This window comes from Oryctolagus cuniculus, chromosome 5, assembly GCF_051225735.1.
Source record: "Oryctolagus cuniculus isolate XC-2025 breed Fujian yellow rabbit chromosome 5, ASM5122573v1, whole genome shotgun sequence".
NCBI lineage: Eukaryota > Metazoa > Chordata > Mammalia > Lagomorpha > Leporidae > Oryctolagus > Oryctolagus cuniculus.
The window spans coordinates 73,235,159-73,307,247 of record NC_142871.1 but is presented as its reverse complement, the minus strand read 5'-3'; the positions used below and the strand labels follow the sequence as shown (position 1 = coordinate 73,307,247).

The 72,089-nt window shown below is 37.6% G+C and overlaps 1 long non-coding RNA gene across 3 annotated transcripts; it reads right to left on the bottom strand.

The window, feature by feature from the left end:
• Positions 1-18,978: 18,978 nt before the first annotated feature.
• Positions 18,979-25,604, bottom strand: LOC138843606 (uncharacterized). Of its 3 annotated transcripts, none has more exons than XR_016233838.1 (3): positions 24,300-25,604; positions 21,589-21,654; positions 18,979-20,541 (listed from the first exon to the last, which is right to left on the bottom strand). It is a non-coding gene; the product is annotated as an uncharacterized LOC138843606 (long non-coding RNA). The 3 variants fall into 3 exon arrangements; XR_016233839.1 differs by having other exon boundaries at positions 21,614-21,654; XR_016233840.1 differs by lacking the exons at positions 21,589-21,654; positions 24,300-25,604 and adding an exon at positions 20,820-21,582.
• Positions 25,605-72,089: the final 46,485 nt, after the last annotated feature.

The window sequence follows — 72,089 nt, the reverse complement described above, 5'->3', positions numbered from 1 at the left end:
TCCCTCTTTCTCTGTTTTTCAAATAGACAAGTAAGTGAGTACATAAATCTTTAGAAGATTTAAACAAACCATTTAACTTGGAGAGATTTGGTCAAAGGGTACAAAATTTCATTTAGGGTAAGTAAGAGCTATAGATCTATTGTACAGCATGATGACTACAATTAGTGATGATATCTTGTTATGCTTGAAAATTGCTATGAAAGTGGATCTCAAATATTCTTGAAACACACACAATGAGAACTGTTTGAGGTGATAGATTTGTTAATTAACTTGACTAGCAATCAATTACAATGTTTACATGTATCAAAACATTGGGTTTACACTGCAAATATATACTAATTATTAATTATACCTCAATAATGAAAAAGCAATTTTATATGGACACAAGTGTTAAACTTCTTTATAGGAAGAGCTGGAAGAATCTTCACTGATTATTAGCAAGTCACGTTATTTCCTCTGAACAGAAACTTCTTTAATTCTAGAGCAGTAATATTGCTGCCTTATGCTTCTACTTACATCTAAAGAGACAATCATAGTCTTGTTACTACATGTGAAACACCGGTAGAAGAGAACAAGGACACAGGCCTTATGCTTACAATGCACCTTCTCAAAGAGAAGACACAGTATGTAACCTTGAATGAACTTATGACTTCAGTTCTGTTCCATTATCAATGGTCTTGAAACTCTTGGCCTTCTCTTTGCCAGAAAGGGACCACAATATAGTATTAATTGCCCTAAAGCAATAGCAGGCATTCAAAGAATCAGTGTTTCAAAAGTATCCTGTGGAGGGAAAAAAGGCTTGGAAACATGTAATAGTTTTATTAACTCACCTTTTAAAAAATGAATCATTAAAATTGAGCCCAGAGCAACCCACCTGTTGTGGATTCTTGCTTCCAGCTTGCTTTATGCTCACCACATTGAACCTGAAACCTTGATGAGAATAATTGTGAATCTACAGTTTAAAGGTTCATTAATCATACTCCCTGCTGCACTTGCTTTCTGATGCGCAATGATGCTGAATAAGAGTTCCATATTTATGTGAAATATTAGCAGAACTTTTTAAATTAAAGATGTGGTTTATTAATCTTAATAAATCATAGTTTGTTGGGACATTTCAGATTCCTTCTCAAGTAAAATGGGGCTTGACTGTGCAGTAACAGTGTTTATGTCATGCTTGAATTGTTTAAGGTGAAGCTTTGAGTAGTTTTATTGCTTTTGTTTATATAGGTAAACCCAATCTGCGCATTTGAAATGATTGATGAACTGCAGCCCCACTTGGAGTGTTTGTCATCACTCATGTGCTGAAGTGACATTTCTTTATGTATTTTGGCATAAACATATGCAACTACTGGCAAAGCATTTGACCCTAGAGTCTGACTATTTGTCATTCTAATCTTTTTTTTTTTCTTGCCCAAAGTCAGGCAAGTTACTGTATATTCTATCTTCACACACATCGCTAATTATTCAACAGACAGTAAAATAGTCTAGTGGCTAGGATTATATAAATTGCTGAATATGCAGTCTTCATTTCTCCAGCCAAGCAGCTTGATACTGTGCAATAAAATAAATAAAGTTGAGGTGCATGTAAATGTCAAGGAAGACAGCCATATTGAACTACAATAGCCTTTTAGGAGAATCTGCAATTTCTATCAACAACAGCAACAAAAAAAGATGAAAGAAACTGCCATGAGCATAGGATTTAGCCCATCAAACATAAACAAAGATGAAGTAAAATTCATTAAACAAACTACCTTACAATATAATTTTCCTGTAATGAGTCTATGTTGAAAAGCAAGTAACCAATAACTCACATCATGTAGACAGAGATAAATGAAAGTCTTTCTAACCTCCAGGCTCAGAGTTCAAATTCCATGTTACATTGTTTGAAAAATTCTTATTATTTATTGGTGAAAATGTCAGAAAAGTAATTAAAGTGTGAAGTAATTTTCTGAGTAAAGTAATCGCACCTCATTTGGAGAACATGGCTATGGTTGTGTTCTGATGAGGTCTGAATGAGCAACAATTTAGGGGAGAGGGGAAGGAGTAAACCAATTTGGAAACACTTTAATAAAGACACCAGTATAAGTAATGTCATGATTACCTGCTTCATGGACAGTAGTAGAGACAAATTGTTAAAGTTTCCTTGAAAAATAGAAGCTGATAATTCTGAACAGATTACATCATATGGTTCATAAGATAGACATTAACAAAAAATAAGATAACCTGCTAATTTTGATTATACAAAATATTTTACTTGTCATCAATCAATTTTAAACTCAACTCTTGGGTAGTTGACAAGGAGGAAAAACCAGGTTGAGCAGAAAGATTTTCAGTTTGTGTGGTAGGCACCTGTTCAGTGATGTGATATTCTAAGGAAAGTTCCTATTCTCTCTCTTCAGTCATAAAGATGACACATCAGTGCATTAATGCCTATAGGACTGGTCAAAGTAAGGAGAATCAGCCTCTAGTAAAATAAGAAAGGATTAAAGAATAGCATAAGAGAATAGTAGCCATGGAGCTGGTAATAAAAATTAACAAGAGGGAGGGGCACTTTGTGCAGCAGTTAAGTTCTCACTTGACATGCCTTCATCCCATATATAGGAGTGTCTGAGATCCCATAACTAAGAAGCAGTAAGAAATCCAGATCCGATGTACAGATGTCTTTCCTGTATATCTCCTTGACATCATAGTGTTTCACAATGATGGTAGCTGGGAACTGCAATACACTGGAGCCTGGGGGTACTAAGCTATAGTCTTTTTGTCAGGCACTCCATAGCTATGTCCCTTTGATTCTTTCTGTAATTTCATTCACGCATAATCATCACATTGAATTGCCTATTTCAATGACATTTCAAAGAATTTCAGCTTCCTTTTAGGGATGATAGATCCAATGCCAGTGTACAATGACATCCGAAGAAACTCAGCACAGGAGCTATGGTTCCATTTTTCCTTTAAAGTCTTACTGATAATATACCAATATCTTCCTGGCTTGTCTTCTTTTCTGTTAAACCTCAGGTTTATAGCTTGTACTAATTTGCCTGGTTGCACTGAAATAATTAGGATAATAATTAGAGTCCGAAATACTATGAATCAGAAGATTCACATCAATATAATTAATGCATTCAGAGTGAAAAGGAAGAGTAGAGAGCAAAGAACACTGTTACAATGTTTTTTGGCTCTTGGCTCTTCTCTCCTGCGCTCTGCTCTCTCCTGCTCGCTCTCTCTTCTCTCGTCTCTCTCTTCTCTCGTCTCTCTCTTCTCTCCTCGCTAGCTCCTCTCCTCTCTGTCTTTCTCTTATACTCTCCTTCTCTCCCTTTTTCCCTCTTCGCCCCTTCCCTCCAGTCTGCTGGATTTTCCCCAATAAACCCTGTCCCTTATCCAGGGGATTCCAATTCAATCCCATCAAGGTGGCATGTACCAATGCCATCTCACTATTCCAAGTGATCAATTTCAGTTCACGATTGATCATAATGAAAGGACTAAGAGTCAAAGGGAGCACATAAACAAGTCTAGTACCTGCTAACACTAACCGATAGAATAAATAAAGGGGAGAGTGATCCAACATGGGAAGGGAGATACTCAGCAGACTCATAGAATGGCAGATGTCCTAAATAGCACTCTGGCCTCAGAATCAGCCCTAAAGGCATTCCGATCTGGCTGAAAAGCCCATGAGAGTATTTCAGGCATGGAAAGCCAAGACATTCTGGCAAAAGATCTCTGTGAGTGAGATCCCAGTGGAAAGAACAGGTCTTCAAAGAGGGAGGTACCTTTCTCTGAAGGGAGGAGAGAACCTCCACTTTGACTATGACCTTGTCTAAACAAGATAACAATCGGAGAACTCAGAGGGCTTCCATAGCCTTGGAAACTCATGACTGGAGCATAGGGAGATTACTGATGCCATAGACAGGAGTGTCAATTGGTAAAGTCAACAACAGGAGTCACTGTGCACTTACTCCTCATGTAGGATCTCTGTCCTTAATGTGCTGTGCATTGAGATTTAATGCTATAACGAGTACTCAAACAATATATTTCACTTTGTGTTTCTATGGGGGTACAAACTGCTGAAATCTTTACTTAATGTATACTAAACTGATCCTCTGTAAAAAAAAAAAAAGAAATTATAAAAAAAAGAAATCAAATAATGCTTTTTGTGTGAACACAGACTGAAAATGGACATGCCACGTGTTTGTATCAGAGAAGCATTAGAACATTCTTTTTGATTTTGACTCATACAACAGAGAAACTAGAGCAGAAAAAATATGCTATCAAATACAAAATGAACTCTAAATTTTCACGAAAACAATAACGACTGACTTCATTCCTCTATAGTGATAACCTGGGTATCCCAAATACGATGTCTGCTGTCAAAAAGACAGTAGCAAGAAAACTTTGATAAAGTGATCAAATTCCTTCAAGCTCTTTCTTTTGTTCTTAGCTCCTTTTTTTCTTTTCTTTCATTTTTATTGGCTCTAAACTATGATCATATTATCTGTGTTGCTTCAGTCACCTTCCTTATGCTTGTAATAGATATCTCCGTGCATAAGACAATCTAGCACTCAAGTAATCATTGAAAAGGAGTAGTGATTTTTGAGTGAATGTAGTAAAATGAGCATATACAACTTTGAATGCAACCTAAATTATTTGCTGAGTACACATAGTTAAAAATTCCAACATGGTTATTTGTCAATGCATTGGTCTTCATTCATTCGACAAAAATATTTTGAGTGCCTACTTTGTGCTAGACATATTTTTAGGAGTTTTGGATTGAATAAAGACTAAAGCATAGTCTCTGTTCCATTAAGCTGATATTCCAATGAGGAAAACTCATAATAAAAAAAGGAGGAGATATTTAAGTATTTTTTGAATAGCACTTGATCATTGCTAAAAATTTTTTTTTAAAAAGGGCAAAGGGCAAAGGAAATAGAAGTTCAGTTGCCATGTTCAATAGTGTGGTCTTTTAGAAAGCCCTTCTGACAAGAAGTTTGACATCCAGGTAAAAAAGATAAAGGAGGATTAAAATAATCATTAATGATTTGATAAGAGCTGTTTCTTATTTGAGTAACTGTTTTTTTCTCTGTCATCTCCTATCATCTCCCCTCTGCACCTTTATTTTCCTGATAATATTGTTATACAAAATGGTAACTTTTATTTTCTTGTGTTTTTATTACTAACAAAAACTCATTGGAACCATAATAGCCTCTCTTTAAAGATTAGAATGTCCTTATACTCTGCCATTTATGTTAGTAATTCTCTTTGCACAAACTCTCAGAGCAATTTTTTTGCAAACCTATAGTTACTTTTACATATTTTTTCTTGAATTAAGAGAAGCTTCATTTTTCTATATAGAGATGATTTATCAACCAGCTTTTCCTCTAAATTACTAAGACAATTCAAGGGAGATGAAAGAATTTCTTCTTTAAGGTAAACAGAGAGAAAAATCAGAAAGGAATTGACAGCCCAGTGAGACAAAAAGGCCTATTCATTAAAGAAAACCCTTTTAAGAAAGCCTTGCAACATTGCTTCTGTGAAAATCCACTAGTCTGTCACAGCTGTGTGGCTATACACACAGCTAAACCTATCTGCAGTGGCACAATGCTAGGGCAGATACACAAAGTCATCCTTGAAGGCCACAGTTCTTTTCGTCTCCAAGCGGCAGCAGGAAGATGAAGGGAGATCCCTGCCAGGAGTGGGGATACATGGGTGCCTTATCCTGGCAGTGCACTGTCTCACTGAATGAGCTTGGGCACATTACTTGATGCACTGACTCAATTTCTTCAAATGTAAATGGAGATAATATGCTGACCTCATGGGGCTTTTATGAGGATTACCTAAGGTAATGTGCATAAAGCACACACCATGGGGCCTGGTGTGTGGTCAGCACTCAGTAATTAGGAGGCTTAATTATTAGCACAGCCCATTTTCCCTTTCCTCCTTTATTCATTCTTTGATGCACATGGAAGTGTAGACAGGAGGAAAATTTGAAAGAGATGAAATACTGAAGATAGCTAGTAGACACCATTCAAGAATGAACTGTCATTCTCAAAACTCTGGAATTCTAAGTTCAAGTTACCACGTAGATCTGCACCTGATTAGTGGTAGCAGTTTTATCATTGTGTCTCAAGCAAAATGGAATAAAAACTTCATGTGGTTGTAGACGAACTATTCCAACTGAATATGCATTATATAGAACACAAAAGAGGGTTAAGATACAACCGTTATAGTTGGTACACTACAGGAAAGGCTGCCTGAACATAATAATTTACAGCTCTTGCATTTTCTGAGCAGCAAGATGGGGAGAACTGGGAGCAACTGGTCTACCAACCTTGACCTTGCCTTCTGCTTTTAGAAGAGAGTACAACTAATATTTCCTGATTATTATTTTGGTTTTATGAATGTGAATAAACTAAAGAGTTAAATGTAAAATGATTCTTTTTATTTGTAAAACTTTATTGGTAAGTATCTCCCATCACTTAAACATGAAATCCATTAACATATTTCCAGAGCCTAACACATAGCCATAAACCAACTAGGATATTCAGTTAAAAAATTGTAATTGTTTGGTGAATAAATAAATAGAGGAATAAATGGAATGAATGAATAAAACAATAACCAATATGGAAATTTCCTTTTTATTTATTTGAAAGACAGATGATAGGTAGAAGACAGATAGGTAGGTAGGTAGATAGATAGGGACGTTTTCAATACCTGGAGCTGGGTGGAGCCAAAACTATGAGCTGGGAACATGATCTGAGTCTCCCATGTGGGTGGCAAGGATCTTATAACTTGAAACATTACATACTGCCTCACAGAGCCTGTATAAGCAGGAAGCTGGAATTGGGAAAAGTGCTAGAATTACAGCCTGGTCATTCCAATATGGGATTCAGGCATCCCAACTAGTGTCAAAACCATGAAATTAAATGCCTGAGTGGGAAGTGTTTATTTCAACTCCCCTTTCATGCCTGCAACTGAGTCTGGAGCTCAATGAATGCTTAATACATAAGTAATTATCTAGGATCTTGAACTACAGATGTCCCCTTGACTTAAGAGTGGTCCTAATTTTTTTCTGGAAAAAAATGGCCTTTCATCAAGGATGTAGCTTCAGGAAAGAAATAAACACATCCGTGAAACCTACAGAGATGTCACAGTCAGACCGCTCTCACACTCAGCACATGTGGTTTGTGACACCATTTAGTGTTGTCTAAACTTTCCTTAACCCCCAAAGCTCAAAAGATTCTCCTTGGAGGAGACTCCTGGAAGATGAGCATATGTTTGAACACTTCCTATGAATGGAAATTCGTCTAATGAACCAGTCTACTAACAGGTTGGAAAACTGTAATTATTAGAATTTTCTCCCAGCTATGGAGTCAAAACCTGCCTACTTCTAACTAGTTCCCACTGTTTAAAAAAAAATCCATAGGACCAACAAAATCACTTTTCTCTCTTAAATATGAAAAATAAATTTTGAAATTCACTTCTAATTCTTTTACTATACTCTTTTATACAGAGAAAATAAGTTCGGTGCCTCACAGTCTGTGGTTTATTCTGTTCTCTGTTGCTATACTAGAACACTTGAAATTGAGTGATTTATCAGGAAAATAGGTTTATTTAGCTCATGAGCATGGAAACAAAGAAGTTAAATACTGGGCAGCTACAGCTGATAAGGGCCTCGTGCTATGTCATAGCTTGGTGGATAGCATTACATGGCAGGAGTGCACATGGGAAATATCACATGGACAGAAAGGAAGCAGGAGAAATCTACCATAGGCACACTTACTTTATAACAATCCACTGTCAATGATTACTAACCTCTTCCCAAGAGGAAGGCATCCAGCCATTTTCACCTTACCATCCATGTTAAGGGCCCACCACTTCTCAACTTTTTTACATTGTTGACCAAGCCTCAACATTCACTTTGGTGAGGACAAATTATATTCAAACCATTGCGTTCTATGTTCATACAATGTAATATTTGCAGCCATTGCAATGATGTAGGAAAGAACAAAAGAAGAAAATATGAAAACCAACTTACTTTCACATGAATTATTTGAAGTGAAACCTCACCCTCACCCTATAAAGAGGTCATTATTACACCATTTTAAAGATTAAGAATTGAGGCACAGAGAAGTGAAATATTATAAAATGTAAAGATTAAATTTGAACAAGATGGCATGTACCAATGCCACCTCACTAGTCCAAGTGATCAATTTCTGTTCACAATTGATCATAATGATAAGACTAAGAGTCAAAGGGATCGCATAAACAAGACTAGTGTCTGCAAATACTAACCGATAGAAAAAAAAGGGAGAGAATGATCCAACATGGGAAGTGGGATATGCAGCAGACTCATAGAATGGCAGATGTCCTAAACAGCACTCTGGCCTCAGAATCAGCCCTTAAGGCATTCAGATCCAGCTGAAAAGCCCATGAGAGCATTTCAGACATGGAAAGCCAAGACACTGTGGCCAAAAAAAAAAAAAAAAAATGACCTAAATGAAAGATCTCTGCGAGTGAGATCCCTATGAAAAGAACAGGTCATCAAAGAAGGAGGTACCTTTCTCTGAAGGGAGGAGAGAACTTCCACTTTGACTATGAGCTTGTCTAAATATGATCAGGGTCGGTGAACTCAAAAGGCTTCCATAGCTTTGGCAACTCATGACAAGAGCCTAGGGTGATTACTGATGCCATAACAAGAGTGTCAATTTGTTAAGTCAACAACAGGAGTCACTGTGCACTTACTCCTCATGTAAGATATCTGTCCTTATGTGCTGTACATTGTGATTTAATGCTATAACTAGTACTCAAACAGTATGTTTCACTTTGTGTTTCTATGGGGGTGCAAACTGTTCAAATCTTTACTCAATATATACTAAACTGATCTGTATATAAAGAGAATTGAAAATGAATCTTGATGTGAATGGAAGGGGAGAGGGAGCGGGAAAGGGGAAGGTTGTGGGTGGGAGGGAAGTTATGGGGGGAAAAAGCCATTGTAATCCATAAACTGTTCTTTGGAAATTTATATTCATTAAATAAAAGTTAAAAAAATTTGAAACAGAAATAAACAACTTGACAAATGTGTATTTTGTCTTATCTAGATACATTATAATCTCTGAAATTTTGGATCAAAATATTTTATGACTTGAGATTTAACAGCAACATGCACAGGACAACACAAGAATTTTCTGGGCAGTGCTCTTAATAGATTCTAATAGTTCTATAAAAATCTAGGAAGTACAGAACATTCAGAGAAGTCCACTCACAAGGGAAATGAATAAATTTGAAGACATCAGATAGTTGCCAAAGTCCTTAGCAAACTAAGCCTGGAATATGGGATTTCAACAACAATGAGGAAGGTATTCACAAACATTTTATGATCTATTTGTCTATTATGCCTAAACTTGCATATTTCTAAAATAATTTAAGTGTTTCAGTTTGAAAAACATAAATACAAAGGAAACATTAAAATAAAGATAAATGAATCAGCCAAGTAATGAGCCAGAGAACATAATTATATTAGCAACAATGTGGCAGTTGGACTTTGCAATTATGCACCACATTTAACACTGAGCTTCCTGTAGTCAGGACAGAATTAGAACACAAGAAGCAACCAATACAGTGTCCAAGTATGATGGTTAATTTTAGGTATCAACTTAATTGGATTAAGGAATACGTAGAAACCTGGAAAAACATTGTTTTGAGTGTGTCTCTGAATTCATTTCCAAAAGAGATTAGCATGTATGTCTGAGTAGACTAAGTAATGAAGTACACCCTGAAGGTGGGCACGCACCTTCAGTTGGCACATGCTGATTTGCACATCAGAATTCCAGGCTTGCTGGCCTTTGGATTCCAGTGAGGCCCTTGCTAGTACTTGGGCTTTTGGCTTCAGATCTTTGTTCTGAAGCCTTCTGACTTGGACTGAGCCACGCTATTGGAATTCTGGGATCCCCAGACTGCAGACACTCTGTTGAGGTACAACACAAGTACCATAATATCATAAGCCAATCCCCTTACTAAATTCTCTTTCTTACCTCCACATACAAATATCTCATTAATTCTGTATCTGTATAACTGTGACTAATTCACTGAGTGTAAAATACTGCTGTATGCCTATACTTGTCTACTGATCCAGGCAAGAAGCAGAGTGTTAGTTTGTTAAATAGAGGTCATTCTAGATTGAGCTAGAAGCTGCAGACTGAATCACCTGGGATTCTTTTACAAGGGCTAATATTCTCACAATATCCACCTGTGAGGAATACTTTTGCATGTGACCTAATGTGAATTTATTCTTCAGTGAATTAACCAACAGGTATTTATTGAACTGCAGCTGAGTGGCAGACACATGCCTTTTTACAACACATAGTCAATGTAACGATTGCTTGATTATCTCCCAAGGGTAAAAATGAGGATTTTTCATAGTATTTCCATTACAGATTTCTTTTAAAACATTCACTACATATGCAAAAACCCAAAAACTTAAGAGTAATACAGCAGAGAGGAAGACAGTGCTTCCTGCTCTCCTGGATCCTATATTCTAGAGATTTCTTTGTGCCCATGCTATGGTAATCAATAGGAACAATTCAAAATTCAGGCTGCTCAACTTTCTTCTTTTTATCTGAGAGAGAGAGGGAAAAGAGGGAGAGAGAGAGAGAAAGACGCACATACAGAGAGAGAGAGAGAGCACTCTCTTCTGCTGGTTCAGTCCCCAATTATCTGCAATGACCCTTGATCCCCCAAGGGTCAAAGGGCAAAGCAGGAGTAAGGAATTCAGTATAGGTCTAACAAGTGAGTGGCAGTAACTCAATGACTTGAGTCATCAATGCTGTCTCCCAAGATCAGCATTAGCAGAAATGCTGGAATCAGGAGCAGAGCCAGAACTCTAACCCAGCTATTCCAATTTGGGATACGGGCATCTTAATCATCAGGCAAAATGCCCACCTCACCTTACTCAGATTTTGAGTCTGTCTCTTATCTATGCATGTGCTTCAGTCCCCAGTTACTACTAGGTGTAATAGGAAAGATAGTTCATAGAATTATTGTATTAAGTATGATAATGAAGCGTTACTTGGCACAAAGTGCTCAATAAGCATTGGCTGCCATTGTGTTACAAAGAAACAGAAACCTGGAAAGGCAGAATGATTGTCTAAACTAGTACATCTAGCAAGAGGGAGAACTTGGATTCATATTCAATCACTATGACACAAAGCCCTGAGATCCTTACTAGTATGCAGTGAAGGAAAATTCACTGAGCCAGATCTCAAACTCTGTGGAATTATAGGCAAGTTAAACTTGGTAAAAAGGAGTCATTGAAGATTTCGAAGATAACTTTCATAAAATGCAAGTGTTATAGGGTAGCTGATTTTACAATATACAGAATTATTGAAAGGACAATTAAAATGAATCTGGAACTTTAAACTTGGTTAGAATTTTATCTAAACTTTTAATAAAAATGGGAAAAATTTGCTGCCATCTCTCGAAAAAGGGTCTAGTGATTGAAAGATTAATGTCAGTGTACCAAGGCCAACTATTGAATCCGAGAATCAGCCACTTCGGAGTGTGGAATCATCATTGGGAGATGGGAGAACAAAGGCTAACTTGATGATTCAGGATGACTCAGTAAATGGGGGAGGGAAGCACTTGACCCCTTGGTGATTTTCAACCACACAAGCATCCATTTCTTAGCTTCTGTTGAGTATCTCTTCTCTCATCTGTCATAGTGCCTACCTCAGAGGATTGTTCTGAGTTTTAGAAATAGTTAATACATGACAACTGGATAGAACAGTGCCTAGCACATTATATGTTTGGGTAAATCTCAGCTCTTAATAATACTAGAATTAGCTTTCTGATTTTGAGGAAGGTATTTAAGCTGTTTGAACTTCAGTTTCCACATGTATCAAAATGAGGACAATACTTAACTCAGTTTTAGATAATTTTCCCCCACAATTTGAAGTTCTAGAATCAGTATGAACTTACACCTGATGTGTATTTTTTAAATATAGCACTATTATTAAAATTATAATATTTCACATATTATAATTGCTGATATCTTAGCATCAAGAAAATAGGGACCCATCTTGCATGACTGATGAGTTGATAAAGATGCAACATTCACAGAGACTTCAAAAAGTTCATGGAAAAAAATGGAATTCAATTATGTTTACTTTGGTGCAAAAATTCTTTGGTATACTGGTTAAGATGCTGATTGGGAAACCTGCATCCCATACTGGAGTGCCTGGGCTCAAGTCCTAGCTCTGATCCGAATTCCAGCTCTCTGTTAATGCAGCATCTGGGAGGCAGCAAATGATGACTCAATTAATTGGGCACCTGCCACACATGTTGGAGACTCAGATTGAATTCTTGGCTCCTGGCTTTAGCCAGACCCAATCAATGCTGGCTGTTATGTGCAATTGGGGAGTGAACCAGCAGATGAGAGATATTCTCTTTCTCTCTCTGTCTCTGTCTCTGTTTCTTTTTATCAATCTGTCTCTTTCAATTAAATAATACATTTTTTAGAATACTTTGAAACCCATGCATGGTGTTTTCTTAGCATACATTTTCCATTAACATTTCAAAGCCCATCATATGCATGGATTTCAATTGTTCCTTGCAGCAAAGTAAACTTACCTTTCAGTTCTATTTTTCATAAACTTTTGAAGTTCCTGCATATACTCCAAGACCCAGTACACAGCAAATGTAAACTTCTCTCTCTTTGTTTCTTCTCTCATTTTGGTTCTCAAGCTTCATGTTTCCACTCCACTGATGTGTGGGCATTCACATCTTTCTTTTTCTTTCTATGACTCAAGGAGTCTTGTATCTATCCATTCAAAATTAGTTGACAATATACTTCTTTTTGTCCTCTTCTTTCTCCTCCTTTTAGTCCTTCTCCAGAAACCATAGTGTATTTTCAGATATTAATTCTGGGAGTCTTATTCTTGGTCATTTGGCAAAATAATTCAGCAGTACACAGATTTGGAGCCTAAGTTTTAAATTGGATTGGCGTTTAACACTTTCATATATAAGTTGGTAATAATGTCATCAACCTTAAAGGCTGTTTGAAAATATAGTAATATGCCAAACTCTTAATGCAATACCTGGAATATAGTAAGCACTCAGCCAACAATAGCTAGCATTGTTTTATACTCCAATCTACTTTCAGATAAGACCAACAAAATTATGAGCAACTGCTTGCACAAAATGTATATTTCAAATAAAATTTGCTGATTATTTAATTTCATCTTCTTTAAATTATCTCAGAATGGTATGAATTACAAAGCATAAATCTTCTCTGTCCCCTAAATATTAAAAACTTACTTTAATGAAATATAAATAAAATACATCCCCCCAAATGAAACACATATTAAACATTATCTCGTTTATGAAACATAAAACCAAGTTTCACAGTCCCAAAGATCTTCAATGACATCATTGCAAAAAGCATATGAAGGACACAAAATAACTCATGCAAAGAGTATTTCTAAAGTTCTGACTGATGGAGCAACACAGTCTATCATGCAAAGCAAGTTCAGTCCTATAGATCGAGGCACAAAGACTAGAGCTCGCTCGTCCTTACAGTGATTCAGGGAAAAAAAATCATATATACATTCAGTTAGCACATCAAATGTAAGATTTATTTTGATTGTTAACTTTGAAATACAGGAATAAAGAGATCACAGAACTGACTAAAGCCATGAGTCACTGCTCCTGGAGTGGGGAAGAAGGACAAGGTCAATGTCCCATCCCTTCCCCACCCACTTAGAGTTTCACAGAACAGCCCCTTTGATCCATCTGTCAGGAAGCAGTTATTAAGATGATGGTTAGGTCAAATAGGAAAACTAGTAGAACTTCTCCACAAACAGTTTGCAAATGAATAGCTAGCAGTAATATAGTCACCAGTAGTACATGCTTATTTCACATAAGCCCTGTGCTAAGTAAACACTTTTCGTACAATTGGTCAGGAAGCTTAACTTACTCATCTTGATGTTCCTAGCACACAGCACATTGAATACACAATAATTTTACACACAGCATTTTTATCTACATAAAATGACATTAAAGACATATATCCTCAGTGCTTTTGAAATGATAACTTAATGTTTATAACTACTATTTACAATTTTACAATTTTAGAATCTTTTTTTTTTTGGCCCAGGTGATTATAGTGCATGTTTGAGAACACTGATTTGCTTGAACAAAGAAATAAGCAAAATACTTCACTTTGAAATGTTACTCAAATTTAAATTCTTCTTTATTTAAGTTACTTTCATATTTTGATATAAAACATGTTTCTATCTGAACATGGCTGTATTCTTTAAATGTCACCTTTATGTAAGCCATTAGATTACCCCCTTCTTCTGACCTTTAATTGAGTTTTCTGGGGGTCATTTTTTACCTCTCATATAAATGCAAGAACAGCATTGTATTTTCTTTCCTCTTTATCTCTTGTAGTTCCCTAGATCCCACAGTTTTTCAAAAATAACTGTAAATGATGCAGTTAGCATGCTTGCCAGTTTCTTTCATCCCACAGATAGAAGGTATATCATCTGGACCTGCTGATTTGTAGATATGCCGACTTTCCAAGGACTCACTTAGCCTGCTTTTGTAGATAGCTATTTTTACAAGATCTTCATTACTTCCTGATTGCCCAATATTTTTCTTCTTTTATTCTTTCCAAGGACCAATTTATAAGATAAGTTCAAGGCCTCAGACATGTTAAAGTTATCATTAATTTCAAGAGAGTCCACATTTGTGAGTCCATTGGTCACAGCATTGATTGTGTCCCTACTGTGTTCAAAGTACCATACTTAGCACAGCTAAGAACAGCTTGAGTTTTTTCTCCCTGAGAGCCTCTTCCCCTTATTACAATTTCTTTGTAACTTTTGTCTCATGTTATCTTTTGTCTGTTGTTCCTTATCCATACAACATGTAGGTTTGGATGTATTATCTTCTGAATCTACAATATAGATTACATGCTCTCCTGAAAAATTCTAAAGAGTATTTTTCAGAGAACACACTCAGTGTTTACAGATGGAGATTCTGCTTTATTTATAGTATTTTTGAAGTTACTCTACTTTCCTTGGTGTCACATACTCACTTGTCTAATATTTTCTATAATCCAGTTTATTGATATTAATTTACTAGAAAATGTGCATGATTTGATTGGAATAGAATAATAGAATACAAACAGTGAAGTTGAGGGCCATGTTTGGCCTTATTTTTGCTACAGATGCACTAGATAATAATATCACTGACTCCTTTTTTGTTTTGAAATCTGTGTAATGATGATCAATAGCCTAAAATTGTGTAAGATTTCTTCTTCAAATCATGTCAGTGGGAAATCACAGCTAACTACAGAGGGCTGTAGTCAGACATGTGCTACGTGTAAGTTTCTCACACAGCACAGTGGAAGCTATGGGCACTGTCCATCTTGAGTCAAGTATTGATGGTCCTATTACAAGGCAAATGGCTGATTTTTGGTTAATACTTAAGTCTCCCTGCCACCTTTCTGACTGCTTCAGGATATCTGGAAGAATGAGCAAAGATAAGACAGTTGTTCACTTTCTTTTTGTTGAAACCTTGTGTCATGTGCTTTCTTTTATCAAACCCACTGATTCAGTTCTGCCTGCATGACAAAATATTCTTGACTACAAATATTGGAGAAGGGGCAGATATTTGGTCAACCAGTTAAGACACAGATTAGGAAGCCTAAATCCCACAGAGAAGTGCTTGGATTAAATTCCCAATTTTTTTTTAAAGATTCATTTATTTTATTTGAAAGAGTTACAGAGAGACAAGGAGAGACAGAGAGAGAGGAAGATTTTCCATCCATTGGTTCACTCCCCAAATGACTGAAATGTACAGGGCTGGGCCAGGCTGAAGCCAGGAACCTGGGGCTTCATCTGGGTCTCCCATGAGGATGAAGGAACCCAAGGACTTGGGTGACTTCTGCTGCTTTCCCAGGTGCATTCGCAGGGAGCTGGATTGGAAGTGGCACAGCCAGGGCATGAACATGTGCCCCTAAGGGATGCTGTTGTCGCAGGCAGAGGATTAGCCTGTGACACCTCAATGCCAGTCACTATATTCCCAATTCCTAATTCTAACCTCTTGTGAAAGCAGGTCCCAGGTGATAGCTCAAGTAATTGAGTGCCTGCCAGGAAACTCGAATTGAGTTCCCAGCTCCAGACTGCAGCTCTGGAACAGCCCCTAAGGTGGCAAGCATTTGGGGAATGAACCAGCAAATGGGAGCTCTCTCTGTCTGCTGATCTCTCTATATCTTGCTTTTTCTCAAATAAATATCTTTAAGAAAAGGTCATCAAATAATATTGGAGAAAAACAGAAAAGATAAACTGAGATAAACTATTTTTAGGACTTAAATAGAACTGTTAAACAAGATCCAACTGAATGAAGGACTTTGCTTATTTGGGTGGACAGGTTTAACCTCCAGGGTTGGGTATGGAAGTGCAGGTGGACTCTTCCTTGGCCTGGCGTACTCTCTACGTTGGAGAGCTCAGCACCATCTAATATAATGCAAATAGCACCGGCTTCACACTCACACAGTGGTGTGAGTTCAAGTCCCAAAGCTTCTATTCCTTATTGTTTCTTGAAACTAGACAAGTCACAAGGTTCGTCTGAGCTACATTTTCTATAGATGTGAAACAAAGATGTTCCTACCTCATTGTTGCTGTGTGAGATTTCATTAAGTATCATATATAGACAGCCTAACCTAGAATTGGGTCATCTGATTTAATGTAACCAATAATCATGTTTTTTTTTTAATTTAAAAAAAAAGATTACTTCAGAAGAACAGAGCACATATGAGATGAACTATGTACACGTTACTACATGATATATACATAGTAATTTTTAGAAAACTTTTATTTGTTTTTGCTTATTTGAGAGTTAGGGAGAGAGAGAGGGAGAAAGAGAGGGAGAGAGAGGGACAGAGAGAGAGAGAGAGAGAACTCCATCCACTGGTTCACTCTTCAGATGCCCACAACAGCCAGGGCCGGGCCAGACTAAAGCCAGAGGCTGGGGTCTCAATCCTGGTCTCCCACAAGGTTAGTAGGGATCCAACTATCTGAGCTGTCACTCACTGACTTCCAAAGTTCACATAAGCAAGAAGCTGGACTCTAGCTCCAGAGCCAGGAATCAAACCCAAACACTCTTACATGGGATGTGGGAATCTATGCCAAATAGCCACTCTCACCAGAGTAACTTTTAAATCAAGATTTTAATAAGTTGCTTTTATACATTTCTTGTTAAGTTACAAAATATTTTTTGCTGTCTCCCCAGTTTCTTGCCTTCCTTTGTTTTTCTCTTACAAGTTTAGAAACATGAGGATAACACTGAAGGCATGATAAAGATCAAGTTAATATAATGAGGAAAGCAAGAAAAGGGAAAGACTACTGTTTCTCAGTACTTGTCACACTTATTTTGCAATGAGAGGGTCAAGTGCTCAGCTTGCACATTGTCATGTAAATTTGTTAATCCAATCCATTAAGGAAGGCTTTAGATAAGTGTAACCAGAATTTGTATTGTGGAGTTAGACTCCTTTTGCTTTCAAAACTTTATTTTTTGTGTTTCTGGTTCCTCAATGTGGCTACCAGCCCACATTTAACAAGCCTGACCTGAAGCACCCAAGTCCACTTGGGTATTTATTTATTTATCGTAATCTTTACCATGTTTCATTTACTCATTCATTCATTCATTCATTTAGAGCGAGCATGCTTCTACCATTGGTTCACTCCTAAACACCCATACTAGCTGGGCCAATGTCAAATCCAGGAGCTCCCATAATGTAAACCATCATCACCAACCCCAGGGTCTACATTAGAGAAAACCTGAAATTAGGACCCAGAACCAAGTATCAGACCAAGTACTCTGATATGCGTGGCAAGTGCCTTAACCACTGGGCCAAATGCCTGTGCTCCACCCAGATATTTCTTTCTCCTAATTTCTGTAGTTCCTGCTTAGCAGATCTCTAAGATGTTTAAGAGGAAAAAAAAGAGTATGTTTTTACTTATCTTTATCCATCCTCATGATGCTGTCACAGGGTAGGTCCTCAGTCACTATCCACTGATGAATGTAGAGATGTGTGTTTCTTCATGATGTTGTTGATGTGTTAAATGCCATCCGACACTTGCTACCATTTACAGAATCCCAATAACCTGAAACTCTACAGGGCGATTTCTATTCTCTATTCCATTTGACCCTCAACACAACTCTGTGATAAACATTGTTACACTTATTTTACAAAGGAGGCACTGTGATTCAGAAAGGTTAATTCATTTGCTCAAAGTCATGTAGATGGTGAGTGGTAGAGTAAGGGAATAAATCTGTTAGCTGGGTTCCAAAATCTTAGCTCTTACCTACAGAGTATTATAGCAAGTCTTCAGTCTTTCTGCTCCTTTCCAAGCTATTAGAGAAAAATAATAAATAGAAGCTCTTTTGTTTTGGTTGCATGGACTTCAACCACATAGACTCTATGGCCTGGATGAATTCTTCATATTACTGTTGAGGTCTCTGATGTGAAACTGTAGGTTCTCAAGGTGTTGCTATGGTTTACTTTAATGTAAGCATGCTCAATTTCACATTCCTATAGCTGTAGTCAGAAATCAAAATATATTCCATAGTGAGTGTTCTTTGGAAGAGTTTTCCATCACTCAGTGACATATTCCCACTAATGTCTTCAATACAGAAGTGTCTGCCCTTAGGGATAAACATAGTTTAATCAGCTAAAAGTTTTGTTGTTTCACTTTCTCAAACTCACCTTAAGTGGCTTTTAATATTATAATCTATGGTATGAATTTGTATCTGGAGCCCTAAAGGTTAAAGTATATTAATTCCCAATTTATTGAGCTCTTACTATATGATGGGAAGTGTGTGAAATGTTGTACATGCATTATCTAATTTAACTTCATGATCAACCTAAATATAATTAGAGTTGTTAGAGTCGACTGCCCGAAAAACGTCACCAAGAGACATCTCTTATGCAAACAGCAAGGGGAAGCTTTATTGATTATCCAGCATGCTGGGGCTGTCTGACCATACATGAACAGAGCAGCCCCGAATAACCAAAGGTTAGGGTTTATAAAGGCAAAAACCGCAAAACCGGGAAGGGGGGAATACATGGTTGCTATGCACGGTTGCTATACACAGTTGCTAAAATCAAAAGAGTACATAAAATCAAAAGAGAGTATATGGTTACTGGGGTCAACATAACCTAAAACCTAAGTGAAATTAATATTTATCATAATCTTGACAATACCAGTTACAATATTACAATCAGCAATTATGACTTGACATTAATGTAAGACACAGACAAATCACATCTTCATTATTAGCCCAGGTAACCCAGGTGTAACCTTTCTACTTTTAAGCTTGAGCAATCATGCTAGGGGGTTTTTGTGTGTTGCCAAGGGTGATGTAGTGCACTGCTATTGTCCGACTATTTGAGATCATAGTTTCAGACCAGAGTCTCACGGTGGGGGGTGCTGTCTCAGAATGGAGTCTCAAGTGCTCCAAAATGGAGTCCCTACTGCCAAGGTGCTACTCTGTCTTATTTTTTTTACAGCTGTACCAGCAAGGTTTAAACCTGTAAGCTTAAGCTTAACTTTTTACACCTACACATATACAATTTTAACTCTTCATTCCCCACTCCTTGTTATGAGGATCTCTAATCTTAGAGATTTGTTTTTGTATCTTTTAATGTGACATATTGTTGTCTTATGATTATGAGTTTAACATTTTTAACTTGTTCCCGCACGAAGGTGATGAGTCTATTTAACACACAAGGTCCTATGGTTACAATTAGGAGTAGAACAATTAAGGGTCCTGTTAGGGCTGACAGTAGAGTAGTAAGCCATGGGGACCGGCCAAACCATGACTCAAACCATCCCTGTTGAGTTTCCCTCTCCTGTTGCCATTTTTCCAGTCGTTTTCTGAGTTTGGCCATGAAGTTTCTAACCACCTGGGTTTAGTCAGCATAAAAATAACATTTTTCCTTTAGGGCCGCACATAACACACACACCCCCTCATGAAAATGAGATCCAACCCCCGCCTGTTCTGTAATACTGAAATGCAGATACTGGGCTACATCTGGGAGATTGTGGAAGATTTGTCAGGCAGAAGGATCTCCACCTGGCAGGTTATCAGGTAGAAGGGGGCAGGGCAGGATGCAAAGGCTGGGCTGCCCATGAAACATTGTCAGGATGACTGAGATGCAGATGCATATGCTGGACACATTAGGCCTTTATGTCACACACACATAAGCTCATAACTGACTTTCTGCCTAATATTTTTTTCCTTAAGAGGTAATACCCAAAATTCTTCTTTGGGATTATGGATGGAGTTCCATCTTCTGTAACTTCTTCGAAGCTGGCATGTGGGCGTCGAGGGGGATTTGGGTATTTCCTCTTGCTACCTGTCTTATGGTGTGCAACAGTGGCCTTGGAAAGACTGTACTGCTTGGTCCAGAGGGCTGTTCAGGTAGTCCAGTGGAATGGGCTGGAAGCCTTGTCTGACGACCATTTGGAGTTAACAGCTTTTAGTCTGTTAGAGACAAAACAAATAAGGGCATTAAAAACACACGGTGTAAGGAGAAGCATCTATAGTTTCAGTACAGGAGTGGAGGGGACCACTTCCCCCTGGACTATTGGATAGACTTTTAAGGCCTGGCAGGGTGTGTGAGGCCCAGACCTATCCATGGGGTGCTGTTAAGAAAATTGTAAGAGATGCAAATCTCCTTTAAGGGAGGCACCCTGTTGACTCGCATTACATGGCTGGACTAGGAGAGTTAAATAGGAGGCTGATAGAAATAGGCAACTTACGTTTTACTGACCCTAAGCCATCCCCAGTAGCAGTGGCTGGAATTGGAAGCTGGGCAGAGGCTGGGCAGAGCCAAAGGCTTTTTAGCTCGGGGCCACAGGGTCTGTAGTTCTGAACCAGGAGTCCTTCGACACCCAGGGCAGTTCCGTGTCCAGTGGCTGTGCTCTTGGCAGGGCTGACAGAAGGCATTTGCTGTCACGACAGCTGCTTGCCCAACGCCCTGGCTCCTTATATCAGCAACAGGTGCACAGGTTTGGGGTGCACTGGCTTTGCTGGGTCTCCTTGACGGCAGATCACCGTGTAAAGCAGCCATTGATTGGCCTGTTGCCCATCCCTATATTGCTCCTGCTGCTAGCTTGCTCCTCATTCCCCTGGTCTCTAATAAAGTGGACCCTGGAGGCAGCCTCTATGATGCAAGTCAAGGGGGTGCCCAACCCAACCCTGATTTTTGGAGATTTTTTAATATCAGGGTGAGCTAGAAAAATTATGGTCATGGGCAAATTCTGACACTTAAGACCATGCCCATGAGGAGAACTATGACCCTTTAGGTAAGATCAACTGTGGTGACCTGTTTGTATACTTTGAGGTCGTCAGTTTAACTTTTTATCTATTTTTTTAGTTTGGTTTAAAAGGGGAGTTCTGCCCATTTAACGCGTACACTGAAGAATTGATCTAGTAGTTTAACCCCCCCCCTTTTTTTCTTTTGTTATGTTGTTTGGGGCCCTATACTGTGGCCAGGCATTATTACAGAAAAGGTCAGTCATCCCTTACATAAGGTCTGGGGATCAAACTGTACGTCACAGTGGAGAGTCCTGCAGAATAGTAGTAACTTCCCTTCTGGAAGAGAAAAGAGGAGAAGTGAGGCAGCAAGTTGGGTCTCTAGCCTGACTGCCTGACTTTCTGGGCTTTTAGATTTAACTGGCAGTTTAACCAGTGTTTACTGCATAGCCTGACTTAGAGGAGAAATTGTGGCAGAGGTCTCTGCCATCCTTTGGCTTCCGGGTATTTACCGTGTAGCCTGTAGACACGAGAGCTTTCTTGGGTTTCTGGAACCCAGTTTTCTAGCATCTGCCACATAACCATAACTTAACAGAGACAGTAGAGTACACAATGGATTAACATGAATTTTATGTCTCTTGTTGTCGAATAAACCAGAAATAATAAAAAAAAAACCTGTATATAAGAGTTTACATAATTTAGGATTATTTAACAGAGTCAAAAAGAGCTTACAAGACCTAACTCTAGAAATGGCAGAGTAATCGATTAAGCAGACACTGTTAAAATAGACGTTACAGTTTTTGCAGAAACAGATTCCAAGATTTATGATTTAAACCATTTTTAGATATTTACTAACATTAGTATATTTTTTTTAAACTCCATTGTTATAACAGAAGATTAGACTTTAACTTTAGGTCAGTGTAATTTTGGTATTAGCATTTAACTCTGTAAACAATATTTTAAAATGATAAACATTTTAAAACTTTTTATGACTTGTTTACATCTTTTGAAACTTTATACTCATAGTTACTTTTACATAGCCTTGAATTGTCATGTATGGACAACCTATGCGAATACATGTTAACAAACTCAAACAGTTTTTTTTTAATTGAATTTGAGATGTTAAAAGTATATATAATATATTTTTCTAAGTTTTATTTAGCACTGATGCCTAGATGACTTAAGACACTGAGTTATTAATGAACACCACACCATTATCTGAAATAAAAGTTAAAATTACATTTTTATGTTTTTAAGTAATATGAGGATAACACCTCCTGGACAGCAAACACTAGTGCATGTTTACAACTTTGACAACATCTTTATCATTAAGAGAAATAAGTTTAAAGCATATTAAAGACATGTAAAACTGAGCAAGCAAGCCACTGAGCAAACCGAAGGGTGTTTGCATTACCTCAATTTTCTGAACCAATCTGCATTGGCTTACTTTAGTTAACAACATAAAGGCTTGTATACACAGAATTTTACTCTTATTTTTATAAGACCGCTTTAGCTGGAAAGCAAAAACATAAATACAGTATAGGTCTGACACCATTTATAACATTTTAATATATTTTATATAATTTGAATTGACCCAAGCAGCTGTTACTTTAACAAATTTAGAGTCTCATTCTTTGAGAGTTCCAGGGATCCGGCTGGAAGCCCAAAGTTGGAAGACTCGGTTTAGAATTTAAGCTGACAGAGAGTCAAACCATTTAGCCAAAATTAGTACATTTCTGATCAGTTGGGTAATCACTCAGACATTAAAAACAGATAAACAATGTAAACAACTTTGCATTGTAGTTTTTCCAATCAAGACTCTAATGGCAATAGAAAAACGCGAAACCTTCAAGACAGGTGAACGCTCTCAGATGAGTCAGGGACAGCAGCACAGATTAGCTGCAAAGAGAAAAACCCATCAGGTTGGAAAGGGTTAATGGCTTAAGGTTCTGGCTCCCTTAGGTAAGGCCAGCAGTAATATTGAATTGGAAATTCCTCCAGGAGAGGAAAAAAGAAGCAGCACTGGGGTGGGGGCTCTGCCTAGAGATATTTGGCTATGCCTGCCTGGGTGCACCAGGCCACATGGACTAGAATAGAGTGCAGAGAAAGGCTGTAGTCCCCCATTTACAGGAAAGACTGCGCACACCAGGGCTTGGCAGGACTAACTGTGGGGTTGGGTAGGTGCGCCATTTTACCAAGAGTGTTGGGAACCTCCTATAATTTAACCAAAGCCAGATCAATTAGAACTACTGCAGACACTCAGTCAATTACAACAGATAGTTAACTTTAGCTCTTTTCCAGATTTAGTCCTCAGGCAATCAAAGCTTAGCAACAGTAATAGTTTACAAAAAACTTTAAGACGCACCAGAGCTACCATAAGCTGCAAAGACAGAAAACTTTCTACCAGGTTGGAAAGGGTTAACAGGTAACAGGTAACAGCTTTTCCCTAGGTGGAGAGACTTGTGGAATTTCCCTCTCCCTTTCTCCTGCCCAGTGGTATAGGAATGGAGATGAGGAGAGCAAAAGAGTGGGGGAAGGAGCCCCCCCCCCCCAGGAGGAGGAAGGCAGAAAGCAATGACCTCCTCCTGTCTGGGGGCTGAGTGGGGTTTGAAATCTCCTATCACTCAAGGTTACCCACTACCTAGTTGTCTGAGTTTACCTGAAGGGCCAATATTAGCCTCGACCGAAGCTAAGCCCTGCTCGCGTAGCAGTAGGCAGCGTGACCAGGCGTCCCTCCGAGAGAGAGACCTGGTCCTCGGGTCGCAGTCCGGCCGCCGGGAAGCCAAAGCGAGCTCAGGGGGTCTCCAGGCTCTCAGCCAACTGCCCTTCCTAATTTCCCTCCCGTTCCTTACAATCCCTCTGGAGTTTCGGCCGTAGCTAAGCCGTGGCCGGGGGGACTCCGCGTTCTCGGAGAGCTGTGGGGTGCCGGACACTCAACGGTCACTTCCACAGATCCGGTCCCGCTTGAGGGAAGGAATACTGACCTCCGATGTCTTCTCAAAATCCCAGTCCAGGTGCTCATGACGGCCAGGCAGGAGAATGGCCTCTTTCACTCAGCAAATGAGTGGTAAATGGAATGAGCCCTCCGGGGGGGCCCATCCACTCCTAGAGCAGGCCATTCAGAAAGACTGCTGCTTTACCTTCTTAATCAGAAGAGAGAGATTAGATCCCCTAGCCCCTACATCAGGCCAGTGAGCCAAAGTAAGAGATAGCGGCGTGGACACAGTTTGACCCATGTTACAGACAGAAAAGCAATTCCCCAAAAAACTGAAACCTAAAATGTAACCGCTGTTGGCACCAAACTCCCGCCTAGGGGAATTTCTGATGGGAGTTTCGCTGAGCGTCCTCAGTCTCCCGGTCCTCTCGGGGCGTCCCCCAAGGTGGTAGCCTGGGGCTTCCAGGCACGTCTGCCAGCCACAGTGCATACCGTGCCAACCCAAAATCTGAAACCGAAACAGGCCTGTAACCCGAAAAACTGAAACCTGAAGCGCGCATATACTGAGTCCCTACCTTAGGCGCCTTTATACTTACCCCAAGAGACTTCTATTGGAGGCGTCCACGGGCAGCCCCGATCTCGCTGGGGCCTCCAAATGTTAGAGTCGACTGCCCGAAAAACGTCACCAAGAGACATCTCTTATGCAAACAGCAAGGGGAAGCTTTATTGATTATCCAGCATGCTGGGGCTGTCTGACCATACATGAACAGAGCAGCCCCGAATAACCAAAGGTTAGGGTTTATAAAGGCAAAAACCGCAAAACCGGGAAGGGGGGAATACATGGTTGCTATGCACGGTTGCTATACACAGTTGCTAAAATCAAAAGAGTACATAAAATCAAAAGAGAGTATATGGTTACTGGGGTCAACATAACCTAAAACCTAAGTGAAATTAATATTTATCATAATCTTGACAATACCAGTTACAATATTACAATCAGCAATTATGACTTGACATTAATGTAAGACACAGACAAATCACATCTTCATTATTAGCCCAGGTAACCCAGGTGTAACCTTTCTACTTTTAAGCTTGAGCAATCATGCTAGGGGGTTTTTGTGTGTTGCCAAGGGTGATGTAGTGCACTGCTATTGTCCGACTATTTGAGATCATAGTTTCAGACCAGAGTCTCACGGTGGGGGGTGCTGTCTCAGAATGGAGTCTCAAGTGCTCCAAAATGGAGTCCCTACTGCCAAGGTGCTACTCTGTCTTATTTTTTTTACAGCTGTACCAGCAAGGTTTAAACCTGTAAGCTTAAGCTTAACTTTTTACACCTACACATATACAATTTTAACTCTTCAGAGTAATGTACCTGCCTCATATTGGGGGGATGGGATAAGTTAACTGGTCCATGATTACAAAGCTAAAATGTAAAAACATACAATATGGAATTCTATTATTGTATGATGTGTTGTCAGAGTCTGAACTCAGAATCACTGCTATATTACATTCAATTTAATAAATAAAAACATGACTACCTATAGTGAAAATTAAAACTATAGCAGTTGTTAATATAGTATTTAGTAATCTTTTTTATCAGTTATATGTACAGTGGAAAGACATTGTCAAAATTTTGAGTAGGAAGTTAATATATATATGAAATTTGGAAAAAGGACCAAGTCCCTTTTGACAAACTTCTTACTGTCAGTGCTTCCTTTATTAGGCATTATTTATCAGTAAAATGCTAACTGGGAATAATTATAGCTAAAAGCAAATAAAGCTTAAGGCTTTGCACTTCTGCAATCTAAACATAAGAATACCAATGATTCAACAGCAGTTGAAAAATGTTGACAAGTGCTTGTATACCCATTACTACACTGGGTTAGGCAGCCCTAACTGAAATGTGGAGGAATCCCAGATGGACATGATTGATTTAATCCATTTTCTTTCAAGCAGAAGATTCCCTATTTTAAAAGGTTCCTAAACAAATCCCCTACTTGCCAAGTGCAATTATTTCTGTGTCACATTTTTATTGGATACACCATCCAGAGGTCCTGCGTGGAGAAGGCTACATGTACATTCTGTAGAAAGGTCATATCTAGAATTTCTTGAGTACTGAAATGAACTGCCTTCCATAAAGATATACTGATAATGAACCAAATGGAAGTGACACAGCAAATGAACATCTGAAACATCAAACTTTGTCATTCTTTAAAAACAGAATGGTCACTTATGTTTTTCTGTTACATTAAATTCTAAGAAAATTAAATGCTATATCTGGGTGTCAAATATATTGAATATATTCCTTCTCAGTGTTGCTTTCTGTGAGATACAATGAATTCCTGTCTTAGAGGAATTTCTCTGTGAATCTCACTTGTTTTTAAATGTGCTTTCTTCACATATGTTAAAGATTAATTGATTTATGTTTTGTGAATCTTTGTTAAAATGTGCTTTTGAGGAAAATGCTTTTAAAAGAACATGAGACAAAGCATGGAAAATTATGATTTCATTTATCATTGATAGATAAACTGATCTATTTTGTGCCTTTCCTATAATTCTCTTTATCTAATCAATCTCTTGCTCAAGAAACAGAGAATATTATTCCATATTTTTAATTTGTCCATTTCTATTTCTAAAAATCTTCAATACTCTTCTATTCCTTCACTTTCAATCCACAAGGTTACATCTCCAATTATACTACTTTATTGAGGTCATTCGAAATAATATATAGACACCTTAGTATTTCCTATTCTCCATTGATGGCTTCACTGTCCTTTCCCATGATTTGCTAAAATACTGCTCACTTGCAGGCATTCTCTGTGTGTCTGGCCTTATTCCTGTTTCGTGGCAGCAGCTGCTTGCCTCCTTATACATTCCTCCTACTTAACACAGTATAGCACTGGTTGCAAGATCACCTTACAAAGAAATGAAAACTGTTAGTGTTAATTCTGAAATGGCAAAAAAAGTAAGTCAATCAACACAAGTCACTTAAATTATGAAGGAGTTAATATTTTAAAATCTTCAGTAGCCAGTCAAAGACTTCTCGGTCAGGTCTGACATTCTTCTCTGGAATCTGGGAATTCTTATCCTGATGCTTTCCATGTCTTCCTCATCTTCCAGGATCTTGCAGAGCTGTAGAAACTACTGAACTACTGAATAGGCAGATAGGATGGAAGAAACAAGGAATATGAGCACATGCATCTGTAAAACTATATGATTTCCTCTATGTGTGCACATGTGTGCATGTGCATATGTATGTATGTATCTGTGTGTGTAAACAGCTAAACAACTCTGTGATGATAGTAGATGTGGTCATATCAACACAATGAGCAAGGAATTTCTAATGTGGTCCACTTCATGTCATAGTAGTAACATTTTAATCAAAATCAGAATTTGAATTTATAGCTATTCTTTTCACCCAAATCCTTTCTGTGATCCACAAAATCTCTTATTAACAGCTGGAAGGAGAGTAAATAGATGCAGTCAATTTGAATATTTATGCCCTAGTGTTGAACATTTATTTATATTACCTGCTATTCCACTCCTAGACATATCCCAGACCCATCATAACAGCTCTCCTGACAATAGCAAAAACTTGAAGCAATGCCATTCAAAGTCTGAGGGAACAAATAAATTGTGATATCTTAACACAATAAAATATTACCCAATACTCACAGCAAATGAACTGCAGTGACAAGTGTCAATTTAGATGAATCTGGGGTGGGAGTTTTGCCTAGTGGCTAACACGCCAGTTAAGATGCCTACATCTCATATGGGAGTGTCTGGATACAACATTCAGCTACAGCTCCTAACTCCAGATTCCTGGGCCTTGGGAGACAGCAGTGATAACTCAAGTGATTGGGTTCCTGCCACTCACATCGGACACTGGGCTTGAATTTCCAGCTACTTGCTTCAACCCAGCCTATCCTCATGCCTTTTGAGCATGTGGAGTGTGAACTAGCAGATGAGACTTCTATCTATCTATCTATCTATTTATCTAACTATATCTCTATCTATCTATCTATCTATCTATCCACCTACCTACCTACCCGTTATCTATCATCTCTGTATCTCTGCCTCTCAAGGAAATAAATAAATAAGTAATGCATTATAGAAATACCTGTTAAATGTGTCAGACTATTCTTAAAAAACTCAAGTAAATTGCATACACTTTATGATACTAATAAAGATACAGTAAAAGCTTCATAACATGAAAACTTGAGATTGAGGAACTTGATATTCAAGATAACGGTTGCATTAGATAATGTGGGTAACCACACGAATAGAGACTTTTGTTTTCGATATTGTGCAAAAAGTCTCCCCAAATTTATTGGACTCAAACAACCCTTCATGGCACTCGGAAAATTGTACGTGGCATAGCAAGCTTCCCTCTGGTCCCTAAAATCCGCCCAAGCTGGTTATCAGTGTCAATGGTCAAGTCTGCAAGTAAATAAGCCATTAGTAGGGAGCTGGATTGGAAGTAGAACAGCTGGGACTTGAATTGGAGCCCATATAGGATGTCGACACCACAGGTGGAGGCTTAACCTGCTACTCCATAATGCTGGTACCTGTTTCAAATCTTATACATATTTAGTCATGATTTCTCAGGAATGGAGCATAAACGATTTTGTAAGTTTAAAAATTGCCCCTGAGAAGAGCTTGAGAAAGTAGAGCATCCAAATACCTTAGATCTCTTCTCCTGATGCAGTTAAGGAAATTGATTTGATATACTTAAGTGTTCACAAATAAGATACTACCAGGAAAACTTAGGCAGAGATCTTGAAAATTTGCAACAAAAGCTAAATGTAATTTCTTGACTAGTTTTTCCATAGTACATCTGTTTCATGAAATTTCTGAAAATCCTTCAAATGCATGAATCTCAGCATTTATTTGCCCCAAAATATACTCTTCTTTCAGTTTCATTTTCTATAAGCTTTTTGAAGCACCCTCTTGTATCAAGGAGAAAACCATTTTTATAAACCTGTAAAAGGTACACAGTGCATATTATGCAATGAAATTCATTACCAGAAAAAGAAAGAGGGCAGAGGTCTTGTTTCTATCCAGAAAAGTCTTATTGTTCACTGTCAACAGATGAGTACAAATTAGCCAGCACATGAAAAGTGACTAAATTATCTGGAATCTAATTTTGTCATAATTGATCTGGAAGTTTAGAGATACATCATGAATGAAAACTTTCAGATATTTTATTTATTGTAAACTAAAATCAAATATTATACAAAATGACCACTCAGTATTCAAACAACAGTAAAAAATGAAGGCACACATATTTTCCTTGAACTATTAAAATGACATTGGAAACATTTGATGGAAGGGATTTGCAAATTGCACCTTTTCTCAGAGGAGCATGATGGGTTGCTCTTGGACCAACCCTGCTGACCTTTCCCTAAAACACAAAAATTCCCCTGAAACCATCGGTCCACCTGTACTACCGTGCATGTCTGCTCCATTCTGAGGAAATGTCTCTCAGCCACTTTCTCCCCATATAACAAGCTATGAAAATAAACCAGCATTATTCATGAACATTTCACCAGCCTGAAACAACATGTGCAAAATAAAAATAAAATTTGGAAAACCACATCTTAAGAAAGCACAAATTCAAACCACAGGGAGAAGAAAAAAAAAAAAAAAGAAAGAAAAAGGAAAGGAGAGAACTCAGCCAGCCCCATAATAATTCTAGAAATTTTTTCAGTTAAAGTAGCTAGGCAGGCTCACTTGCCTCTCAAGCCTGAGGTTGAGAGGATATAACTCTTTTTTGGCATTACATGAAATAGCTTTTCCTAAAGAGAAAAAAATCCACACTCCTACACAGCCCTTGTGGTTATCCTTGAAGCACAATAGGAAGGCAGTCAAGACTCTCAGAAGAATACATTTGAGTGAACTGAATGACTTTAAAGGAAATCAGAAAATGACCTCCAGAGCAGTAATCTTCATAGAGATATTTATATTTTAATGTTTCTGGACATTTTGCTGCTTATCAAAACTGGAAAATAAAAGTGCTGGCTGGGACTGACCCTCCTGTCTCCTGGGAAATGTCGTTCTCCACAGTCATTTTTTCAAAAATTCTGACTTGAGACAAACCTCCTTTCTGGTGATTTCTGTCACTTTTCTTATTCCTGATTATATATTTGATGTTTTATGAAGACTAAAAACAACCCAGTCCTGTCCTTAAGAAGCTTATAGTTCACTCTAGTGGCTTCCTCAATCTTTCCACATCTAGTAAGAAATCCGTTTTATACTAGAGTCGAGTAAGCACACAACACACACAAATAGACACACACAACCAAATGAATATAACAAGGTCCTTTGAACATATTAAATTTAAGAGAGAAATCTCTCCCCAATGTTCTCATTTTCCTAGCAATTTTGTATTTATCAAATAAGTAAGTATGTATAAAAGGAAGCAGAGTGTATCTGTTTATCATAAAGAGCCATACATGCAAACATAGTAAAAAACTTTGGAAACACACTTTACTAAGTAGGTTGAAAATTAAGTTTAATGATTAACTCCAAGTGCACCCAAGACTATGTGAAACTCCCTAGAGTGCTGTACTATCTAATCTACTAAGCAGTGCTAGCGTGAAAATAATAGTAAAATTATTTTAACATGATAATCTTTAAAAATTAAGAGAACAAAATATTTCTACAATTTACTGACTATTTGCAATGTTTTGGGAAATTTACATGTGTTTTTCTGTTTAGACTTCAGAACTGTGACTTGGGTGTATTGATGGTCCATTTCACAGGTAGCAACACAGAGACTGAGAGAAGTGATTTGACATTCTCAAGGTAAAAAATACTCTATGTGCTGTCTCTCACAGCATGCCAGCATCAGAATGGCAGACAATCACATGTAAGTCATGCACATACATGCTTCAAGTCCAGCTCTGAAATGAGTACGAACATGTTTATTCAATACAAATGTCTGTCACAGAAAGTGCAGTGTGAGAGAGATGAGACCAACATGTATCACAGCTGCTGTGTTAATTTTTAGACTGTGTCCACCATGACATCTAATCTATAAGAAACTCATGTTTCTCAACACTTTTTTTTGTTTTCAGAAATTTTGTAGTTATATCATATATAAAAAGTTTAATGTTTAAATTTCTTCAATGCCTCTCTCCCTTCTCCCTCCTAGCCAGCTCCCACATATCTTTCAGCTGCTTTTCCTTGCTCAAAGTGAGTAAGAGAAATTGTTACATTCTCCTAGTGACATTTTTTAGGGTGAGACTTTTTTTTATGGAAACTTGACTGTTACATGTGACTGCAAAATCACTCAATTTAAAAAGTACACTGTAAAATATTTTTTCTTAAAAAAATGAAAATGTTCTCTATCTGAGGTAGATTAATCATCTTGTTATTAATAGAATAGATTTGAATTTCATAGCTTATTATTTTGATTTTATTCTATATTTCCCAGTTTCATCATGGATGGGATCAGCAGGTTGTTAGAGGTGGATGTCGCAGATTGAATTCTAAACCTAGGCAGAGATGTAAATTGAGTGTTTGTCTTTGGACTGATTTCCTCTTGTTTCTAATTGTTTGTGAAAGAGACATTTTATATCCAGTTCAGAATCACTTATAAATTTATCTCTTCTATTCTCTCCAATTTTTCCTTTCTCTTATCTTTGTTTTTTCTTCCTTCCTCCTCCTCTCCTTTAAGCTACAGAAATCACAGTCATAGATAAGGAAAGAACTTTGTTGGAACGTGGGGAAGTAATTCAATTATGTAAAACAGGAAGGCTCTCTTTATATTTGGTCTTCTGGGCTTGAAACAATGTCATTAATCAGGTTCTCATAAGAGTTATTTCAGATTTTTCAAAACATCAGTGCTCCTGTTTCTATGCCTATTTGAGATCTAAACCCTTTTTTCTACCCACCTTGTGTCTAGCAAGTAATGATTAGGAACTGTTGAAATCTTTACATTATCTTAGTAATGTGCCAATTAAAGAAGGTGTTTTATCCAGATTACAAAGATTTGTCTGAGGTGGCCACCACTTTGTTAAGACTGTTTTGTGGACATCTTCATAATTAATGGAAAAATCATTAGGAATTCAGTCTTTATTAACCCCTATAGCTGCAGGGGCCCATTTCATCTTAATTGCATTCATTTGGCACTGGCAGTATTATACAGCATAATCACTAATAAATGATCTTTTAATTTGTACCAATCAACAGAGCTTGCTTTCATGCCAATATTCCTGTTTCTTTGATGTTGACCTGTCTTGATTTTTGATCATTTGGGCTTAAGATGATTTACTGGAAAATCAATATCAATACCAGAACTGCTTGTATTCGTATATCTGTGGTTAGGTTCTATTTGAGTGTATTTTGATTAAAATAAGTAGTGCTTGATTACCCATTCTGATGAGGGGGGGAAGCATAATCAAGTTGGGAAGTCTGGTACTGTATTTTTATTCAAAGGAAAATAATTAGAAACTGTAGGGAAACGGAAGATTCGGGAGAGCAGTAGAGGTAACACTTCAGATGCCACTAATTAAGCAACTTTGTCCACCATCTCCTAAAGGCCTTCACCAATAGCGTAATATGCTATTACCCATTAGCAAGGCCAATGGGGGCTTTGGTTACACTTGTTAATGGGAAACCCCGAGACAGTTTCTCTCATTATCCCCCTGTCAGCACTGTCTCTGCAGTGTAAAGTGGTCGTCATTGTTCTGTGGGTCAGCTAACCAGAAACCAAGCTACTGTAAAGAAACATTCTGCAGCTAATTGAAAATGACTGAAAAATCCCCTTATCATCCAGTCACCTCTCTTTATTTGTGGAACAATGGAACATATATGGACTTGTGGGGAAAAAGGAAAGTTCAGGCTATGACATTGAATTTTTCCTGACTAATACAACTACAAAGAAGTCTTTGAAGATAATTCCAGGGGAAAAATCCACTCACTTTTTAAAAAAGATAATGACAGTAAGACATAAGTTGGTGTGGAATACTGCATTTGCTGCTCTGAAGGGTACTTTATGTTTATATGATTCCCTTCACTAGAGGAACTCAAAGCTTTCTCCATGAAACTGCTGCAATCCTCATTATCCTAATGAGCAAATGGCGTGGAACTGGAAAAGCCACGAGGAACAGGAAGCTTAATCACATATTCTAAGCTGGGCTGTTTTTCTGAACTCTGAAATAGAATTCAGCATAAGAGAAATCTCCCTTTAAGTATCTTAAACCTAGAAAGATAAATTTATTGAAAAAAAATTACCAAATTTTATCATTTGAAATTTTTATTTATTTATTTTCGCTTTATTTGAAAGACAGAGAGACAGAGATTTTCCATCTACCAGTTCTGCCCCCAAATGCCTACAGCATCCAGGGTGGGGCCGGGCTGAAGCCAGGAACCCAGGACTCAACCCAGACCTCCAAGGTGGGTGGCAGGGACCCAGATACTTGAGCCACCAACTGCTACCCTGAGCTGTACATAACCAGGAAACTGGACCAAAGGTGGAGTGCCGGGGACTCTAACCAGACACTCTGATAACAGGATGCAAACCTAACCACCCAAACCTAACCTGCCCCAAATCAGATCTTTTACACAGGAAGGAAAAGGTGAAAAAGAGGGACTGGAATAATTCCCATGTTTGTAAGACTCTGTTTTGCCAAAAAAAAAAAATTTATGCACTTTTCTTTAAAGTATAAGGTTACAAAATACATTTAAACTATGATTGAATAAAGATTCCAAATGATAGACCAATTGTGATGGTTACATATCTTAAATGGGGAATGCTTAATTTGAGTTTCTGTAGTTTTCCATTTTATCATCTGCCAGAGAATTCAGCAGTGTTCCATGCTGCAGCAGAGCACGTGACCTGAACGGTTATTGGTTCTTTCCAGCATTCAGCGTTTATTCATAACTGCTCTGTTTCAGACAAGTACCAAGCATTGAAGATACAAGATCAATTAGATCTGACCCCTTACCTTAAGGTATCCACAATCAGGGGGAGGAAATAAGAACACAAACGTAAAATAATTCTAGTACAGGCGAATGAGTAATACAAACTATAAAACAAACTACACATAACAAAATTGTCCACAGAATAAATATAGTGAGGGCTCCATAGGAGGACTAGGAAAGGTTTCTGTGAAGAAATATAACATCGGTTGGGTTTTAAAGGATGAGTCCACGTCATCTGAGCAATGGTGGAGCAGGGAATGATGACCTTTGAGCACACTTGAGGGCATTATGAGCACAGAAGAGAAGCAGTAAATGACCTGCATACACAAAATCTCACAAGCAAGAACTTCTGTGAGGCAGGAAGTAGAGAAAAAATGATGCTGGGAAGTTGACAGAGACCAGATTCTTACTCTCTGAATGTACCTTATGATCTGTGAGAAACAGATGATTTGATTGACATTTGGGTAGATCACTGAGGTCATCAAGCAGAGGGCAGGTTTTTTAAAAAGGGTCCAGAGAGATGGCTATTATCAGTCAGAATGTTGTTATGGTCGTCCAGACAAGAGACAAAGGAGCAGGATCTGAGCAGTTTACAATGGGAAGCCATTAAGGACAAACTTGAGTACGATCCCTTGGCAGGACATGAAAAATAAAAAGCATAGAATTGAGGGGCTGGTGCTGTGGTGAAGTGGGTTAATGCCCTGGCCTGAAGCGCCGGCATCCCATATGGGCACCGGTTCGAGACCCAGCTGCTCCGCTTCCTGTTCAGCTCTCTGATATGGCCTGGGAAAGCAGTGGTAAATGGCCCAAGTCCTTGGGCCCCTGCACCCACATGGGATACCTGGAGGAAGCTCCTGGCTCCTGGCTTTGGAGCAGTGCAGCTCCGGCCATTGGGGCCAATTGGGGAGTAAACCAGCAGATGGAAGACCTCTCTCTCTGTGTCTCTCTCTCTCTGTCTCTCTCTCTCTCTCTCTCTCTCTGCCTCTCCTCTCTCTGTGTAACTCTGACTTTCAAATAAATAAATAATTTTTTTAAAAAAGCATAGAATTGGGATATCAAAAATCATGGGTAAGTAAAAAACAACAACAAAAATTTGAGAGTCAGAAAAAGACCTTGGAGATGTATTAAAAAAAAAAACAAAAATGTGAGAAACAATAAATTTGAATGAGATAAAAACTTTCAAGATAGAACAAGCACTTGACCATATCATCAATGAATAGAAAAGTGACACTCAAGTAAAGTCCTGAGAGTATTGCTTCTGGATTTCAGAGATTATTAATAGCAATGAGAGCAGTTTCACTTGAGTTGAGATGGTAGCAGCATGAATGTATGGGAGTGAAGACATAGGATTTTCTAAAATTCCCCAGCTTTGGGAGGTACCAATGCTAATTACTACTTCTCAAGAAAAGGCTGCCAATACTTAAGTTTATGAAACACTGGGAGGTGCCAGTGTTGTGGTGTAGCAGGTTAAACCACCACCTGCAATGCTAGCAATCGTTTGGGCACTGATTCATGTCTAAGCTGCCCCACTTCCAATCGAGCTCCTGGCTAATGGCCTTGGGAAAGCAGAAGATAGCTCAAGTGTTTGGGCACCTGTCACACATGTGGCAGACCCAGAGGACGCTTTGAGCTCCTGGCTTCGGCCTGGCCCAGCCCTAGCCATTGTAGCCATTTGAATAGTGAACCAGTGGATGGAAGACTTCTCTCTCTGTCTCTCCTTTTCTCTCTGTGACACTGTCTTTCAAATGAATAAATGAATCTTAAAAGAAAGAAACACCAGGGTTAGTATTGTGACATAATGGATTAAGACATTACCTGCATAGCCAGCATCCCATATGGATGCTGGTTAATGTACTTACATGCTCCACTTCTGATCCAGCTCCCTGTAATGTTTGTAGAAAAGCTGTGGAAGATGGCCCTAGTACTTGGACCACTGCCACCCACATTGGAGACCCAAATGAAGCTGCTTGAGACAGAGAAAGAGAGAGAGAGAGAGAGAGAGAGAGAGAGAGAGAGAGAGAGAATATCTTCTGTTTACTAATTCATTCACCAAATGCCTACAACAGCCAGAGCTGAGGCAGACCAAAGCTAGAAGCCAGGAATTCCATCCAGGTTTTCCACATAGATAACAAGACCCAAACACTTGAACAATCCTTTGCTGTGTCCCAAGATGCATTTGCAGAAAGTTGGATTGGAAGCAGAGTAGCCTAGATTACAACCTGTACTCCAAATGGGACGCTGGTGTCCTAAATGCCACCTTAACCCCCTGGGCTGCAATGCCCATCCCTAGGGTATTTTAAAGCTAGCAGCACAAGAGGATTAAAATACTAGCTACTTAACTTTTGCTTTAAATTTCAGTTTGAGTTAATCAAGCAAGTTAATATGACTACATTATTGTTTCTTAATTTTGCCAACATGTTTACTTCCTTAAATGCTTATTATACACGTGCTATATGCTTATCACTGTGTTGGAAGCTGAGAGCAACCAAGTAAGGAAATGTGAGTTACTTCCTGGTGCCCAGTACTGGACAAGAAGAAATTGAAAATGGAAAATCATGGCAGGAACACTCAGTGTTTCCTGACATTTCATTTGAGAGTACAAGCTTTTTTTCTCTAGCCCACCTTAGGATTTTTGCCATAATATTCTTTCTTGTGAAATCTCTTTTTGCATATTTATTATTCTCAGCATGAATGATGCTTATGTCTGTTCTGAATTTGTTCTCTTTTAATTGCCATTTATGTTCTCCTTGTCCTGTCTTCTTATGCCACACGGAAAAAAGCAGTTCATGTTGATATTATCTATGCCATTTAAATTTTTAAATACTTGAACTAAATCTACTTGAGTGATTTTTTTTCCAGACTTCACACCTGCAGGTGTTCCAGTCTGTCCTCAGATTTCGTTTCTTCAACCTTGCCACATTTTCAAGTGCAGCAATATCCCATCTGTAATTTCTTTAGTTTGTCATGGTCTCCAAAGAGCGCCAACTACTCAGAGTCTCACATTCTTATACATATGCTCTAACGATCTATATCTATTTGTCTTTGAAATCACTTTCCAAAGGTCTGTGGAAAAGTCACCCAGCATTTTGAGAGTGTATACCTCTAAAATGTACTTTAAAGTTCTAATTTCCTTAGCAACAAAATCAAGACTTTGCTCTTTTTATGTTATGCTTTTAAACATTCCTTTTGAGAACTTGATTAGAAATTATGTTGTTAATTGAGATTCATTATTTCATTCAATTTAATAGGGTCTCATCTGAGGTTGTATTTAAAATACAGCCCTAACTCAATGATGAAGTTATTGAATGCTGTTTTTCTCTCACTAAAACATACATTGTCATCAGTGGTATTGAAGAATTTTTAGTACACAAAGAAACACACTTTACTTGAAAATTAAATAAAATTCAATCCTTGTCCATTCAGCATTTTTTCTGTTTATCTCTAATAATTCTGATGTTCAAAATGAAATGTGAATTAAGGTAAAACACTTACCAATCCACCCCCTCAAATATATAAAAGTGAATTTATTAAAAAACTAGGAAATTTAGCCACTGGCATTGTTAGAATGCTTCTAAACTATATATAATTATGTAAAGAGGCTAACAAAAACATAAACAAAGCTTAACATTAGAGTATACATGGGTAAAATGAAGCATGGTTATCAATTATGAACTAAGGTGAGATTTATATATATATGTATTATATATATACATCTTCCTACTTTAGGATTCTGATCTTTTGATACGATATTTTTGAAAAAGCAGAATAGAAATGTGTTAATTTTTTCATACATTTTATTTATACTAGCTTTGCTTGGTCACATGTTTTTCAACAAAATTTCAAGCCCACAAAATACAAATAAAGCTTTCTGTGTTTACCAAGAGCCTTTGAGGGCAAGATAGGGCACCATTCACCCAAGTTTCTTCATGCAATGCAGACCACAAGTTGACACCTCTGCCTCATCATCTTGGGGAGAGCTGCTCACTTAATTGCTTATTTGCCCCCTGCCTGACCAGTGGAAAAATAACCTTTCTAGGACATTCTTTTGCAGTGAAGTGTGATTTGATCTTTCTTTGGTGACCTGGGCCATGCCATCCCAATATGAGAAGAAGCAGTAAATTGAAGTCAGATACTTATTGGAATGAAACTCTCATTTTAAGAAGAAATTCAGATCTATTTAGCTTGACCTTGGAACTTGAATTAAATCTTTAGACACTCAACTTTCTCAAGGGAAGTGTGAGGTTTATATGAATTTGAGTGTATTAAAGCTAGTCTGGCTCTGATCTATGTACCAAGTTGGTTAATTTTTCATTTAAAGGACAAAGGGTTTCACTGGAACTAATTTAACTGACTTAATTTGTGATATTCACACACCAGTTTATATTCTAAACCAGGAGAGGTTTTTAAAACCATTAACATGTCATTAAAAAAACATAATATGTTCACTGATTGATGTTTTGAAGGCAGCCACGGTTGCCTATGGCTGGGGACTTCTGACATGGTTCATTTTTGCCTCTGCTGCTAACCAATTGTGTGACCTGATATGAGCTACTTCACCTTTCTCTGATTCACTCTCTGACTAATAAACTGGGGTTATAATGATTCCCTCTTCTATCTTTCTCAAAGGGGTGTACTGAGAATTAACAAGTTAATGGCCATAAAGTACATCAAAATGATCAGTTAAAAGGCAATATGTTAGGATTTTTATGCAACGGAAACATATTTAGAATATGTTTTTTTTTACCAGAAAAAAGTGCTGTTCTGAGATTTATCACATGAGTAAATGGGAAGATAAATTGACCCATTTTGTAATTAATCTAGTAATGTATGTGGATTCATAGGAATCCTGTTAACAAATGCAAAATAACCACATTTGAACATGACATTCACAATATTCATTCCTAAGGAATTCTTCCGTATTCTGTCCTTCAGCTCTTCAAAACTAAACCATCACCAGAAACTTCTCTTGATTAACTACACTTCAACCAATCTCTCTTGTACTTTGCTGCTCGTGATACAATATTTAGATTAATTTAATTCTGCTTGTGCTTTGCAAAAGTTTTGAAGTCATTTCCTCCTACCTACCAGCTTTTATACTCTATCATCAGAGACTGTACAGCTGTTCATCTCCCCTCAGTGCTGGAAAACAGTTTCACTTATGAAATTATATTTGCTGATTACATACAAATATAAATTTGATCAACAGTCCCTTTCTCATCTTATTATTATTATTTTTAGATTAATTTATTTACTTGAGAGGCAGAGTTTCAGAGAGAGGGATAGACGGATAGAGAGGTCTTTCATCTGCTGGTTCACTCCCCAAATGGCTACAACAGCTAGCTTTGGGCCAATCCAGAGCCAGGAGCTTCTTTTGTGTCTCCCATGTGGGTGTAGGGGCTCAAGCTCTTAGGCCATCTTCTACTGCTTTTGCAGGCCATCAGCAGAGAACTGGATCAGAAGATGAGCATCCCAGACACAAACTGGGCCCATATAGGATGCTAGCACTGCAAGCGGATGCTTAATCTACAAAGCCACAGCACCTGTCCCTCTCATCTTACTTTTAAAATATATGATTTTACTTATTTGAGAGGCACAGGGACTGAGAGAGAGAGAGAGAGAAGGAGGGAGGGAGGGAGAGAGCGAGCTTCCATCTGCTGATTCACTCCAAATGCCTACAATAGCCAGAATTGGGTCAGACTAGATGAGACAAAAGCCTACATCTGGGAACTTGATCCAGGTCTCACATATGGGTGGCAGAAATCCAGTTACTTGAGCTATTACCATTGCTTACAAACAGGGGGTAGAGAATCCGGGCTGTATAAGCCTGGAAAACCATTTGATCTGGTCCTGCCAAGGCAACCACAAGTAGGACCCAAAAGTCAATACACCTATGGCAGGCTAATTTTTAAGTTGATAATTTTGTATGGCCTACGAATGATGTCATAAGCATTCAAATGGCCTTAGAGACAGGAGTCAGGAGCCAGAAATGGGTATTGAACACCAGTATCTCAATATCGGATGCAGGCACCTTCACTGGCATCTAAAAGGATAGGATAAATGCCTGCTTCACTCATGTAATTTTTTACATATCTTTATGAAAAACTGTATTTTCATGAAAGAAAGCAAATACATGTGCTGTGGACATAAGTTTACAAGTGCCCTTTTGTTACATTTAAGTTAAATTTCATAAATTTGTATGCAATCTTGTTAGTAAAGGTTGAGTATTTCTTTTTTTTTTTTTTTATTTGACAGGAGAGATATGGACAGTGAGAGAGAGAAAGTCTTCCTTCCGTTGGTTCACTCCCCAAATGGTCGCTATGACTGGCGCTGCACCGATCTGAAGCTAGGAGCCAGGTGCTTCTCCTGGTCTCCCATGCAGGTGAATGGGCCCAAGCACTTGGGCCATCCTCCACTGCCTTCCCGGGCCACAGCAGAGAGCTGGATTGGAAGAGGAGCAACTGGGACTAGAACTCAGCGCCCATATGGGATGCTGGCGCAGCAGGCAGAGGATTAACCAAGTGAGCCACAGCACCAGCCCCAGGTTGAGTATTTCTTACCTGACATACTTGAAATCAAAAATGTTCCAACATTTGGACTTTGGAATATTTGCATGCACATAATATGATGGGCATGATACTCAATCCCAAACACAAAAATCATTTATGCTTTTTTGCAAATTATACATACAGCCTGAAGGTAATTGTATACAATATTGGAAAAAAAGAGATATTCTATATATTTTAGGGTACAGTATGGTTATTTAATACATGTATATAGTAGATGGTGATCAAATCAGGGTATTTATCATTTTACACCTTTCTACATAGTTATGATTTCTTTGTGATAGAAATCTATAAACTCCTTTCTTCTAGTTCTTTATAAAGTGTATAGTAGAAGTTAAGTATTTGACACAGTAGTTAAGTCACTACTTGGGATGCTCATGTCCCATAACAGAGTCCCTGGCTTCAAATCCTGGCTTTACTTCTGATGCAGCTGCCTGCTAATGTTTATCTTGGGAGGCATCAGATGATGACTCAAGGGCTTAAGTCTCTGTCACTCACATAGAAGACCCAAAGACCCAGGTTGAGTTCTTGGCCCCTGGTTTTGACCTGGCCAAAACCTGGCTGTTTGAGGCCTTTGGGGAATGAACCAGCAGGTGGAAGATTCTCTCTCTCTCTCTCTCTCTCTCTCTCTCTCTCTCTCTCTCCAGATACACACACACACACACACACACACACACACACGTTGTAATCAATTGTCACCCTGCTGTGCCATTGAATGTCAGAACTTATTCTTCCTCTGCAACTCTATTTTGGCAGCTGTTGTCCAATCTCCTCTATGCTCCCCACCTGCTATCCTAGTGACCACTATTCTACAAGGGATGATTTTTAAACCTCGTTACAGTACTTGTTAATGTGCCTCTGTTTTGACTGAAACCTCGCACATAAACTCAAGTATTAGATTTTTCCCAAATGTTATATACTAATGCTTTAAAAAATTGGGATTTTGGAGCATTTTGGATTTCAAGCTTTGGGTGTTTGAACCAGGGATGCCTAATCTGTAGTTATAGTGTTAAAAAAAAATAAGGCACAAAACATAATTATATTACTGGTTGAAAATTATATTTTTAATGGAAATTTTGCTGCCTTGAAAACAAGAAATATATAGATATTGGGAAGAAAGTACCTTATAAAAAGAGGGAACTGGAACATAAGTAGGAGAGTGACAGAAACATGTTAATACTTTAATTTTGGGAGGATGAATTTATCAAGTATCTAATCCTGAAGTAAATGATCACTGTTTCAAGCATTTGTAAAACAAGCTCTCAATGCAATATTTTTTTTTTCACAAAGATTTTATTTATTTGAAAGGCAGAGTGAGAGAGGGAGAACAGAGAGAGTGAGATCTTCTAGCTGCTGGTTCACTTCCTAAATGGCCACAGTGAGCCAGGCTAAACCCAGGAGCCTAGAACTCCATTCAAATCATCCATGTCCACAGGGGGGAGGAACTCAAGAACTTGAGCTATCTTCTGAAGCTTTCCCAGGCCATTACTGGTGATCTGGAAGCAGAGCAGCTGGGACTTGCACCTGCACTCTCATAAAGAATGTCAACGTCCAGGCAGTGCAGCAGCTTAGCACATGGTGCCACAACAGTGGCCCCTCAAGCATTCTTTTAAAGAGAAAGGAAAAGGAAAGAAAAGTTCTGATTAATGCACAAATATAAATGAAGGAGGAAGTGTTAGAACTCTTAGGAGGATGCTTTGCAATGTTTTATTTCATCTTTATCAATATTACTTTTAAAATTTATTATTTTATGAACATCTTCACAGATTAGGAAAATATTTCTGTGGCCAAATAATAAGATAAATCCCTGATACTACTTGTTTCACCATCAAAACCTTGGAGAATTTTCATAGAATTAGTTATTCAATGAAACAAAATAAAAGGAACTCTCAGGAGCATTTTTTTTTCATCTTTTCATGTCAATCAGTATTGCAAATCTGTCTTCTTCACTCAACATGGAAAAAGAACAGTCTCCAAGTCTGACTTTCACCATGAGCCTGCAGGACAGAGTTTAAAATACATTTTGCTGTCATAACCATCATGAGTTATAGCACTGAGAAGGAAATGAGAGATACCTGGGTAGTGTTCCAAAATAAGAGATGTGAGTCATGCTCCAATTCTTGGTAACTTACATTTTCTGAAATTTATTCTCTTCGCAAAGTTTTTAAGCATTATTTCATGGAATTGGACAACTTCCTCTGTATATATGACTAAATATTTTTATTTTTAATGTATATATTCTCTGTGTTAAACACAAGGAATTGACTTTTTTTTTTCTGTTTCCAGAAGGCAAGATTGCTTTCTGATCTATTTCAAAGTTCCAATGTTTCTTATTTCTGCCAATTTGCCTTTCTCATTGTTCACAATTAATTTCTTCTCTCTTGTGTCATTCTCTAATTCCTGAATATTGAAACTCCAGATTTTATTCTGAAAATGCCCTTAGCCCTGTCTTTTTTTAAAAAAGATTTATTTATTTATTTGAAAGTCAGAGTTACACAGAGAGAGGAGAGGCAGAGAGAGAGAGAGAGAGAGAGATCTTCCATCTGATGGATCACTCCCCAAATAGTCGCAACAGCGGAGCTGCGCTGATCCGAAGCCAGGAGCCAGGAGCTAATTCCAGGTCTCCTACGTAGGTGTGGGGGCCCAAGGACTTGGGCCGTCTTCTACTGCTTTCCCAGGCCATAGCAGAGAGCTGGACAGAAAGTGGAGTAGCCGGGTTTCGAACCAGCATCCATAGGGGATGCCGGTGCTTCAGGCCAGGGCATTAATCCACTGTGCCAGAGTGCTGGTCCCAGCCCTGTCTTACAATAGACATTATACTCATAAGTTTATTTTCTCTGTATTCTCCAATTTATATTTGGATTCTGTCTTTTTATTATTTTTCTTGTGTTTTTTAAGAAGTTTCATATTTTCAAATTTTCAGATTACTGAGATTTTTGCTTATAATTTAATATTAATTCGTAGTTTTACTATACTGTAATCATAGAATGAATTATTACACATTTTTAAATTGTGGATTATTTTCTGTGACTGTATATTAAAGTAATATTTGTATATGATAAATGTACTCTTGAAAATTGATTGATTTCAAAAAATATAAAACTACATCTTTCATTATTCTTGTTTCTTAAAATTTCATATCAGTAATTATTATTGTTTTATATCTATCTGGTTTGCTGTAGATTGAGACATGTATTGTAATTCCTTGTAAATCTCATTTTTTTCTTAACACATTTTGATGCTATGTCATTTGGCATATTGTTATAGTTGTGTTCTTTTGTGAAATTTTCTCTTACCATTATAAAGTTAATTATAACACATTTTGAATTTACTTAAACAATTTTAGGTGTTGAGAGCATGGCTTCTTCACACTTCTTGTCTTCTTTCTTCTCTTTCCTTTCTATATTTTGTTTCAACACTTTACTTTCCACCTATTTCAGGTGTACTGGTTACTTATGTGCCTTTTTGAAAGAAATTTGCAACACATTAGAATTTCAGGGTCAGAGCAAATACATAATTACTATAACACAGTTCTCATCAATTTTTACATTAATGTGATAGAAATTAAAAATGAACAGATTCCATATATTTCAAAGAAACAATTCCAAATACAATTATACTTCTACATGGTATGAAGTTGAATTATATTATGCCATCAAGCAAAACTTTATTTTTATGGGTGAATGTATATAATTTATATATTTCTATAGTAGATGTTTCATCTTAGTTCAAGTTTTGGTAATGATTCTGTTGTTTTTAGGCCTCTGTCCACCCCACCCCCAACTTTCTAAGTATATCCAAAGGTCTTTGTTCTAATTATATTTGTATATGGCTTATATATTTTTATTAATACAAAAAGAACAGATTTCATGTACAAACAAACCAATTGTTCCTTCTCTACCTTTCTTCTTCTGTCCTTCTTCCTTCTTCTTTTTTGTTGTTTTAGGTCTTTTGATAACATACTTTCAGTTTACTTTATAATCACTCCACTAAATACAGAGCTCAACAAGTAAAGAATAGAAACATAAACCACCATTTTACAGGAATATATCCAAGGACTACAAACAAAAATCAAATCATAAGATGTCAATTTCACTCTTATACATTCAGGGTTTTTTAGTACTGTGTATATTTAGCTACCACAAATCAGAGAAATTACATGATATTTGTCTTTTTGGTCCTCAATTATTTCACTAAGATAATGTTCTTCAGTTGTCGCTCCCCGTCTTCGTAGAGGAACGACACAGGAACCTGCGCTGTTCTTTCGTCTGCTCGGCCCTCCCCGGGTTTGCTGCTGGTCCTTCCCGGGTTGGCTGCTGGTCCTTCCCGGGTTGGCTACCATCCCTTCCACCTCCGTGGAAGGGCGGTTCCCCCTGCCACATTCCCCACTTCCGCGGGGGAGTGGCACACCGCCGGCCGGCCCTCTTGGGGGCTGCACAGGTGTTCCTTCAGATAGATGTTCCCCTTAGATGTTCCTGGTGCGTGCCGTCTCTCTCCTCCTTTATAGTCCTCCTCTGCCAATCCTAACTTGGCTGCCCACACGCCGAGTACGCTGCTCTCCTCCAATCAGGAGCAGGATCAGCTCCTGGAGGTCATCACTCAAGTTGGCAAGAGGCAGCTGCGTAGAAGCTGTTTTCTTCTCTCCCAGCGCCATATTGTGGGAGAGCAGATGCATAGAATAAGTCTTAATTTCAGTAACTCAGTCCAGTCCGGGTTGCTCCCCACATTCAGTTGCATCCATTTTGTTGCAAAAGACAGGGTTTCATTATGTTCTGAGGCTGAGAAGTGTTCCAGAATGTATATATACCACATTCTCTTTCTTGAGTCAACAGGTTATGGTCATCTGGGTTGATTCCATATATTAGCTACTGTGAATTGAGCTGTGATAAACATGGGAGTACAAATAACTTTTTCATATGCTGATTTTGCTGCCCTTGTGTAAATTCCCAGGAGTGGAATGGATGCTTCATATGGTAGATCTGTTTTCAGGTTTCTGAGGAATCTCCATACTGTCTTCTGTAATGGTTGCACTAGTTTAATTTCCCACCAACAGTGGATTAAGGGACCTTTTTATCCACATCCTCACCAGTATTTGTTAATTTTTGATTTTTGGATGATAGATCCTTTGTGGTTTTTATTTGTTTCCTTGATGGCTAGTAACTCTGAGCAATTTTTTATGTGTCTGTTGACCACTTGAATTTCATCCTTTGAAAAAATGCCTGATCATATTCACAGCACATTTCTTAAAATAATTACTTATTATACTGTTTAGTTTCTTGAGTTCCTCATATATTCTGTATATTCATCCTTTATGAGATGCACAGTTTGCAAATATTTTCTCCCATTCTATCAGTTGTCCCTTCACTTTGTTGAATGTTTCTTTTGCTGTGCTGCAGCTTCTTAGCTTAATATAACCCAATTTGTCATCTTTTGCTTTTATTGCCTGTGCTACTGGGGTCTTAGCGAAGAAGCCTTTCTCTGGGTCAAGATTTTCCAGTGTTTTCCTTATGTTTTCGTCTGGTAATTTGATGGTTTTAGGTCTTAGGTTTCCAACCTTGATCCACTGTGAATTGATTTTTTTATAGGGTTAAGGTAGGGGTATTGTTTCATACTTCTGTATACAGAGATGCAGTATTCCCAACACTGTTTCTTTAAGAGATTGTCCTTCCTCCAGGAGTGATTAGATCATTTTTAAGGATCTGATGTTTGTAGACATGTGGGTTATTTTCTGGGATTTTTATTCTGTTCCATTGATCTGCAGGCCAATTTTTGTGTCAGTACCAGGCTGTTTTGAATATAACTGCCCTGTAGTATGCATTCTAATATGGTATTGTGATGCCTCCTGCTTTGTTTTTATTGTTTAAGACTTCATTAGCCAGTCAGGGTGTCTTGGGTTTGCATATGAATTTTAGGATTTTTATTCCTAGATCTGAGAAGAATGTCCTTGGTATTTTGATTGGGATTGCATTGAATGGGTAAATTTTTTTGCCTAGTTTGGACATTTTGATCATATGAATTCTTCTAATCCACCAACAGGAAAGATTTTCCCATTTTTTGGTGCCTTCCTCTATTTATATTCCTAATATTTTATAATTATAATGTAGAAATCTTTCACATCTTTGGTTAAATTTATCAGAAGGTATTGAAAAATTTATGTAGTTCTTGTGAATGGAACTGATCTTATAAATTCTTTTTTAATGATTAATTATTTGTGTATACAAATGCTTTTTATTTCTGTGTGTTGAATTTATATTCTGAAACCTTGCCATACTCTTATAAGTTCCAATATTCTTAGTGTAATTTTTTATTCCTTTGTATAGAGAATCATGTCATCTGTAAACAGGGATAATTTGACATCCTTCTTTCTCATTGGCATCCCTTTGATTTCTTTTTCTTAACTAATGGTTCTGGGTAATGACTCCAGAAACACTGAATAGTAATGGTGAGAGTCTGCATACTTGTCTGGTTCCAGATCTTTGTGGAATTGCTTCTAGATTTTAGCCATTCAATATGATGCTGGCTATTAGTTGTCATATATCCCCTTGATGGTGTTGAGCTATGTTCCTTCTGTACACATTTTTCTTTTTTTTTTATAAATACATTTTTTTAACTTTTATTTAATGAATATAAATTTCCAAAGTACGACTTATGGATTACAATGGCTTCCCCCCCATACCGTTCCTCCCACCCACAACCCTCCCCTTTCCCACTCCCTCTCCCCTTCCATTCACATCAAGATTCATTTTCGATTATCTTAATATACAGAAGATCAGCTAAGTATACATTAAGTAAAGATTTCAACAGTTTGCTCCCACACAGAAACATAAAGTGAAAAATAATAGATGACTTTTTAAAATGATGATGAAATCAGATCAGACCTATTGTCATGTTTAATCCCAGTGAGAGTCAAGTTGGGAATTGATAATTTCTTTTTTTTTTTTTTTACAGAAGATCAGTTTAGTATGCATTAAGTAAAGATTTCAACAGTTTGCACCCCCATAGAAACACAAAGTGAAATATATCGTTCGAGTACTCGTTATAGCATTAAATCTCAATGCACGGCACATTAAGGACAGAGATCCTACATGAGGAGTAAGTGCACAGTGACTCCTGTTGTTGACTTTACCAATTGACACTCCTGTCTATGGCATCAGTAGTCTCCCTATGCTCCGGTCATGAGTTTCCAAGGCTATGGAAGCCCTCTGAGTTCTCCGATTGTTATCTTGTTTAGACAAGGTCATAGTCAAAGTGGAGGTTCTCTCCTCCCTTCAGAGAAAGGTACCTCCCTCTTTGAAGACCTGTTCTTTCCACTGGGATCTCACTCACAGAGATCTTTTGCCAGAATGTCTTGGCTTTCCATGCCTGAAATACTCTCATGGGCTTTTCAGCCAGATCGGAATGCCTTTAGGGCTGATTCTGAGGCCAGAGTGCTATTTAGGACATCTGCCATTCTATGAGTCTGCTGAGTATCTCCCTTCCCATGTTGGATCACTCTCCCCTTTATTTATTCTATCGGTTAGTGTTAGCAGGTACTAGACTTGTTTATGTGCTCCCTTTGACTCTTAGTCCTTTCATTATGATCAATCGTGAACTGAAATTGATCACTTGGAATAGTGAGATGGCATTGGTACATGCCACCTTGATGGGATTGAATTGGAATCCCCTGGTATGTTTCTAACTCTACCATTTGGAGCAAGTCAGCTTGAGCATGTCCCAAATTGTACATCTCTTCCCTCTCTTATTCCCACTCTTATGTTTAACAGGGATCACATTTCAGTTAAATTTCAACACTTAAGAATAACTGTGTATTAATTACAGAATTAAACCAGTCATATTAAGTAGAACAGACCAAAAAAAAAAAAATACTAAGAGGGATAATGTATTAAGTTGTTCATTGACAGTCAGGGCTATGCTGATCAAGTCACCATTTCTCATAGTGTCCATTTCACTTCAGGAGGTTTCCTTTTTGGTGTTCAGTCAGTTGTCACCGATCAGGGAGAACATATGGTATTTGTCCCTTTGGGACTGGCTTACTTCACTCAGCATGATGTGTTCCAGATTCCTCCATTTTTTTGCAAATGACTGGATTTCGTTGTTTCTTACTGCGGTATAGTATTCTAAATAATACATATCCCATAATTTCTTTATCCAGTCTACCGTTGATGGGCATTTAGGTTGGTTCCAGGTCTTGGCTATTGTGAATTGTGCTGCGATAAACATTAGGGTGCAGACCGCGTTTTTGTTTGCCAATTTAAACTCCTTTGGGTAAATTCCAAGGAGTGGGATGGCTGGGTCGAACGGTAGGGTTATATTCAGGTTTCTGAGGAATCTCCAGACTGACTTCCATGGTGGCTTGACCAGTTTGTACACATTTTTCTAAAGATGTTTATCATGAAATGATATTGTATTTTATAAATATTTTCTTTGCACCTATTAAGATAATCATAGGGCTTTTATACTTCAATTAATTAATGTGATGTATCATATTTATTGATATGCATATGTTAAACTATCCCTGCATCCCTGGTTTAAATCCCACTTTGTCTTGGTGGATGATTTTTTTTTTATTTTTTTTCAATTCAATTAGCTAGTATTTTGCTGAGAATTTTTGGACCTATGTTCATCATTGATTATTCATCTATATTTTTCTTCTTGACTATTTTATGTTTTCTTGACTTTTTCTACTTGATCTGTCCCATGATGTAAGTGGGGTATTGAAAGTTTGAAGTCATCCATTATTATTGTATTGGGGCATTTTTCTCCCTTTAGAACTATTAATATTTGAGTTAAATATATTTATCAAAATATATATGAAGATTGATTGCTTTAAATACATATATTTTCCCTTGAAATCTATCATATTTCAAATTTCCTAATTTTCCTTTCTTTCATTTTGTTTTCAGTAAATTTTTCTTCTATTACAATTTACTATACATTCTGTTCCATTTACTATTATCTTCTTTAGAAGCATGAATATATTTACACAGGTTATCCTTATACTTTCTCCAGTATCTATAACATTTCTTTTAATCCCTTCACTCTTTCTGTTCTCTTATATCGCCATTTTAAAATTTATATTTATTTGAAAGACAGAGAGAAATTTTCTACCTGTTGTCTTACTCTAGATTTTTGCAACAGCTGAGACAGGGCCAGGTGGAAGCCAGGAGCTCAGCACTCAATACAGATTTCCCCTCTAGGTGGCAGGGTCCTAAGTACTTGAGCCATCACCTGCTGCCTCTCAGAGTATGCATTTTCATAATACTGGGATTGCAAATGGATCCAGGAGTCAAACCCAGTTATTGCAAAACAGGATGCAAGCATTCTAAGGAGTTTTTAATTCATGTGCTAAATGTCCACAACTTTTAGATTGTTTTACATAATTTTTTTCAAATCTGAACTTCCAGACATAGACTATTTGCAACAATACCTATTCTTTTTCTTTATGATTTCCTTTGTAGTCTGAATTTTTAAAAGGGATTATTCTGTGACTTGCTTTCTCTTCTGAGCTCTGTCAGCTGATATGTTATATTATTCTAGTGCATTGTCATTGTTTATTTCTGCTTTTCTGTCTTTTTTCAGTCTCCTTTTACTTGTAATTTCTCCTTAAGCTTCTAAGAATAAAGAGAAATCTTTTTCTGGAATGTGTTATGGACCATTTCGCTCTTTTTTTTATTTAATTGACAGTGAGAGAGAGCTACAGAGAGAAAGGTCTTCCTTCCATTGGTTCACCCACCAAATGGCCACTATGGCCGGAGCTAGGCTGATGTAAAGCCAGGAGCCAGGTTCTTCCTACCGGTCTCCCATGCGGGTGCAGGGGCCCAAGCAGTTGGGTCATCCTCAACTTCCCAGGGCACAGCAGAGAGCTGGACTGGAAGAGGAGCATCAGGAACCGGAACCCAGTGCCCATATGGGATGCCGGTGCCGCAGGCGGAGGATTAACCAAGTGACCCATGGCACCGGCCCTGGACCATCTCTTCTTTTTAGTGGTATTTTATCTGCAGGGTTCTTGAATGTTAGTCCTGTTTGAAAGGGGACGCTCTATATAAGCATACTATTTCCTGAAGAATAAGTTAGAGGAATGGCAAAAATAGGATGAGTTGAGCAGCAGTTGTATGCATGTACATGCATCTATATAGGAGTAAATTCTAATTTATAATTTTCCCTCTGAGCCCTTTATAAAAACTCAGTTTTTTAATATTTATCATGTATTTTTGTTTATGTTTAAAAGGCAGAGATACAGAGAGATAAGGAGTGCGAGAGCAAGAAAGAGAGAGAGAGAGAGAAACAGAGAGAGAGAGAGACCTTCTATCCACTGGTTCACTCTCTAAATGGCCACAATGGCTATGGAGGAGCCAGGCTGAAGTCAGAAGCCAGGAGCTTCTTCCTGGTCTCTCATGTGGATGTAGGGGCTGAAGGGCTTGGGCCATCTTCCACTGATTTCCCAGGCTCATTAGCAGGGAGATGGATCAGAAGTGGAGCAGCCAAGACTGGCATAGGTGGCCATATAGGATTCTGGCATTGCAGGAGGAGACTTAGCCTTCTATGTCAAGTGCTGGCCCCAAAACTTGGTTCTTTAAAAAAATACAGAAGACATATGTTTATTATCCATCTTTACAAATTTTACATGTATATTGTTTGTTGATATGTTAACTATTTGAGTCAACACATTTTAAACACTTACTATGTTTAAGTTTCTGTAGGCCTTATTTCATATTCATGAGTATAATTTTGTGGTTTAATGAAAAATAATATTGAGTAGAACCCATTAAGCCTGTGTTTTTGATAGAGAACCTAAGATAAGATTTTTTTTAGGTTTAGAAACCTATTTAAACTCTCTATACCTCTGATTCCTGAGAAATTTACATGAAATAATCACTAAATCTTTATACATGGAAATCTTTCCTTGCTAGAAAAGGATAAAATGTAGAGAAGGCTATTCAATTTATTAGAAAGATTCTTGTTCAGTTTATAAAGATACTTGTCTCAACAAAATAAAATAAAAACAAGGAAATTTTATATACATTTTTAAGTCTATCCTCAAAAAAGATGTAGACATGTTTTCTTTATTTATGCTTGGCCATGTCCATGTCTTGGGAATGCAACAGCATGGAGGAGGATGCTGTTAGAGAAAGAAAGCCTTGTGAAAGATTATAGTTCTCTCTCTTTGTGTGTTTCTAAGCATAAAGTTATCTCTTTGTGTTCTCCCTTATAGAAAGAATCAAAATCAGTCAGCAAATGTATTATCTCTTAATTACAATACTAATAGTTTTTTGCTAAAATGAATGTTGACATTAACATTTACAGCAAAGTTACTATTACCAAATAGCAGTTTATAGTCTTGAAAATGGACCATGACTTGGAATTCTTCACCTCAAACTATAATTGTCCCCATGGTACATTATGAAATATCTTAACATCTTGTGTATTATTGAAAAAAATGCATGTCTTTCAAACTCATAAAAAGAAAACTAATTAAAAAACCTGCATTTACTTAAACTGAAAAATATCAGAGGATGGAATTACAAAGGGAAAAACTATAGTTTGATGGGAAAGGATAAGAAAAAACAAAGAGATTCTGTCTGATAGGTCACTTTCTCATACACAAGCATTTAGTCTACAGTAATCTTCCTAGACTGTCAGATTTGATTGAAAGATAGTGCAAGATTTTTTTCTTGCCACAATTTATAGCATGTATCCATTAGGAATAATTATGGTTGCATGATTTTGCTAGCTGTTATCTCTACAAGTGTTACTAATGGTTTTATCAATTACTCCCTGTCCAATAACTGCATGGTTGTAACCTAATTTAAAGACACTCTATCACCAGGCTGATTTGTGTAGTAGTAAATGACAGCATTTGAGACATCAGCCAAATGACTCACTTCAGTGACTTAGTTAGTCTCTAATAATTAACAATTAGTAGGTACCTAAAGAAAGCTCAAGAGACTGGAGCTCCTGCACTTCTCTTTCTTATCTAAATACAAGAAGTTAGAGATACTTCAGTGATTCGTATTAATAAAATTAAAAGTCTCTGTGGATTTAAAGAACATGAGTATATCACAGCTATTAGTGATTTATATTTAAAATGAAATAAACTGGGGTTATATACATCCACAGTCTGTGTTTTCACACTGGAATATGTAGATAGTCTAAGATCCACAAGTATAAAAATTACTTAGAATTTATTTTCCAATCATATTGGTGCTTCAGTTCAGAAGTAAAGTCAATGTGCTAAAAGGGGAATAATGTTGCCAAATTTGTGATATTTCTTGAACTTTAAAGGGAAAATGCTAGACGTGCAAAAAGAAGCACTTCATTACAGATCATTAGTGGGAACTTTATGTACAGCTGAAGGCTCAGAAAGGTATTTCTGCTTAGAACTAGCCTGGAAGAAATTTGAAATCCTTTCTTTTAAAAAATGAATATAAGAAATTATTTTTGCCTCTAAAGATGTTATTTCCAGGATTTTTAAAAAGAAATCATCCCATTATGGAAGTCTGAGTAACAGTATGACTTTCAAGTCCTAAGCAGGCTTCATTTTCTTAAAGTGGTTTGGTTTCTCAGGGTGAATTACAGTGAAACTGAAATATTGCATAGACAATGGGAGTTCTAGCCCTGTGCTGCCTTTCTGCAATGGAAATTAGTACTTTTAGTTCTACCCTGAAGAGACTCAGTTGTTTTGGGATAATACATAAGTTACTGGGTTAAACTCTAGTATCTTAAGCCTTTCATATTAATTATGATTTTAAGATAATCATTTGAGGGGCCAGTGTTATAGCACAGCAGTTTAAACCACTGCTTGGGACACGAGCATCTTATATTGGAGTGCTGGTTTGGGTCCTGGCTGCTCCACATCTGATCCAACTCCCTGCTAATGCATCTAAGAAGGCGGCAGATGATGGCCCAAGTACTGACACCCACGTGGGAGACCAGGATGGAGTTCCTGACTCCTGGCTTAAGCCTGGCCTAGGCCTGGCTCTTGGGGCCATTTGAGGAGTGAAACCACTGAATGGACGTTTTCTCTCTCTCTCTCTCTCGTTCTCTCGCTCTCTTGCTCTCTCGCTCTCTCTCTCATTCTCCTTCTCCCTGCTCCCACCACTCTGCATTTCAAATAATTAAATAAATCTTTAGAAAAGGATAATCGGTTAAGGAGATGAGTAGATGAAATAGAATTATAAAAAGCTGCATTTAATCCTATGCTAACATTCCTAATGTTGCCGGAAAACTCCAATCTGTATAGTAACATGGCCACTGGGCTTCATTCTGTATTAAGTCTTTCTCAAGTCCCTGAGAGGAATAGGTAAATGGATCCCTGTGTTAAAATGTATTATTGCCTTGAAATTTTAGGAGTGTTGTGCAAATTAGTGTTTAAAAAACTCCCTACAACTGCAAGCATTCATACCATGAAGATGGTACCTCACTACCCAGAAGTCCTGCTTAGTAAATAGATGCTCCTTGATAAGTTTTGGTAGCCATTCATAACCCAGTCTCTTTGGGATGTTCCATATGTATGTTAAAGGAGTCAAATGCACAAATGAACAGAAGCCCAGGACCCCAGCCACTCCCTGATATACAGTGTCATTCCTTGCACATATATTTATGTCACCATTTTGTACTAATCACAAAAGAAATCAGTGTAAAGGATGAAGATAAATCACTGAGGATCTGAGCATCTCCTGAACAAGATCACAATGGCCAATTTGCAGAAATGGGTTTCTCTAATTTTCCCTTGTGGTGGTGATGAGGCTATGAAATAGTCATAATAGCACAAGAACTGCCCTTTCTGGAAGCTGCTAAGAAAACTCAAACCATAATAGAAGGGCAAGGACTCGTGGTGTTTCTTACAATGCAGTTGAAGCCCCACCCCTCCTTACCCAGACATATTTGCATATTCTTTTGAAAACCACACATTGAGTATCTATAGCCCCAGCTGATGTCATCGGGCACAGCATGCAGCCACTAGAAGTGGGACAATTATAATTTTTGTAGCTGATTAATCATCATGAAAAAGTAACAGTCAATTGACTCAATCATACATCCATGGTGATTAATCACACTTCACTTGTGTTTTTTTCCCAAGTATTTTACTGACAGTGCAGATGTTGGTTGATTTTCTCCTTTAGCCTTTTACTTGGTCACAGATGTTAAGTAATCACCTTGTCCTGATACTTGACTTATCCATAATCTTCGGTATTACAAGCCCTTAAAAGAAAATCTTCTCCTTTCTTAGAAATCAAATAGTAACATGGTTATTACCTTAAAAAAAACACAGGTTAATCAATATATGAAATAGCCATAATTGTACTCTGCAATCACAGATGTATTTTTTTTAATAATCATGCTACTCTCCCCCCCACCCCCAATTTGTTCCCGTATGGCATGATTACTGATAAAACATTGGAAAACAGAGATCCTTAGCAACTCCCACCCCCAACTCCTGGAGTGTTAATAGCTCAATTCCATTTGGATTTAACCCAAAACTAGGTGTTCTAATCCAGATCCATGAAAAGGTCTTACCTGATTACATTTCACTTCTGATGCAGACAAGATTTATTTTTATTTTAGACATTGTATAATGCTCCTACCTTATGTGCAACCCTGAGACTTCTCAGTTATTGGTCCATAAGAGAAGCTGAAGGAATGCTAGTAGTGTCACATTTATAAAATTGTCACATAGTAGTTATTGATATTTAAGAAGTAACTACAACCACAAAAGTCTGTTGATAAAAGAACAATATTCAAGGAATATTCTAAATGATTATGAGTCAATTAAATCACTTGTAGGGACCTCTTTTGTATTCAAGACAGAGGAAATACTTCATTTCAGCTTCTTTTGTAGAAGCAGGTGAGGTGTACTGAAGGTCTGCTGCAGTCAAGCCCAGGCAGACTAACTTGTCTCTCTCATTTCTCAAAAGAAAATATCTTATCCTGAAGGAGAAACAAGGTCGCTGAGGCATCTCTCCCACCTCCTGGACTGGCTTCCGTGATTTCAGACGCTCCAATATTAGAAAGAGGTATCAACCCTAATGCTGACCTTCAGATAATCTTTGAGATCATTTCCCATGTGGGAAATTGCTGTCATGCCAAGATAACACAGGAGCATTGGGTTCTGTCTTGGGTAACTGTCTTTATACTGTTAATAAAGAGCCTTGGGTTGGATATAATTGTTAATAAACTAATTCTAAAAATCCACTCAAATGTCACTTATAATCAGGATTTTCTGCTGGGCAAGGACCCCTGGGGAAACCTTTGAAGCTGTGAATCTTGCATGCAAGGCAGGGATGAACATAAGAAGGTAGAGGACCACCATTGCTTTATCACTTCATTGTTTAAAATGATCACGTATGATGAAGCTCAAAACTACTTGCAGCTGTGAGAACCAGAAAAGAAAGTGAGGGATGGGGTGAGGAACCGGTAGGAAACTCTCCAACTAAACCCAGTCCTCTTTGGATGTGCCAGAGGGAGAGGTGAAAAGATGTGATTACTTGTAATTTATAGCAGGAACATCAAGGCACAGAAGATAATATAAGAGCATTTCAGTGAGGAGATACCCATGACATGAAACTATTTAAAACAATTAATCAAAAAAGCCTAATTATTCAATTAGATGGATAAATGAATCTTCTTAAAGTGGATATGCAAAAAAGAGAGTGATGATGAAATCTTTTAAAGGGAAATGAGTGTAACAAATCAGCTAAATATGATCTCTAAAAAATTCTGAATAATAAGTCAGTGATTATGTTTTAATTGGGCTTTAGCTTTATTATAATTGAGGACACTCATTATCTTGTTTTATTGTATTTATGATTTTAATATTCATACCATTTGGTACTTTATCTTTGTATACTTTCTGCCAGTGCTTGTTGCACTTCCTGGCTGATTACTGCTTGGGTCAGTGTGAAGTGAATACAGATGTCTCAATAATGATCGGCAGGGCATTGGGCTGATTTTCAGTGTTTGAAGGTCTCCTATAAAAGTCATCTTTTGTGTAATTGTAAGGGTTATTTTTTTCTGTGTTCCCCTTCTCCCTCCCTCTCAATATGAGCAGCTCTGTTGGTAAGAGTCATCCAACAGGAAACTGTTTTTCACTCTGAAGGGTATCAAGGGACCTAAATTTGGGGTATGAAGTGTGTTTCTAAAATAAAAACTTAAACATGCATATATAGCCCCTTCTCAGGAGGAAAAAGTATTTTAATATAAAGAGCAACATCTAACCACAAATACAAGCACTTTATCTGAGGGTACAACCGAGGACAAAACAGAGCTTCTATGCCTGTAACTTCCAGGCAATCTGAGAAGCTGCTCATTGTTCATAGCACAGGACAGTTCAGCCAAAGATTATCTGCAAATTTTCATCATCCATTGTGCCCTTACAAGGTGAAGCCATGGCTGATTACTTACACAAATTCAGCCAAAGTTGCAGTCAGGACGAGCCTGCAACAGGACAGCTACCTTTATAGGAGGAGAGTTTTAAAAGGATGTTTGAGAAGCGAAGATGTCAACCATTTAGTTCTTGTGAGGGGGACTTTTGAGAATGCAAGTGACATATATAGGTGATTAATCCATTGTTTAAATCTTCCAGATGAGTCAGTGGCAAGAATGGTACTTAGGACTTTGTTTAGGTCCATAGCCTTGCTGGCAGTTATATTGAGATTAAGAGGTAAATAAAAGGCATAGACTCTTTTTATGCCACCTTGGCAGGTAAATGCATATTTTCTAGTCATTCCAAGTCTGAGGAAAAAAACTGAAGTAAAAAAAGAAATAATTAATGAATCAATGTAAAGTAAAGCATGAGTGTGTATGCGTACACACAATCACCCCCCAACAGCCTTTGTGGATCTGCCTTATCATTTCTCTGAATGCAACCATTGTATTGTAAGAAGACTTGCAAATAACACTTTACTGACAGATATATTTTCAAGTTCACATTTTTAAAGGAGTATTTTATATTATTATGACTGTTAGTAATAAGCCAACATATGTGTTTTCTGTGGTTTACTTCCTAAATAGCACTTAAACAAGTGCTCACATTTAAGGCAGGCTTTCTTAACTTAAACATTATTGACTTTTGGAGCCAGGAAATTCTTTGTTGTGAGGGGCTATTTGCTCACACTGCAGGATGTTTACAGAATCGCTGGATCTATTCCCTAGATTCTAGTAGCTCACACCTATTCTCCAATGTAGCAACCAAAAACATTAACGGCATGGCCAAATGCCCTTTGCGGGGCCAAATCACCCTGTTGAGGACCATTACTTTGAAACCATAATTCATAGCAAGATACTCTTAAAGCAAAGATAATCCACGATATTACAACAATGGATAGCTACAAAAACAGGCTACTAATCACATTCATTGTAATTTGAAAATTGAAAGTATTGCATGGATTTCCAGCTTATTCTTCTAATATTAACAAGTATTATGATCTGTAGTAGCATTAATGTTTTTCCAGAAACAAATAAGAAATACTGCAAGAAGTTTTGCTGTTTAACTTGTGCAAATTGGTAAGTTTATTAGAATATAATAATACCAAAACAATGATAGTAACAGCAGCATCCATTTATCAAGCACAATGCTAGGCAGACTTAAACCCAACCCATCTGCTTATTAAGCTTATTTTGCTCTTAAAAGATTATTGGGGTAACATGCCCACCTTACCTTGCTTAACTGAGTTTTTTTTTTTCTTTTCTTTTCTTTTCTTTTCTTTTTTTTTTTTTTTTTTTTTTTTTTGACAGAGTAGACAGTGAGAGAGAGAGAGACAGAGAGAAAGGTCTTCCTTTACCATTGGTTCACCCTCCAATGGCCGCTACGGCCGGCACGCTGCAGCCGGCGCAACGCGCTGATCCGAAGCCAGGAGCCAGGTGCTTCTCCTGGTCTCCCATGGGGTACAGGGCCCAAGCACTTGGGCCATCCTCCACTGCACTCCCGGACCACAGCAGAGAGCTGGCCTGGAAGAGGGGCAACCGGGAGAGAATCCGGTGCCCCGACCGGGACTAGAACCCAGTGTGCCGGTGCCACAAGGCGGAAGATTAGCGTAGTGAGCCGCGGTACCGGCCTCTATGTTTTAAGTTGCTGATCACCAGTACCCACTTATTCTGTTTGCCTCCTTCTCAAGATTTGACTTCTTTTGGAGTCTTTCCATAAAAATAAGTTCCTTATCCTTTAAGAATTTGAATCATAGGGCCAGCATTGCAGTGCAGTGGGTTAAGTTGCTGCCTGTGATCTTTTATCTCTTATAGAGCTCTGGCTCTGGACCCAGCTGCTCTACTTCTGATCCAGCTTCCTGCTAATGCACCTGGAAAGGCAACAAAAATGGCCACAGTGCTTGGGCCCATGCCACCGGTGTGGGAGACCAAGATGGAGTTTCAGGCTCCTTGCTTAGCTTGTCCCTGTCCTGGCAGTTGTGACCATTCTGGGAAGTAAACCAATGGATAGATCTCTTTCTCTCTGTGTAACCATGCATTTCAAATGAATAAAATAAAGCTATTGGAAAAAATAAAAGAAAAAAAAGAATTTTAATCATATGGCCCCCAAAATAAGTAAGCCTCAGGCATCTCCTAGTTGTTCTCATTCTCTTCCTAACCAGACCAGATAGGTACTCAGCATTACTGCTGGTCACGTTTAAGCCTTCTCAATTTCCTTGTGTGAAATGAGATCTCTAATCCACTTGCCCCATATCCCAAGATTTGGGGTGAAGGCCCGAGTAGAATGATTTGAACAAAGTGGCACCAAAAAGTAAAGGAAACGCACGGTTAGGTATGCTGCTCCTGTTCGTTTCCTTTTTTGAAAAGTTACCAATTCTTCCTCTAGAATTTCTAAATATAGTAGATAGTGCACCTAAATCCTTATAATCCCCTTTTATGCATTTAAACCTTTTATCTATTTGTGCCATATTATGTGGAAATTTTTCCCATTTATAATATAGGCAATATATATTAATCACCTGAACCAAAAGGCCAAAATGCTTTTCCATAAACAAGAGTATTCCCAATTCGGAAGTATTCCCAAACTTCCAAACAAGAGATCTTTCTTGACATTCCACTCAGAAGCCAGTTTCATAATTATATGCCAAGCATTGTGATGAGGAGTTTCATAATTTCCCCTTGTGAGATAATGTATATCAACCCGTGAATTCAGATGATGCACCTGAATGAAGTAAAAAGAAAACTGAATCAGTATTTTAAGTTGGTTGTTATTCTTTTCTGAAATAAGTTGAGTAAAAAAGTGAGTGATATAAAATCTCACATATTAGCAGAAAAGAACACTAAAACTAAAAAAAAAAAAATCATCACAAAGTCAACCTTTGTATTAAAATTCTTTTTTGCTGGGTTAGCTGAAATACCATGAGAAAAAAAAAAAAAAACTCACCTGCCATTCAGTTTAATTTCTTGTGTTTAGAGCTCTACAGCATTCTGTGTAAAACTAATCAATAAAAAGGATTTATGAGACCTTGAAATAGAACAGTCGAAAGGAGGAAATTATAGTCAGTTTTAGTTATTAAAGATTTTCACCACTAAATTTAGTATAAGGGAAACGTTGTACATCTTTTTTAGCTGAAACAGAGCATTTATCAAGTGCATGGAATGGGGAGACAATTGTGCTTAGACCTGCTGTGATGTGTCTTTATTTGTTGCTCACTAGTTAACGTTGGCTGTAGTGAAGTAGGCCCAAACAGATAGCAAACAGAATTGAAAAAAAAAAAAAAAAAAAACAAAAAAAAAAACTATGTTTTTCAAAACGTAAGTGGACAAAGAGAACCTTGACCTATGCATGAGAAGAGAAAAAAGTACTTATAAATTCACTTCTGGTCCATATTAAATTTCTTTGTTTGATTATATTTTTGAAAGACTGAAGGCAATGGCAGGGCAAGAAAAACTGGAAGCAAGAAAGAAAGTGAGGAAGGAAAGGAGGCAAAATCCACTCTCACACCAAGTGGGTTCTCTCTATCACGGGGTGAAAATACAGCTTCGATAACCCTCAGCGACCAAGTCATCACCGATTTTCATTTCTTCTCAGTACCGTAATAATTACGAAAGCACAAGCATTTCTGATGATAGTTGTGCATGAACTGTGTAAAGCTCTTGCTTGACAACAGTCAGTTTTGAGAGACTGCCTCAAAGCACTTCGCTACCGTGCTTTCTGCCTTGAGACTTTTACTTAGACACGTTTCTTAAGATGGACATGTGAGAAACCTCAAGAATTTAGATTCGGTTTGATGGATTACAAATGACAGATGGAAAACTGCAATATTTTGAAAAGAAAAAAGGCAGTGATGCACAGAACATAAGATTACCATAATAATAATGGTACAAGATCTTCATTGGCAAAGCACTTCATAAACAACCAATTAAGCCTCATAACACTCCTGGAAGGCAGGTAAGTATTATTACTGCCATTCTACAGATGGAGAAAATGAGGCATGGAGGTTAAGTATTTTTGCCTCAGGCTATTGGGAATAAATAGCAACACTTGGACTAGGGTTTTGGAACTCAGTTCTTTCTGGATAAGAGACAAGGGGATTAGTATTCCTTCAAACAAAACAATAAAGATTTAATGCTAAATATTTCCCTTTAAAAAAAGATTAACTTATCATTGTTAACATTGACTTTCTTATAAATTGAAATTATGTTTGCCTTCAGAAAACAATTGTGACCTATTCCACGTTCCTTTATTTGCCTCATTCATTCTTCTCACTGTCTCCAAAATTATCCCCATAGAATGCCTTTACTGAATGACTAGATAATGGGCGCTTTACAGTCACTGTCACCTGGTATCAAAGCACTGAGACTCCAGTTCTGCTTTATATTAAAGTAGCAAATCATATCTATGGGCTTCATTTCAAAATTATGACAAGGCTTCTCATTTCTGATGGGTAGTAATTGTTGGCAATTTCAAAATCCTATACTATGAAGGGGGAAAATAAGTAGATTTTATTCCTTTCTACTAGTTAGCTCCCTCCATAATTCTCTTGAATCCCAAAATTGTTGCTCAAGAGGCAGAATGGTGCCAAGAAATCATTCTCAGCTTGAAAGCAATGACCTAGTAGATTGCATATATTTGAAGGTTTTTGCAGCTCGCCTATAAAATTCATCCAGTTCTTAATGAATATTTTGCAGAGCTGAAAACACAATGTGGAAAATAACAGAAGTTTTAGGTCAAGTTTGCCTTTCTTTCTCTTTGAAGCTTCAATGACTATATTTTCATATATATGTATTTGGAAATCCTTAGCCCCTAGGATCTTTCACACCAACTGAAGGGATAGCAATGCCCTAACACGATGGGATATAAATATATAATTAAGCCACACTCTGGTTTTTAATAAACACATTGAAGAAAAATTGAAAAGGAGCAGAGATTACTTTCGTCTGTTTCTATACTAAAAACTGTACTTACACAATTGCATTTGATTTATAAGTGTGACCAGAACTTAATTCTGAAATTATTCCTGTAAACCTGTATTTTTTTAAAGTGTCCAACAATACAAATTTTCTAAACTTAACAAGGGTTGATGACTACACAACTCTGTGAATACACTACAACTATTGAATTCCATACTTTAAATTGTAAATTTTATGCTATGTGAATTATAACCCAGAAAGGATACCTGAAAAATATTCGAAAAATGCCAGTCCACTCCCATCTCCCTTCAATGAGGGTGTATTTTAGCTTGCAGGAACCATGCTGGAAGCTAAAATAGGGTTAGAATATATTCCTCAGGATATTTTAAAGGGATTATTTTTTCTCCTCTCACGTTGTTTCTGTTGACTCTGCAGGAGTCATTTGGATGCCCAGCTGCTATCCATTCGCCACAGGTATCCTGCCCAATCGAATGCTGTTGAGAAAAACATCACTGTAATGCCTGGTAAACTGATGTGGGTCTCACATTCACTCAGAGTGAAACCCTCTCCTTATCCAAAGGAAACCATAGTGTATGGGAAAGACGGATAATTTCTAGGCCCCTGTGATTACAGAAAAGATTGGATGCTGCCATTTTTACATTTTAGTTTGCCCCCCGGCCTGCTCGAGCCCTTCCTGATTCCTCCAGGCCTTTCTGTCTATGGAAGACTAAAATGACATGTAACCCCACAAAATATAATATAGTGAATATATTGAATATTCACTACATAAACCTGTGAGAGACAAGACCAATTGCTTGGTGATTGGATGGATTAACATATCGTCTCTCTTTTTTCTTTGCTTCCTCAGTTCCTGTTGAAATGATTCCTTCCAAGCTTTGTTTCTACAAGCCTAGCACCTTCTATGAGTCAATGGGCCAACAATTTGCAAATTCCTGTTGGTTGTACTGTCAAATGCTGAAACAGTTTTCAGGTGATGTGTTTTAAAAACCACTAGAATCTGGAAATCACTCTTTTAGGAAAGAGGATTGCAGAGTGAATAAGCTAGACATGGAGAAGTAAGATGACAATATGGAAAGCATTTCAGGTCTGTAAGGAGTGTGGAGAGTGATGTCATGTTAATAAGGAATTTGTTTTTAAACCTTATCTGCTATAAAATATCTATAATTTACATATTTCCAAAATGGTAAAATGTGTAGGAACTAAATTTCTCTTTTAAAAGAATCATCTTTAAATCATCTTTAAAAGCATCATGGCATAAGAGGCAAAGCTAGGGCCCACAATACTGGCATCCCATAGGGATGCCAGTTCAAGTCCTGGCTGCTCCACTTCCAATCCCGCTCCCTGCCAATGGCCTTGGAAAGACAGTGGGAGATGGCCACAAGTGTTTGGGGCCCCCAATTTCTTTCCAATAAATTAAGTAATTCATATAAAGTACCCCTCATAGTGTCTCACATAGTGAAGTATAATATATAACAGTATTATAAATTTTGTGCTAATAGTTACATACTTACTCAGATACTAGGAAAAAGTATGGTATATACATTGTGAGTGCTTAAATGTGTCTTTTATTGTCAGAGTTGAAAATTGCCCAATATTTATGGATTATTTATATTACTTCTGTAACTTTTATTATGTCTTTTATTTATTTTTCTTTTCTTCTTGAAAAAAGGTTTATTTATTTATTTGAGAGGTAGAGTTACAGACATAGAGACAGCTCTTCCATTAGCTGGTTCACTCCCCAAATGGCCTCAACAGCTGGAGCTGAGCTAATCTGAAGTCAGGAGCCAGGAACTTCTTCCGGGTATCCCACACAGGTGCAGGGCCCAAGGACTTGGACCATCTTTTACTGCTTTCCCAGGCCATAGCAGAGAGCTGGATCAGAAGAGCAGCTGCTGGGACTGGAACCAGCACCCACATAAGATGCTGGTGCCACAAGCGGATGCTCAGCCTATTTTGCCACAGTGCTAGCCTCTTATTTTTCTACCATAGGATTTATCTTTATATCTATATTTTAGGTGTCTAAAACACTAAAAAGTTAACAATTCCTTTGTCATTCACTTTAAATATTTTCACCAATTTATCAATTATTTCTTAAATCTTTATGAATTTTTTTACATAAAATGTTTAAACTTATCAATACAATACACTGATCATTTTAAAAATTATTTTGTCCAGCATTATTTTCATCTTACACAGTTTTCCCAAAGTGCAAGCTCAGAAACACTTCTCTTTTGGAAATTTTTGTTAAATAAATAAAATTATATTGTCTAATAAGTTTGGAGAAAATAAAGATGTATAAACTTATGTGATTTCCTTTCCTGGTTGTGTGTGTGTGTGTGTGTGTGTGAGTGTGGAATAAAATGTAAAGCATTTATAGAACATTTTGACAAATAAACCTTTTGTCCTAAAAGCATACTAAAGGCTACTGTGCCCCACATCACATTTTAGGAGGCCCTGTGTAAGAGCTCTTTGCCTGTACCAAGATCAGATTGAAAATTTTTTGGGTCCAGCATTATGACAGATACAGCCACTGCATGCTAGAATCCCACATAGTTGCTGGTTCATGTTCCAGCTGTCCACTCCTGATCAGCTCCCTCCTAATGTCCTGGAAAAAGCAGTGCAAGATAGCCCAAGTGTTTGGGTTCTTGCCACCCATGTGGGAGGCCAGAATGAAGCTCCTGGCTTCTGACTTTTGCTTGGCTCAGCCCTGGTCATTCAGATCATCTGGGAACTGAACCAGTGCATTGAAGATCAATCTCTTCTCTCCTCTTTCTCTTTCTCCCTCTCTCTATCTCTCTCCTTCTCCCCCGACCCCCCTATTCTATGTGTGTGTCCTTCTTTATCTGTAGCTCAAACTTTCAAATAAATAAATCTTTAAAACAAATGAATAAACAAACCAGTTTCTTTTAGCGTTTGTAGAGACTCATCATTATTCTATACATTTAACTGTTATTTAATTCACATTATGAGATATGATTGATACAAAAATTGTAGATAGTTCATCTATGCAGTTTGATATGTTTGGAGATAAAGTACACATGGATGACACTATTCTTGCAAATAATGCAAAGACTTATCTAGCTCCTCCGAATGTTATCTCCCATTCCCTTAAAAAAATAAATTCTTTAGGGATGGACTAAATGGCTTGTATCATTGCTTTCAACTGTCTTGAATTTGATGCAGCTTATTGTTGAGAAATAAAGTGTATGCTTTTTATTTTTCTCTCTGCATTCATTTTCTTGTGAAATTTGTGAAGTCCCCTTATAATAATCACTTGACTTCCTAAAGGTTAATCTTCAGTGAGAGGTTAGCCTTGGAGTATACTTGAAAATAATTACTGTATAACCATTAAGGAATAATATGATGACATATTTTCTTTTTTAATTAAATTTGTGTTCTTTTTTATAGTACACGTGAACATTTGTTTAAATTTTAATATTTAATGATCTTTAACATTTTAATATATTAATTAATTTATTTATTTATTTGACATACAGAGTTAGACAGTGAGGGAAAGAGACAGGGAGAAAGGTGTTCCTTCCGTTGGTTCACCCCCCAAATGGCCACCACGCCAGAGCTATGCCAATCTGAAGCCAGGAGTCAGGCACTTCTTCCTGTTCTCCCACACGAGTTGAGGCGCCCAAGCACTTGGGCCATCCTCCACTGACTTCCCGGGCCACAGCAGAGAGCTGGACTGGAAGAGGAGCAACCAGGACTAGAATCAGGTACCCATATGGGATGCCAGAGCCGCAGGCAGAGGATTAACCAAGTGAGCCACAGTGCCTGCCCCATAATATATTAATTTTCTATGTAGACACTGCACACACATATATACTATTTTCTTGGCAGCAGGTTTATTAATATCACAAAATGGATTCATTACAGTGATCGCAGAGTGAAGGAAGAATAGTGTGTTGTCATGTAGATGGTATAATCCAGTGAAAACCATACTTACAATGACATATAGATCAAATAATATGACATTCACACAATTTTTATACTGTCTGCATATTACATTCCACATATAATAGAAAACATGATATTCGTCTTTCTGTGTCTGGCATATTTCACTTAGCATACTGATCTCTTGTTTCATCCATTTTGTTGCAAGTGTCAGGATTTCATTTTTTATGGTTGAGTAATATTCTATCATGTATATATATTTTCTTTACCCAGGCATCCATCAGTTGATGGACATCTAGATTGATTCCACATCTTTGCTATTGTGAATTAGGCTGCTGTAAACAAGGGACTACAGCTATCTCTTTTATAGACTGATTTTACTTTCTTTGGATACATTGCCAGAAGTGGAATGGCTGCGTAATATGGTAGACCCATTTTTGATTTTTCAATTATAACAATATGCATTTTGATGGGGCTGGCGCTGTGGTGCAGCGGGTTAACGCCCTGTCTAAATGGCCACCAGTTTGAGACCCAGCTGCTCCACTTCCAATTCAGCTCTCTGCTATGACCTGAGAAAGCAGTAGAAGATGGCCCAAGTCCTTGGGCCCCCTGCAGCTGCGTGGGAGACCTGGAAGAAGCCCCTGGCTCCTGGCTTCAGATCGGTGCAGCTCTGGCCATTGCAACCAACTGGGGAGTGAACCATCAGATGGAAGACCTCTCTCCCTCCCCCCCCCCCCGCCTCTCCTCTCTCTGTGTAACTCTGATTTCCAAATAAATAAATAAATCTTTAAAATATATGCATTTTGATATATAAGATACCATTTTCTCCACAGCCTTGTCAACCTTTTTATTTTTTTTTTTTAATTTTTGGATAGGAGCCATTCTAACTGGAGTGAGATGATACCTCATTGTGGTTTTTATTTGCAGTTCCGTGATGGCTAGTGATTGTAAGCATTTTTCATGTGTTTGTTCTATTGTCCATTGTATTTCTTCCTTCAAAAAAAGAAATGTCTAATCATATCCATCCATTTCTTAACTGGGTTGTTTGCTTTGTTGTTGTTGAGTTTCTTTTTTAACAAAATAAAATTTTATTTATTTGAAAGGCAAAATTACAGAGATAGAGGGAGAGACACTCCCCAAATGGCACAATGGCAGGGGCTAGACCAGGCCCAAGTCAGGGGCCTGAGACTCCATCCAGTGGGTGGCAGGAGCCCAACTACTTGGTTCATCTTCCACTGCTTTCCTAGGCGCATAGCAGAGAGCTGGATAGCAAGTAACGCAGCCAGGAATCAAATCATTGCTCATATGGGATACTTATATCCCAGGCAATGGCTTAATCTGCTGTACCACAATGCTGACCACAGTGTTGAGTTTCTTGAGCTCCTTATGTATTGTGGATATTAATCTTTAACCAGATACTTAGTTTGCAAATATTTTCTTCTATTTTGTTGGTATCTCTTCACTTTTGTTAATTGTTTTCTTTGTTGTGTAAATGTGACTTATCTTAACATAGTCCCATTTGTCTGTTTTTGCATTAATTCCCTGTGCTTTGGGATCATACCCTGAAAGTCTTTGCCTAGACCATTGTCTTGGAGGGTTTCCTTTGCTTTCTTCTTACATTCCATATAAAAATCAACTCAAAATGGATCAAAGATCTAAGCTTAAAATCTGAAACCATTTTTTATAAAGTGTTTAGTACATGTTGTAGGGGTAGGGCTCTACCTTTTTGTTTTGTTTTAGGTAATAATCAATTCTCACAATCATATTTTTGAAAAACTCTACTATGGTTTTATGAACCATAACTACAGATTATTTTAGCATAATAATATACTTAAACATTTGTTCTAATATATTAAAACATGAAATTTATTTTTCTTTCTCAATAGTGTTCACAGATATCTTTACCTGTTTGTTCTTCAAAGTGAACTTTAGAATTATTTTATCATGATCCTGAATAATATTTTATTAATCCTATAATTAATTTGGAAGCTATTTGCATATTTTACAATATCCATTTCTACATTATGGAAATAAAGTTTCCATTTCTATTGTATTGAGGCTTTATTTATATTGCTTAGCAAAGTTTTTAATACTCCTCATATACATTATCTGCATTTCTTAATAAGATATTACTATTATGAGAATAGTACCTTTTTTTCATTATGTCCTGTAATTGGTTATTGCTACTACACAGAAAAACTATCAACTTTCGTCATTTAATTTGTATCCAATCAGTATAATGAACTTTAATATTAATTCTCAGAGTTTTGTGGATTATTCCCATGGGTTCTCTATTTAGATAGCTATATTATCTGAAAATAATAACAAAATTTGCCTTTTATTTCATTCTTATATTTTATTGCCTTAGCAAGAAATTCTATGTCTGTGATAATGTATAAATATATTAGCAAGAATTTTCATTTTAGTAGTATAAGATTAGATAGTTTTTAAACAATTTTAAGATTATATTTTCAATTCCTAATTTGGTAGGAATGAATTTTTAAACTTGCAAGTGAATATTAAAGACAGATATCACATTTTTTCTGATTAGAGATAACTAATAGAGTACCTAAAATGTAATGTACTGGAGTGAAAAGGGCATTTTGAGGTTTGATGATTGTTTACAGCCCTTGTCCCTTCTATTGAGGAACAGTTTTTTTTTTTTCTTCATATTATTTGTTTAACTCTTTTGCTTAGTGTAGGGTTAACGTTATGGTCATTAAATAAACTGAAAGTTTATCTCTAAAAATTAATAGTAGGTGTGGGAGAGGGAGGAGGAAAAAGGGGTGGAGTATGGGTGGGAGGGAGGGAAGTATCACTATATTCCTAAAACTGTATATATGAAATACATGAAACTTTTATAACTTAATTAAAATTAAAAAAGAAAGTGAACAGTTAATCCTATTGAAGGCATCTTTACTAACAAATAAAAAAACATGATATGGGATTCCTTCCTCTGTTACATATTTATCTATATCTATGCACATATATATTACATCACAAATTATAAAGTTTTACATATATATAATTTCATGTGATATATATACAACTTTGCTCCCTTTCTCTGTTTCTCTCTGCACCCTCTCCCTGTGTCTGTCACAAAGAAAAAAAAAAAAGACCATGGCCGGCGCCGCTGCTCACTAGGCTAATCCTCCTCCTAGCGGCGCCGGCACACCGGGTTCTAGTCCCGGTCGGGGCGCCGGATTCTGTCCCGGTTGCCCCCCTTCCAGGCCAGCCCTCTGCTGTGGCCAGGGAGTGCAGTGGAGGATGGCCCAGGTGCTTGGGCCCTGCACCCCATGGGAGACCAGGAAAAGCACCTGGCTCCTGGCTCCTGCCACCGGATCGGCGCGGTGCGCCGGCCGCAGCGCGCCGGCCGCGGCGGCCATTGGAGGGTGAACCAACGGCAAAAAAGGAAGACCTTTCTCTCTGTCTCTCTCTCTCACTGTCCACTCTGCCTGTAAAAAAAAAAAAAAAAAAAAAAAAAAAAAAAAAAAAAAAAAAAAAAAACCTCTTTAGCTAAATTTTCTCTCATTGTATAATAAAACAAGTTCCTGGAGACCATGTCTTGTTATTTACTACTTAAGGCTGCTACACAGTTTTCTTATTTTGTATCAGATTTTTGTAATAAGTCACTTTCAGATCCTTTTTGGTCTTAGATCGCCAATTTTCTTTTTTAATTAGAACTTGCATTTTATTAGAACCTTATGTTTTCTCTCCTATTTGCAAATCAGAAGCATCCAGACTAGTGTTTGCTGTCATAAAACACATTTGTTTCATTTGGTGTTGCTCATTGTCTACTGAGTGCTAACTGAATCACCTTTTTATATCTATATAAATGAGAGGTATTTAGCATATATAAGTCTCAACCACTCATCAGTGTCTACTAAAAGATTATCTGGTTCAGTTCTTCTGAAGTAAAATGGAAGCATTTTCCAACTTCATTGTCTGGATTTTTAAATTTTATTTAAGAGGTTACAGTGTGATGATCTGATCATGAATTTAATGTATGATGATCAAATCAGGTAAGTTAGCATTTCCATCTCCTTAAATAGGTTTTATGCATTTTTTGCATTTAACTTACTTATTTTCATTTTATTTGAAATGCAGAGAGATCTTCCATCTGCTGGTTCACTCCTCAAATGCCTGCAACAGGTTGGGTTGGGCCAGGCTGAAGCTAGAAGCCAGGGGCCCTGATCTCTATCTGGGTCTCTCAGGTGGTTGACCGAGACCCAACTACTTAAACACTCACCTACTGCTTCCTAGGGTGCACATTATTAGGAAGCTAGAATCAGAAGAGGAGTTAGGAATTGAACCCAGGTATTCCTATATGTGATGCAGGAGTCCCAAGTTGTGTCTTAACCTGTCTACCAAACACCAGCTTCTAAACAGATTTTTAACAATTTGGCACCTTACAGATGAGAGACAAGGGGAATAGTATACTGCACTGTCTTAGGAGTTCTACTTCAGCCCAGTTATGGCTCCACACCTACAGAATGATGTTTGCTAAATGTAACTCCCTATGTTCAACCTTGTACCTCTGCAAAGTTGATATATTACAATGTACAGATGTATAAGGATGCATATGGTGGGACTGAGAAAAGGGTGAGCAACTTTCACATCAGGGTGATGGCCCAGTGCTTGTTAGGCATTGATGTGGAATCTTTATACCTTTGTGTGTTCAGTGAGGAAGAAATGAACTGACCTCCTATTGTTTTGAATGCAATATGACCCTTATGTTCCAAGAAAAGATGTTGAAAAAAGCCTTTAAATATTTTTCTCCATTCTCTGCTGTTTAATAGAAACCTCCCTACCACCATCTCTGCCTCAAGCACCATGTTATTTGCCAGTCTTAATTTTCCATGGTTTTGCAAGTTTCAATCTTTTTTTTTCTTTTTTCATATCTATATTATTGGGAGGTTTGAGACACAGCAAGGAGTTTCTTTCCAGGTGCCCAGTTGAGAATAGAAATCCAGGAATGAGACTCAGGATCTTCAAGTGAAGATAAAGTTCAGAAATAAATTGAAAGTAGTTTAGTTCATTCTGCTTTAGAACATGTTAAGCCCATGTTACAAAAGAAGAAATGAAAGTTTAAAAAAACTCCTTTTATCATATACCTAAAAACTCCAACTTTATTTCATATATAATGATCACATGGTAAATTATTTCAGAGAAAAATATTACAAAGCTTTCAGATCATATATATTTTTCAAAGTAATTATTCAAGACAATGAGACATAATACAACAATAACTATTATGCAAAACTATTATGTAACTATAGAATGACTTTTTAGCAAAGAATAACAAAATGCTCAAAATTGTTGTCATGAATTGTTTGACCACTTTTAAAATATCCTAAAAGAATTTTTATAAAGATTTTATTTATTTATTTGAGCAATAGAGTTACAGTGAGAGGGAGAGATGGAGAAAAGTCTTCTGTCCGTTGGTTTACTCTCCAAATGGCCCCAATGGCTGGAGCTGTGCTGATCCAAAGCCAGGAGATTTATCCAGGTCTCCCACACAGGTGCAGGGGCCCAAGCACTTGGGCCATCTTCCACTGCTTTCCCAGGCCATAGCAGAGAGCTGGATAGGAAGAGGAGCAGTCGGGACTAGAACCGGCGCCCATATGGGATGCCAATGTCGCAGGCAGAGGATTAACCTACTGCTCCATGGCGCTGGCCCCCTAAAAGGATATTATGAATTGTTTGTTATTCTGGATTCCTCAGAGAGGCAAAGCTAGATAGAGTTGATGTTTGTGATTGTGGAAGCTGAGAAACCCAATATCTCAGCAACTAGAGATTCAGGATACCTGAATAGTGTAAGTTCCAGTCCAAATTCAGATTTGGGAGAAGACTGAAGCCCAAGTCAAAGATAATCTGACAGAAAGAAATCATTCTTTCTTATTCAAACTTTTATTCTACTGACACCTTCAGATAGGATGAGCCTCCCTCATACTAGGGAGAGTATTGTTCTACTTAGTGTACTGATTAAAGTGTTAATCTTTTCCAGAAACACCTTCATAGACACACTCAGAATAATATTCAACCCAATGCCTGCACATGTTATGGCCTACTTAAGTCGATGTGTG